The 72,089-nt window shown below is 43.3% G+C and overlaps 2 protein-coding genes across 5 annotated transcripts; both read left to right on the plus strand.

Annotated features, from left to right (window-relative positions):
- Positions 1-7,689: 7,689 nt before the first annotated feature.
- LOC147905202 (pentatricopeptide repeat-containing protein At3g26782, mitochondrial-like) lies at positions 7,690-35,046 on the plus strand. 4 transcript variants are annotated; one of them, XM_087391060.1, is made up of 4 exons: positions 7,690-7,948; positions 8,123-8,506; positions 26,516-29,251; positions 34,879-35,046. In XM_087391060.1, the coding sequence occupies exons 2-3, from the start codon at positions 8,431-8,433 to the stop codon at positions 29,227-29,229; spliced, it is 2,790 nt and encodes a 929-aa protein (XP_087247186.1). In that variant the 5' UTR covers positions 7,690-7,948; positions 8,123-8,430; the 3' UTR covers positions 29,230-29,251; positions 34,879-35,046. The 4 variants fall into 4 exon arrangements, 3 of the variants coding, with proteins under 3 accessions (XP_087247186.1, XP_087247180.1, XP_087247175.1); XM_087391054.1 differs by having other exon boundaries at positions 8,157-8,506; XR_015542803.1 differs by lacking the exon at positions 34,879-35,046 and adding an exon at positions 26,312-26,420 and having other exon boundaries at positions 7,690-8,506; positions 26,516-26,615.
- A 22,641-nt stretch (positions 35,047-57,687) lies between these two features.
- Positions 57,688-60,785, plus strand: LOC147905203 (SUPPRESSOR-OF-WHITE-APRICOT/SURP RNA-binding domain containing protein 1-like). Its single transcript, XM_087391075.1, has 3 exons — positions 57,688-58,730; positions 58,979-59,268; positions 59,493-60,785. The coding sequence occupies exons 1-3, from the start codon at positions 57,769-57,771 to the stop codon at positions 60,302-60,304; spliced, it is 2,064 nt and encodes a 687-aa protein (XP_087247201.1). The 5' UTR covers positions 57,688-57,768; the 3' UTR covers positions 60,305-60,785.
- The last annotated feature ends 11,304 nt before the right edge of the window (positions 60,786-72,089 follow it).

Here is a 72,089-nt window from a genome sequence, read left to right on the forward strand (position 1 = left end):
AACATCAAGGCTGCCTAGATTAAAGTCTAGTTGGTTAGTTTATGACTATGTGAATAATTGTGTGCTACAAATGGCTTGAGACTTAGATGAACATGTCATAATTCTCTAGAAAAATAAGGGTGTCACCAACCCAAAAGAATAAGTAGCACTACATGAGGTATGCTATGATGTAGAGGCCACAAACGACTACATAGTCAATGTGGAGAGAGTGATCCAAGGGCTGCATAAAAGTAGAGGCAAAAGGTACAAGTGTAGTACTATGCTATGATAAGGAGGCCAAGAAATTGATGAGGCATCATAGCTTGTCAAACCTATATGCTCAACTATCATGAGCTCAAGGGAATGTGTTGTCTGCATGGCTAAACATCCATCTGCATAACGTGTCACATTTGTGATAGGCTCATAGTGGAGTTGAAAATAAGAAGGCAAAGAAGCCTTAAATACAATGAAGAAAAAAACAAGATGTTCTTGAGGTATGTCAGTTCCCAAATGTTGCTATTGGGACAAATTTAAAGTCCTGGTTCCAAACATTAATTTTTAGCAATATGGACTATATACTATAGCCATTAGTGCATATTGGTACACTGAGGTTCCCTAGTTTGCTCTATGGACAAAGTTGATAATGTCCACTAGACTAAGGCAAGATTGCACTGATGCGTAAATGTCCTCACACTAAGGAATGATCTATTAGGTGGAAGGGAATGAGTCCAAGCATATTATATGCTCCATATTAAAGGTGAAAGGATTAAATAATAGAATAGAATCACCTGAGGAGCTAGATGTATTAAAGACATGTCTCTTAACATACTAATCGAGATATGAGAGCCTCATACTAAGGACTTACCTATAAATTTTCATGGTCACTACTCTTGTGTATTAGTGTCATCATTTGTGGCTAATATGGAGTTAGATCCATGCATCACTAGAAATAGTTTCTGCTGATGTAGATGCAAGTGACTCATGCTATGTAAATGTGCATGATCAAAATGGTTTATCCATGCTAGCATACAATGCATTTTTTTACGTTCTCTCAAGGCCTATGAGATGAGAATTGGAATCGCATATTGGTACATACCTTTTGGCAATAACTAATAATGTAGGTTCCCTTTCCACTCACGGATCTCATTTGGAGTCATGACTGGAACATCATCACTATGATATGATGATGTACGACTCATGCTGGGCGTAATTTGATGCTCCAAGTTAGAGGCTTACATCTGTACCATTGAGTCTGTTTACCCATGAGAACACTGTGAGCTGCCACATTGGGGCTTGATGGGTGAACCTGTTAAGCTTCAATACACCCTCTCAAAACAAATTGTTTTGTAGACATTAGCAAACCCATGTAGCGATTAGAGGAGTACACAATAACTATTTGATCCAAGTCATGATGGAAGATAAATGTGCCAAAATCAAGCCTATCATAAAATGATGACAACAATGTGGGGAATAACCAAGGGCTCATATAAGGCCAGTGTGTGTGTGCAAGAACCAATGCCACAAATGAATGTGTGTGCAAACGTGTGCAACTATCTTGAATCCAAATTAGATCACACTACAATGATATGATGAACTGCTTACTATCAAGGTACTAAGGTGGTATGCTAGATGTATGAGTGTGTACATTGGTGATAGAATCGAATGGATTGATGCCTATGGAAATTAATCAAGAGATCCAGGCAATGGATCACTTGGATTAGTGGAATTTGATCTCCTGTAAGATTGCGCTAGTCTACAACTAGAATACCTATCAATACATAAAATGCAGTAAAAGAAATTTATCTTCATTCATTGTATGTGATGGGTTGAAAATGCTGCAATGGAGAGGAGGTAGTTTTGTGATGAGGCTTGAAAATCTTGAACTATGAAAAAGTGAGAACTCATATTTAATGTGCTCAATGTATAGATCATGATTTATTAAGCACTTTTTACAGCTCTATAAAATTCCTTAAGGATCAAAAGTTATGGTCATTAGAGAATTTTGCAAACCTTTGTTCAAGCATCAGTCAAAATAATGATGTGGGATGTGGATGATGTGGCACTATGTTTTCAGGTGCTGCTTACAACGGCATTGTGTGCTTACATGGCACATGATGATGTGGCATGATGATATGGCATGTTGATGTGGACTTAATGACATGGTAATTGCTGACATGGCAAAACTGATGTGATAGCATGATGTGCTTAACTAATGGTTAGACTAATGAAATGGCACATGTCAACTGACATGGTAGTATGCCACATATCATATGACATGATAGTATGCCACATGTCAAATGACATGGATGTATGCCACCTGTCAAACAACATGGTAGGATGCCACATGGTTGTTGAGGTGGCACTTGGAACAACTAACTAGATTGCCTTGCCACATGGCCTTATCTACCACGTGGCAATTATCTCCAAGCTCTAGAGTAGAAGATCAAGGGCTAAGGCTTTGTTGGTTGTGGAGGTCCCATGTAGCAAGGTTCAAATGTGGAGGCTTGAACAAGATGCAAGTGCTATGTGTGGCATCGTTGCTAACAGAGTGTCATTATGTTTTTTTCTTTTGGTCACTATAGGATGTCATCCAAGCCTATGTCATTTGTGTTGTCCCACCTGGCTTTCTTTGTTTCATTGAGCTCATCCTTTGCTTGTGTTTGGCATTGCTAGTCCATGTGTCATTGCTAGATTTCTTGTAGAGTATAATTACATGTGTGTCGCTTTGTTATTGCATTTGTCACAATTTGCTAAAGTTGTGTTTCTTCTTTGCTTTTGTCATCTAGCGAGTGGTGGTGGACTTTGCTCTTTGTTGAGGTGTTAGGTCGTTTTGAGAGTATTGTGTCTGGTCAGTCAAAGTCTAGTGCTTGTTGAAATAGTTATCTTACCATTTGCAATGCATTGGTGCGTCATCGTAAATCCCTTGTTTGCATTTGCTTAAGCTAAGTGTTTATTTGAGTTGCTTGCTAGTCTTTGTCTTAGTTTTCAAGATAGTGTGTTGAGGGTCTTAGTTAGTCATTGTCAAAGTAATCGATGCTTATCTCTTTGCTGTAGCATTGATGCAGGTCATAGTTGCTGTTGTAATGGTTCTCTTTTATTAGAGTCATTTGTTTCTCTCTTGCCTTGCATGCTGGTTTGTTTCTATGTGTACTTGATGGAGTATGTGCTATAGTCAATGCTAGTCTATAGTTGTCAACATGTTGCTTTATCATTGCAGCCTTTGTTGCTTTAGTTTAAAGTAGTCATGTTTGCAGTTGATGTTGTAGGAGATCCAGTTGTTGCAGTAGGTCTTCGGTAGAGTCGCAATTAGAAACAAAGGCAATAGAAAGGGAAATTGAAGCAGTAGGAAAGGGAACATAGGAGGATATCCACTTCAAATCTACTTCTTCTAGAACCTTAGAAAAATTAGAAATGAAGAACCTCACAATCTCTCATAACAAAAAAAGTTACAATGCTCATGAACATAAGGAAGAAAGCACATACTCACTCAAATTGAGGTAATGGAAGCTCCAAATGATGGAATAGATGCTTTTAAAAGGAAATTGAGGTAAAGAGAAGCTCTACAAGAGATGAAGTACCTCAAGGAGAGGGCTTGTTGCCTTGATGAAGGATGGGACTTATGCATTGAAGAAGCAAGGGCTTGGACTCCCTCTCGACTCCCTCATGATGGTAAGGCACGAGTAGCTCTGATACCATATTGGATGATTAAGGGGGGAGAGTGAAGTGCACCAGATAGCTATCTGACACTATGTTGTTTTGAGCATAATATGAATATATACATGAATCCCTCAAAGTTAGTTGACCCTATGCCCTTATGGTATGTTGAAATTTATACCATCCTTAATATTCATAATAGTGTGTACTCCCCACCCATGTATATTATCATCATGCTTCTCTTCAAGTACATGTAATCATGCCCAACCATGTGATAGTTGTAGTTTGTCATTCTATGAAAAATTATATCCAGACATCCCATTACGGATACTCCATACTCATGAATACAAAATAGGAAAAGTTATTGTGAGGAGATGGAATTCCAAAAGTGAAAGTCTATCCAAGGGTATGAAAAATAAGGATGAGTGGAACTAGAAGAGGCTACTTAAGGGATATAAGTCCTAGATTTCAAGGGGAAATTTTTGAATGGTGAAGAAATTTAAGCTGGATAGATCACATTGAGTATTACTTTGAACTAGCCCAACCATTGAGGAGATGAGGGATAAAACTACTAGGTTGCACAAGTGGGATCTCAGGAAAACACTTGTGTTTCTATCAATTGGGGAGGGAAGGGATAAAATCAATCTAGGGGCTCTTATTCGTTACACGTGAATGAAGGAGATGAAAGAAAACCAAAGAATATGATTTATGTAAGTTTTAAAAGTTAAGAAAGGGAAATACCTTACTATAAACTAAACAGGCAATAGTAGGTCTGAGCAAATGTCGTGTGTGTTTAAGTGTTCCCTTCTTGCGAGTACCTCAACACAGAAATAGTTAAGAATTTAGAATATACAAAAGCAAAAGTGAACAAACAAGGTGAAATTCAAAACATATATATAATATACTTTATATAACAACACATAGTGTGGGCGGGTAGGCGGCGCGCTTCCTTCCCGAAAGAGTTATAATCCGAGGGATTAGAATCACCAAGAATATTAGCATCGAGATTGAGTATCACGAATATGTAAGAGACTGACACATTACCTAAATCTCAATGGGGGTGTTTGTCTTCCAAGTTGAACATCCAAATTCGTGTACGCACCAAGTATGTACGTCTGCTTCAGTTTCTGAAAAGATGTAAAAAACACGTTTGAATTTGAAACAGTATTAAAATACGGTATTATTGAACAACAAATCATTAGTCTAGCTTTCATCAAAATTTTATATATAAATTGCTAGAGTCCTTTGTGATCTTGAATTCTTGCAAGCTTTCCTACTCGCTTCCATTCTACAATGGCATTACAAACGAGGTGAGGATTCTTGGAGAAACTTGTTCGCCCTGTTTGTGATCTCATTTTAGAGCGAGCTTAGTTTTGTCCATCCCCTAGTTTGTGCCGATCTTCTATGATCTCGATACTTTAGCGGTCATTGAAATTGCACGTCTCTTTTGGGGTTTCAAATGCTCGACATTGCCAGGCTTCCTTAGGATGATGCACGCTGAAAGTACATGAGATCATTAGTTTGACTCATATGACATCCTCCAACGACGACGGTTGTAATAAACAAGAGATAGATCGGTGAAATCAACTAGGTGCACGTGCAATTTGCAGATCTTGTGGGGTAGCTGTATAGTTTGATTCCTCTCAACCCAGCTCTAGTGACTATGAATTATTCGTGAGAGATGGCTAGATGTTAGTATCATAATCCTTGGAGGAGGTTGCTTGCATAGATCAGTAAGAGAACTCGAGCCTCAGCACACAGAAAGACCAAATGGCCTAGATCAATTCTAATTCCGTGCCCAACAGTCAAAACGAGTATATGTTGCAGTCTCATAAGGTGCCTTCTTCAAATATGACAATACTAGAAGGTCAAATGAAGGTTGATATATCGGTTTGGATTACTAATTCTTCCTCCAAACAGCACTTTCCATCACAGAGCCGGCTCAAATGGTGCGGATGTCTTATTTCCTCTCAATGCTCCCATTTTAGCAAATCCTACGTACCAGACACGGCCCCCTGCAATGGACAGTATGTGCTATTACCTTCCTTCGTTTCTGATGGAGCTCAAGAACTTCACCAACACGGTATCGTAAGGTTCGATTTGCTTTTGAGACCATTTAATTGCAAATTCAAGACTATAAGAGATGTTCTCACCATTTTTGCAGCATGAAGAATGCTCCTAGTAGCCTTGCTGAGAAGAGAGAGAATCTACGGTAGCCATTGCAGTTCGATGTTGTTAGGGAAGTTGCAAAGCTAAAAGGGCAGATTTTGTTGCATCCCAAGTACGAACAACTGCTCACGACACACATTGATTCTTTGTGTGTGGCAACACCTATCGACCATTTGCAAACCATAGAAGCACACATTGCAACGATGCATCATATATCCGCCAGATACTCCATGCTTGGCCATAACGCACCTCTTGTGGGCGAGGAGAAAGACGAGCTTGATCGTTTTATGGTAAGCTTCAAGCCCTAGCATTTTGGTTGCGTTAGAATTTCGTGTTGGCCTTCGTGGCTTCCGTAAAGAGTGCCCTTGAGATGCACTATCCATCTTGTAATGTTAATACGAAGGCACAAAAATGTAGATTATGCTTTCCTGTTCCTAGACCGAGCACTACAAAGAGCCATGCAGACTAGTCACGTTGCTTCATTCCACCCTACGCTCGCTTACGTAAGCTGGTTCTTTTGAACCAGACGATTTAGAGAGTCTATCAGGAACTGAAATGTGTTCGTGCAGGATAGCACAGAAGAACCACTTAGTTTACTGACATCAGCATAACAGAGCTCTGAAGACAATCTCAACGCAATGCCTTTGCCAACATACATAATTGATGGTAAACCTTTGCAAGCACAAAGCTCGTTTAGTCATAATACACGAACTCTTCACCACATACAGGACATGAAGGGCTCCTTTTGGCCCATTCCACGAGGCAACTTAGATGGAAGTAATGTTTGCAAGCGCTGTTCATCCTCGGATTTTCATCGGCAAACCCATCAAGGCGCGTTGGGAAGATGTCCTACTCATCATGCTCGATCAACTTGTAGTCCACTTTGCCAAAGGTAATGATCGTGGAGGTTCGTGGAATGTCGTTGTCTTGTGATTATAGCGGGCGCACTGTTGCGGAAAGAACACGGATGTCTGCTTGGGCTGCAACTGTTTTTCCGAAAGCGTTGGCAGCAATGAGAGGTGCCTCTTGTTGATGCTGTGTGGATGAGCAAAAAAACAGGTGATTGGGCTTCGTCGTGGTGTCTTGCAAGTCGCGTTTGCCATAGCTTCATGGAACGTTGTCTTGTGATTGTAGCGGGCTCGCTGCTGCAGAAATTACAAGGAGGTCGGCTTGGGTTGCAGCCGTTTCTTTGGAAGCAAAGGCATCAATGAGAGGTGCCTCTTGTTGATGCTGTGTGGACGATGTTGGGATGTCTCCAGTGAGATTATTAAAGTCCAGATTGATGGATTAAATGAGGCTGATGCGGGGTTTTAAGGAGCAAACGAGATGAAAAGGGGATGGAAATTGAGGCTATGAATGGGAGGAGGAGCGAGGATGGAGCCAGTTGAAGTAGTAGAGCTCGAGACATCGCTTAGGGAACAAAACTTGTATATGCTTTTCAAGTGAAAAGCATGATTACTATAGATTTAGATCTTGGAAGGAACTTTTTTAGGAAACTCTCTAGCCCTTATAATCAATTCAAGATCAAGGGTTGATAATGGTACACGTGGCTCAAGGAGAGCTCTTTAGGTTGCCTACCGTAAATAAAATCATTGTTATTATTTATGCTCTGTTACTTGTTGTAGTTCATGATCATTCACCTTGTTGGCCTGCCCCAAAGGGGTAGGGCTTAGTAATCGATTGAAGGTGAAGGAGAATATTCCCGATTTCCGAAAATTTCTAATTCAAAACTTTGTAAATATTTTCGCGATTTCCGAAAATTTCTAATTCAAAACTTTGTAAATATTTTCATTGGTACACGCACATTGGATTGGCATGCGAGCATGTAGCAAGGGCGCATTTCTGGCGTCCTCAAAGCCTCACACACGGCCTTCCTCTTCACCTCCATATCCCCCCTCCCTCACAACCAAACGGTGGATTACTTGTACTCGCTCGTCCTGCTCAGCCTGCACGTCCCTAAGTAATACTCGCTTGTCCCGCTCAGCTTGCTCATCCATGATGACCTTGCACCGTTGCTGTCTCATAAGCTCTTCCCTTCTCTTTTTCTCCAGTTCAGCCCACCTGTACTCTCCCTCTTGCTTCCTCAGCTTCACTCTCAATTCCTGACTCCAGCACTGGCGGATTCATATTATCTTCGAGAAGCTAGGTGAATGCAACTACATTAGTCTGCCGAGCTCCGGCATGCTTGTGAGCCTCCAAGCGCTGGCATATCCGGTCTCGCTTGCCCATTTGTCTTGTTCTTCCTTCTTGTTTCTTGCCTTCATCTCGGGCAGGCCTAATGAATAGAATTAATCTTGTTGTAGTTCTTTATCTTGCACAGAGAACATGAAAATACATAATGCTGGATTTGGTAGGCACGAAATTGAGGTTGGCAACATGAAGAGGATGACCCAAAATTGAAGATTGCAAGACCACGGAAGGAAGCACCTGTAGCCCACGGGATACCTTGGATATGGAGGATCTTTTTATAGCCGTCATACATCGCCTCGTCTTTCTTCTTTCCTAGCCTCTCCTCTCCCTCACCTTTCGCCTCCTCTCAGCCTTCAATGTTGGAGCCCAAGCTCTCCCGAACTGGCCCTTATCTTGGCTTCCTATCAGAACTACACGGTGGGCGACAATAACGGCTGGATGTATCCCGTAGCCAATGTCATCGTATATCAGATTTCGGCAACCGGCAAGAACTTCTCCCTTGGAGACTTTCTTTGTAAGTGGCTTCTATTCTCTCTCTCATTCCAAGCAGAGAGTTGCATTCATCACGGAGACGAATAGCAACTCCAAGCGAACGCAACTCTATCCTTTCTCTTCCGCATCGCTTTTTTGGAACATTTTGCGGGTCGTGCATGTGGTTAGTCTCTCTTTTTTTTTTTTTGGAGTACTGATTAAATCTCTTTGAGAATAGTTTTTTTTTTTCTTAAATAGAGGATCCAAGTGGCACGGCGGAAGGACTATCTTACGTTAATTTTCTAACTTGGCTTAAACCTTAATTTTTCAAGTAGCATAACAAATACTAATGTGCATGAGTTAAGAACTTAATGTGAATTATTAAATTATAATCCAAATCAAGATTTTGGCATGGCATTTTTCTACGTAAAAATAGCAGGATGATAGAAGTGATAGTTACGAATCTTAGAATAAAGTGAATCCATATGTAATATGAGCTACCTTCCACCCAAGGAAGGCTAAATGCAAATGCTTGTGAAGGCCAAAGCAATTGTTCATCAAAGCTGCCTCTTTACTTGTCCTTAATCTAAAGTTTGGCACATTGAGATTTCCTTGCAAGAGACACTCATCCTTGAAAACCAGGGTCAAGTGTGCTACTGGCTACATTTTCAAAGCTCTCCCAATCCAAAAAAGAGCTAGCCCTAGGAATCGATTACTCAAGTAATTATTATATATCGAGTGCTTTTATATACTGAGTTTTATATGTGCATTCATGTTGTTCTAGTTCAAGTTTCCTACCATTGTGGGAAAGTTGTTATAGATTTTTTGGAATGCTTCTTGTGTCACCTTTGTTAACTTTGTAATTTGAGCCACAAAACATTAAAATCCTATTGCCTTGCTTTTTAAGAAAAAAATTCTCTTCTTCCCCACTCTTGTTCCCGGGGTGTCTCTCTCACACCCCGTGTACAATCCCTCATTGTTGAATCCATCCCTATTATCTAGCTATCATTCATGTAAGCCAACCCTTCTCTGAGAGAACAACAGTAGCCACTTTTTATGGTGGAACACACACGTGTCGCCACACCATATGCTGCAACAGGATGGATCGTGAGTCGTTCTTGATGTTGCCCAAATCCATCCCCAAACCTTTGGGACGATGGTAATGACTAAATCAAACAACTGAGATATAAATGGAAGAGCTTAATAACGTCTTCCAACTTTGCCATTCTCGCTTATGTTTCGCAAATTCGAGCTTGATCGTGCGATATTGAAATAAAATCACGGCACAATGTGTGTCCCGGGCATCTACAACTCGTGGCATGCTACAAACAGTAGGTAGCCACAATAGCATCAAATAGCTGTCACAACATGTACAGGTGCCACGCCAGACAACCGCCACATACCCCCCTCCCTCTCTCTCTCTCTCCCTATGAACATTTGATGCCAATATTAAAGTTTCACTTATTAACGAAACTAACATGAAAAAATCATCCATGCTCTCCCCCGCCTCGCTCCCCCTCCCTCGGCAGGCACGGCAGTCCGCCTGACAGGTTGGCATCTCAATAGACCTGAGACAGTTCAGGGCCTGATCGAGACAGTGCAACAGGACAATATTTTATCAGCTAGCAGCAACGGATCAGGCTGGGATAGGGCAGCAGCATACCAGCTCCCATCCCGTGATCCCTACAGCCTCAGTCAGGCTGGCTCATCATTGGACAGCAGCAGCAGATAGTTCTTAGTCTTCTATAATGAAGCACCAGCTCCTTCCATTCCCCTCTTTTGAAGTGAAGGATCTGTCCTTCCATCAGTACTTATTCTCTGTGTATTCCGTTCTTCTTTGAGCTTTGATTCTGGCCGTGTCCTCCTTTGCTTGGCTAAGAATTCTCTGCTACCCCTCCTGCTACCTCCTCCCGCTACCTCTGCTACCCCTCCCGCTACCCCCTCCCGCTACCCCCCGCTACCCCTCTCGCTACCTCTGCTACCCCCTCCCACTAACTCTGCTACCCCCTCCGCTACCCCTCGCTAACCCCCTCCGCTACCCCCCCTACTCCCCCCCCCGCTACCTCTGCTACCCCCTCGCTACCCCCACTACCCCCCGCTACCCCCTCCACTACCCCTTGGCCCTCTGCTACCCCCTCCGCTACCCCTCTCTACCCCCCTGCTAACCCCTCCGCTAACCCCCTCTGCTACCCTCGCTACCCCCTCTGCTACCCCTGCTACCCCCTCGCTACCCTAAACCCTAAACCCCCCGCTCTTAGCTCCGAAAAAAAAAAAACAGCTTCGACCTCCTGCAATCCCTTCTTTGCCCACTGCTGTTTCCCCCATAATGAAGGGAACAGGGGGATGAGGACAGGAGACCAGGCGGGAGACCCTTCGATCCAAATCTGCATGCGCGTGGAGATGGGGAAAGGGAATGGTGACAAGGCGAAAACACAAAAGCAACTCAGTCTGGAGGACTTCAACAAACGCAGCAACCGGAGCGGTTTGATAGTGGACAACACCGCGGCCCAGGATAAAGGGGCCCACCCAAAGCCCATGCCGCTCACCACATCCTCGACCTCTATGGTTACCACCACTATTTCACCACCATCATCCGCCTCATCATCTACGCCACCTCTCTCCTCCCGCTCTTCTGCATCATCATCACAGGTCTCCTCTCCAGTAGCCTCACCACTGGCCCCACTAGCCACGGCTCCACAGTACTTTCCCCTCATATCACCTCTACCTCCAGTCAGCCATCCTTCATCACCTCGTCCGGCCTCGCTACTCCTATATATCACTCCCCTGCCTAGATCATGCTGTCCCCACCCTCAGTACAACCTCAGCAGCCCACCTTCATTCCAACCCCTCTTGAGATCTAGTTCCCACCTGGACCACGACATCTTAAGCCCCCGCCAGATGCTTGGGACTCCCTATTGGCTGAGATACATAGCATCCGGGCCTGTTAGGCAGAGCTGACACATTACACTCAGGAGCAGGCCCGATACACCCAGGAGTAGGCCCGCATTATACAGGAGCAGGGCACCCTTATCCAGGGACTCAGACACGACATCACAGCTTCGAGAGGAGCTCTGGACCCTCAGAGCAGCGCTTGGAGGGACCCCAGGCACAGAAATGGAGGCACAGATAGCCACGATACAATCGGCTATAGTAGAGACGACTAGATGGGTGGATGTGGCGAAACGGGAGCCGGCAAAGGCAACTGTTTCAGCCACCATACAGAAGCAGCAGCAGAGGGCTTCGAAGGCCCTCAACATCCGGATACGAGGGATCACGGCGCACGCGAGATAGCACCAGCACCACTACGACGCCCATGGAGGAGGCGATCACCTTTGTGACCACCACGGGAGTCCTCGACCATGGCATAGAGGGAGCATGGCGTGTTGGGAGAGATCCCAACCGAGAGCCCCTAGTCATTCGCTTCAGAGATTCACATGCTCGACTAGCGACACTTCGGCGCTGAGCCTCTCTACGAGAGCATCCCACCCTGTCCATGGACGAGGATTTGACACCACTACAGATTGAGAAGCGATGAGTTCCTGCAGCAGCGGGATGTTGCCCGCAAGGAGGGAAAATGGGCCGTAGTCCGAGATGGTAGGTTGTCGACCGGCACTTGTCGGGCTCCCACCTGTACCTCCTAGGGGGACAGGGCCTATGAGACTCAGGTTACCCTAGATTGCACCATTTGGAACTGTAATGGTACCTTATGGTCAGACCCAGGGAACTTCTCGGAGTCTTATACAGGATGAGACATAGTCTTTGTCATGATCTGTGACGTATTCCTTTCTCTATTTCTAGACTTATGGATGCTTTGATGAATGGACACTTGTGGAAGGGTATGCCCTTTCGACGGGACACTTCCTATGAGGCACAACCCTTGCCCTTTCGACGGGACACTTCCTATGAGGCACAACTTTTCACAAGAGACACTCTATTGAAGAGACATTTCTATTGTAATGTACCCTCTCATCAAGGGTCACACCCTTCACAAGGGGTACACACCTCTTCATGCACATACACTTTGGAGTACACACCTTTTCATGTGTGACTCTTCACTCTCTATATAAGAGAGGCCCAATTGTATGGATGACACAACGGATACCCTACAGACATTCAAGCAATACAATTATTCCTTGTTCTCTGCTATTTCAGTCTCCTTTCTGCTCCTTAGCACATTTTTAAATATAGTAAATCTAGGATTTCTTATAGTGGTATCAGAGCAAAATTCGCTCCTGCCTGTAGGAAGTGCCCCCCACCTTCTAGCGCCGATCTGATACATCTTTTCCGCTAGAAGGATATCCGTGCACATTGTGCATGGAAGAGATGGAGAGGATGAGTGTAAAAATTTTTCGCACCAACCCTGCCTAAAGTCATCTATGGCCTCTCCATCTCCCACACATCACGAGTTGATGTGAATGGACACGACAAAAATCGTGTCTTTTCAGGTGCTTGGGCTGTCCCAAAACCAAGGGACGCACCTTTTCCACCATCGGACACACCTTGTGATGAAGAGTCTCGACTCCTCACCCAAGGGACACACCCCATCGTGGACAAAAGGACACACCTATTCATGTAGGGACACCCCTTTTAAAAACAGGGACACACCCCTTCATGAAAAGGTGCACCTATTCCAAGGGTCACACCCCTTCGAATAGGCACACCTTTTAGGCACCAAGCACCTATAAAAGGGTACCTAGAGGGGTTAAAATGGAAAAACCCAGCCCCAAACCTTAGGTTTACCCTAGCTACCCTAGGGTTAAATAAACCCACCATTTAATTTTTGGGCAACCACCCAACCTAGGCAGCCACCAACGAAAAAGGGACACACCCTTTGACGTCCGTATGGATTTGCATGCAGGCTCGCCTCCATCGTACAGATTTGCACGCAGGATCTGCCCTCAGCCCTTGCCATTTCGCTGCCAGCCCACGCAGGATCTGCCCTCAGCCCGCGCAGGTTCGCTGCCAGCCTTTGCCTCGCCATCTCGCTGCCAGCCCGCGCCATCTTGCTGCCAGCCTTCACGCGCCATCTCGCTGCCAGCTGCGCCATTTTCGCTGCCAGCCCCTCGCCTATTTTGCTGCCAGCCACCTTGCGATTTGCAGCCCCGCTGGTTTTGCAGCCCTGTTCCTTTCCAGCCTGCAGCGTGAGCACAGCGCCAGCCAGCCATTCGGTCGCAAAACAGCCTGCAACCAGATTTTCGCCATTGACAGCCCGCATCCCCTTTTCTGTTTCGCCAGTCTCCCATGACAGCAGCAGCCCGGTGCGCCAGCCCCTATTGCGATCCAGAATCGGGTACCTGCAGCCTGTTGGGCCATTGATAGCCTGCTCTCCTTGGTTCGCTACATTTTCCTGCCAGATCAGCAGCAGTTTCAGCCTCCTATCGCGATAAAGACAGCCTTTTAAAAGCCCAGATCTACTCCTCGCCACCCATTGCAACATGGACCTCCGGACAGAAATCTGCAGGCCTCTTCTATGCAACAATTTGGCAGATTAAATCATTGCCAAGTGGAGTCTTTCCATTCTGCTTTTAAGGATTCTCTTGTCATTATCAAATTACAGCAAATGAAAGACGCTCATTTAAAGCATGGAAACCCGTGGTAATTCACCCGGCCTTTCAAGGACACCTCAGGCATCATCTACCACACAATATCGTGTTCAGATTGCACAACCAGCCCATTTTGGAGCTTTTGCATTGTGCGTCTTCTGTGTCATGTGCCCTCCTAGTGATTTGGACCACATCCTATATCTTCTGCGTGAGGCACCTCAGTTACATTACTTCCTCAGCACAGTCCAGGTTGTGTTTTACGAGACACGAAGATACCCAGAACCCGATATTCCTCAAGAGTTTGCTGTCCATCTTTGGAGAGAATTTTTCCCCTCACCTTCAGCATCTCCAGGGTACTCTCCACCTCCTTCAGCTCCCAGATATCCTCCTATACAGGTTGTACCTTCCCCAAGACAGTATTTACACTTCGAAGGCACTCCTTCTCCTGGATATCCTCCACTTCCGACAGCAGCTCCTTATCCCTTCTCAAATCCGTGGACTCTGCAACCTACTCCTGTCCTCTCACGAGCAGTAACACCACTTTCGGCATCACCAGTGTTACCTCAGACATGACCTCCTTTACCAGACTTCCACGGGTGGTTCCATCCTGCCTCGCCTGCCCCCTCCAACATGAGCAACCTCAGGGAGCAGCCCGAATCTTCTTCAAGGAATGGTACAAACTAGAGCGCAAGTTCGCGCTTTTCTCACAGGGATCTCCGATATGTCGCAACGCTCGCGTGAAGCCTCTCCAGAGATCAAAGACTCAAGTCCAAAAAAGACCCCTGAAGTCAACGTACAAGGCGAAATACTACTACAACTTCAAATTTCCCAGCTTCAGGACAACATCTCCGACTTGGTCCAGAAAGTTCAACAACTTCAAGATTCTCGCAGTACCACACATACAGAGGATGACGTGACGCAACTAGACGACTATGCGCATTCATTCCCACCAGAGATAGAAAACACTGAACTACGTGCCCTCTACCGTTTACTTCAAGCTTCCAAAACTAAAAGACTTGACATCAAACTTCCGGAAGCCTACATTGGTCAATGCAATCGCCGAACAGTTGACCAATGGCTCGCAAAAATGCGCATGTATTTTGATACTGTTGACCTCACTGAAGGCAAAAAGATCGCCTTGGCAGCCTCCCTCCTGAAGGATACAGCTTTTCTATGGTGGCAAAGATGCTTAAAGGACGGCAAAAGTGTGTTAACATGGGAACGTTTTGAACACATGCTCCATAAGCAGTTCATACCTGCCAATGCAGACTTCCAAGCACGTTCAAAACTCCGACAGTTGGAGCAAACGGGCTCCCTGTCTTCCTACATCTCTCAGTTCATCACATTGGTGCTGGAGATTGATGGTTTAACTGAGGATGATCACCTTCATGCTTTCATCTCAGGCCTAAATCCCTCGTTACGCATTGATGTCCTTAAAGCAAACATCACCACCACAGCTGGTGCTATTGCTTATGCAGAGCGCATTACAGATTTCCAAAACACAGGGAAGCAGAGTGCTAATCGCACACAGAACTCTACTATGGCCAAAGGTGCTCGCCTTTAAGATAACACCAGGTTTCGAAAAAACTCCGGTAATCACGGTCAGCGACAGTCTCAAGATCCCCAGAAGACTAAGAAATCATATGGTGGATTCCAACAGAAGCACTCCTCCAAGGATCGCGCCTCTTCTTCTTCACAAAGTCATTACCGACATCCCCAACATAAAGGTGCGGCCACTGACAAGAAGAACAACTCTAGCACAAAAGGACTTTGTACCATTTGTACAGGCGACCATAGATGGTTCGATTGTCCCAAGCGACCAAAGCAAAATTCCAATATGGAACCTAGCACTTTCCAAAGAGAAGATGCTACCCCAGCACAAGACAAGGAAGGCAAAACTGTTCGAATGGCAAATACCATCCACCTGAGCCTTGCCAGCAACCCCGAATCTTCCCTGGCCACTCAAGTACTTTGTGTTCAAGGATCGATTCGTGGAACAACGGTCACTATCCTCATCGATAGTGGCTGCTCTCATAACTTCCTAGCTAGTTCTCTGGTCGACAAACTTCGGTTGACCACCAGTCCTAGTCTCATGGACTATGAGATTGAACTCGCAAATGGAACTACTTTCTTGTGCAACACCAGGATCAAAAACTTGTCTTTTCGCATCCAACATTATACGGACAAGTTGAACTTCGACATCATGCCTCTTTCTCGGTACGATGTCATACTTGGACAACAGTGGCTCTACGACTATGATCCATCAATCAGTTTTCGTAGCCATACTATCCAGTTTGTCCACGAGGGAAAACTTATTGAGCTAACTGATTCTAGGGACTCTCCTTCAACCCCAGTTGCCTCTACCCTACAAGTAAAGAAGTGGGTTCGTAAACGTCAAGTAAAGACTTCACTTCTGTTGGTTACGGCAGTAGAGGAGACACCAACAAAGGATCCTCATGAATACCTCAACCAACCTTTTTTCTAGTCCTACCTGGATATTTTTCCACAGGAATAGCCAAAGCAGTTACCACCTCAACGACTAGTGGATCACCCAATCGACCTTATTCCCGGCAGTAATCCACCGTCGAAACCTCCTTATCGGGTTTCTTACACTCAAAATGAAGAAATCCAAAGACAGGTCATCGGACTACTTAACAAAGGTCACATTCGGCCCAGTCGCAGCCCTTTCGGATCTCCTGTACTACTTGTGGAAAAAAAGAATAAGTCAATGCGCCTCTGCATCGACTACCGAGCCCGGGTTAAACAATGCCCCAGCCACATTCATGACACTAATGAACGACATCTTCAGGCCTTTCCTCGATAAGTTCGTCATCGTTAAACTCGATGACATTCTCGTTTTCAGCAGATCCCTACATGAGCACAAACAACATCTTCACCAAGTTTTTGAAGTTCTGCGTGCAAATTCTCTTTACATCAACATTGAGAAGAGTGAGTTCTTTAAAACCCAACTCGAATATTTGGGACATGTTATTTCAGCTCACGGCATCTCTGTGGATCCCAAGAAGGTCGAGGTAATCGGAAACTGGCCTACTCCTAAGAATGTTCATGATGTCCGCTTTTTTCTCGGATTGGCAAACTTCTATCATACAAAGGTCTATCAGTTTTCCGAAATCGCAGCTCCTATGACCGAATTATTGAAAAGCACAGCAGTTTTTCAGTGGCTTCCCGAAACAGAGTATAGTTTCCAACAACTCAAGCAAGCACTCACTACCACACCAGTTATGGCTATTGCTGACCCAAACCTTTCATTTGAGGTCATGACCGACACTTCCGACATCGCTAGAGGAGCAGTCTTGATGTAAGAAGGCAGAGTTATTACTTTTGACAGCCATAAACATTTTGATATCCAAACCCGATACCCGGTTTATGATAAGGAGTTTCTTGCCGTTGTACATGCTTATCGCTCTTGGAAACATTATCTCCTGGGAGCCGACTTTGTGGTCAAGACAGACCATCACTTTTTAAAGTATATCTTTACTTAGCCAATCATGAACGCTCGACAAGCACGCTGGGTTGAGTTTCTGGCCAACTTTCACATGACCATTGAGTACATTCCAGGACTACGCAATGTAGTTGCAGATGCTCTCAGCAGGTTACCTCTAGCATCAGCTATGGTAATCTCTACATTATCTGTGGATGTTCCGAATTCATTCAAAGGGAAGTATTTCAATGATAAAGACTTCGGCACAGCAGTACAAGTTCTTTCAAAAGATCAACCTTCGACTTCCGAATAGAAGATTTTCTCATCCTATTCTTATACGGACGACCTTCTGTATTATCAAGATCGCGTCTGTGTACCACATGACAAGGATGTTCGACGTCTTTTGTTAAAAGAGCATCATGTAGTTCCTTATGCTGCCCATCCAGGCATCAACAAGACTTATAGGTTACTCAGTGCAACATACTACTGGCCTCAGATGAAAAGCGACGTCATCAAAATGGTTACATCTTGCTTATCTTGTCAATAAATGAAAGCAAGCTGACGACTTCCAACAGGACTTCTTCAGTCTCTTCCAGTTCCAATTGAAAGGTGGGAAAGTATTTCCATGGATTTCATTACAACACTACCACGATCCTCCAGAGGTAACACTTAAATTATGGTAATTGTTGATCGATTGTCCAAAATGGCACACTTTGTTGCTTGCAAAAGTAGTGCACAGGCTCCGGACATCGCCAAACTCTTCATACAACACATCTTCCGACACCATGGATTGACCAAGGATATCATATCCGACAGAGATCCTAAGTTTACCAGTCACTTTTGGATTTCACTGTTCGAATCTTTGGGTACAACTCTACTGTTCAGTTCAGCCTACCACCCAGAATCAGATGGCCAGACTGAAAGAGTCAACCAAGTTCTGGAAGAAATGCTTCGACATTATATTCAGTCACGCCTAGCAGCTTGGGAAGAGTATCTACCACTCCTTGAGTTTGCTTATAATAACTCTTTGCATAGTGCCATCAGCATGACTCCATTCCAAGCAGCTTATGGACACACTCTGATTGTACCAACGAATTTTGTACTTCAACATCGAGTGGCCCTAGCTGATCAACTGGTTTAAGAAATGCAAGACATTTTACTCCAAGTCAGGGATCATATGCGAAAAGCGCAAGAGCGGTATCAATGGTCTGCCAACAAACATAGACGTCACCTGGAATTTGACACTGGTGACATGGTGCTATTATTTGTAGCCCCACATCGCTATAAGACGGTTAAGTCTGTGTTTCCTAAGTTGTGACCAAGATACTATGGACCTTTCTGGATCGTCAAGAAAAATTCACCTTTAAGTTACAAATTGAAATTACCACCATCATGGGGTAAAATCCATCCAACATTTCATATTTCTTGGCTAAAGACGTACATTCCAGGTGATGAAGCAGTTCCTCTTGCAGGTGATTATGTCCCAGAAATCGAAGACGATTATGTTCTCCTTATTCCTAAGCGTATTCTGGACCATCGACAGTGAGAGATTCGACATCGACTTATCACAGAATTCCTTGTTCTTTGGCGAGATCTGGACGACTCCGACGCTACTTGGCAATCTGATGAAGACTTGCAGCAGTACCCTAACATTTTACAGTAGTATTTTCGGAATTTATAGTGATATTTTCTACATCAGTTCATTATCTCCACCAGGGTCTTATTTTGAGTGGGAGGGGATGTTACGATCTGTGACGTATTCCTTTCTCTATTTCTAGACTTATGGATGGTTTGATGAATGGACACTTGTGGAAGGGTATGCCCTTTCGACGGGACACTTCCTATGAGGCACAACCCTTGCCCTTTCGACGGGACACTTCCTATGAGGCACAACCCTTCACAAGAGACACTCTATTGAAGAGACATTTCTATTGTAATGTACCCTCTCATCAAGGGTCACACCCTTCACAAGGGGTACACACCTCTTCATGCACATACACTCTGGAGTACACACCTTTTCATGTGTGACTCTTCACTCTCTATATAAGAGAGGCCCAATTGTATGGATGACACAACAGATACCCTACATACATTCAAGCAATACAATTATTCCTTGTTCTCTACTATTTCAGTCTCCTTTCTGCTCCTTAGCATATTTCTAAATATAGTAAATCTATGATTTCTTACAGTCTTTTACACGGAGACACACCAGAGCCCAGAGCATCCACTACCGATAGTCAGTGGCTACACATGGGAGTCAGCCTTCAGGGATGAGACGAGGGATACAGGAGGAGTTCGAGGATCAGGCGGGGTCGCAGTATTGTACAGGTTTTCCCTCGTTGGAGGCATCTCCATTGAGAGGAAGGACGCACACTCCCGATTCATGTGGATTCGGATTCGACGCACAGACACCTGTGACCTTTACAGCAATATGCTACTCCCGCCAGACACATCCCACTTCGCCAGAGTGGCACGAGAGGAGGGTGAGACATTGCCATATGCTCCCTTACATCAGGATATCCCAGACCTTTTAGCTCGTGGAAAAGTTCTCCTCGTTGGGGACTTCAACGCCAGGACAAGCACGCGCCAGGCACCACTCCTGGACTTCCGAGACGACTCTATCATGCTACGAGACATGGACCTAGACGGAGCAGGTATGACTAGGACCCCATCGGACCGACACGGGCCTGTTACACCATATGGACACGCGCTCCTTGATCTGGGCAGGATGCATGATCTCATCATCTACAACGGGCTTGACCTATGGCCCTCCTCAGGTGGTTTTACTTGCTTCCCACACGGGGGGGCACTAGTGTAGTAGATAACATCGTGGGATTCCCTACCTTCACTTCATGTATCACCAACTTCACCGTAGCACCACTTTCTCCAGGAGCTGATCACACATACCTATTCTTCACTATCGCCACCCCACGCTTAGCCACACCACAGGCACCACATAGGAAGCACGACACCTACCATGACATACACTTTGATCATAGCCTCTCACCGGCCTACTTTGGACGCCTAAACAGATTCCTAACCTACATCGATCACATACCACTCATAGAGGACCGTGCTGTCTTGATTAGTCGCACACTCCACGAGGCTGCCCTCCAAATCTTTCCCCACACCACACAGTCCACTAGACCACCACCTCTTGGTTCTGTACCTTGCAACAATTGGTACGATGCGGAGTGCAAGGCTTATCGCCGATAGCTTCGATTTGAAACCAGATGTCACCTCCTGAACACACCAGACACGGTATGCAAGTACCGACGTCTCGTACGTCGAAAGAAGCAAGCATTTCTTCGTCGAATTGAGGAGCTGTTGCTGCACATCTTGTACAGCAGTAATTTTTGGCGGAGATTCCTTGAGCGTAGGTCCCCATCACCCCTCATCGACACGAGAGTTTGGCACACGTATGCACACCATCTTTATGATGTCCCACACCAGCCCACTCTAGATCTCATACACACCTCGCCCCACGTTGTTCACTAGTAGGGGAGTCAAGGATGCGACATTGAAACTACACAATGGCCGAGCGAAGGATCACGAGGGGCTATGCACTGAGTTTATTGCATATGGGATCGACATGTTAGCCCCAATCCTAGCAAAGCTATTCAATGACGCTGTTTGCCTTGGCTTCCCTTGCACCTGGACACTCAACACCATCACCCCCATCCACAAGGCAGGGGGTCCCATGGACCCGAGTAACTACAGGACTATCATGATTGGACATGTGATGTCCAAGATCTATGCAGCTGTATTGGATGCATTGGTCAGCTTGTTCGTAGAGATGAGAGTGCTCAGAGCAGAGGGTCATGACGGTTTCAAGCGAGACCATGGGACTATGGATAACATACTCACACTTAGGAGTGTCATTGAGGAGGCCAGATCACGGAAGGAGAGGGTATATTGTTGCTTTGTGGATTTCCGCAAAGCCTTTGACACAGTATCTCGAGCTCGTCTCATCACACGCCTACAGACATTGGGATTTGATCAGGAGATCATTTGGGCAGTCATGGCACTGTATGAGAGAGTCTCAAGCCGAGTTTGGATAGGCGCAGGTTGGACAGATGAGATCCTGAGTACCATAGGGGTCAAACAGGTTGTCCATTATCACCGACCTTGTTTGGCCTCTACATCGATGAGCTTGAGACTTTCATGGGGGCGTTCGGAGGGACCGGTTGCTCACTTGTTGGGATCATCATTAGGATTCTTCTTTATGCAGATGATGTGGCACTCTTGTCGTCCTCACCCGAGGGGCTCTAGCGACATCTGGATGCACTGCAGGCTTTTTGTTTATCCCATGATTTGGAGGTCAACCTTGGCAAGACCAAGGTCATGATCTTTAACACCTCTCGAGCAAACATGCAACGGAAGCAGGTTACTTTTACTTTCGGTGGGTCACCAGTTGAGATCGTATCCTCATAGACTTACTTAGTGGTCATCTTCTCCGGCCCGATCTTCACGATGAGACCAGCGATGCAGGCTAGACTGAGCAGGGGATATGCCTCATTGGCTCGGCTAGAGAGAGAATGCTTTCACTCCCACTTCCAAGACCCTTGGACCAAGGCTTTTCTCTTCGACTCCTTGGTCCGACCAGCCGGTATGTATGGTTGCCCTTGTTGGGGGCCTGACATGTCAGAGCTAGAGTGGACATGGGTGGAGCGCCTGCAGATCCTCATGCTCTCACGGATGATTCGGGGGAAACTGTCTGTACCACATCACATCATTTAGGTCGAGTTTGGTGCTTCTCCACTCCAGCTAGATGCAGCCTTTCAGACCATCACATATCTACACCGGGTTAGATCATATGGGGACTCCACATCAGGGAGACAGAGGTTGCCATGGTTGGCTCTCGATTCCTCCATGAGGTTGGCAGCAGAGGGAGACGAGCGATGCCAGTATGCACAGACTCTCAAATGGTTTGTGAGACTAGGGTTCCACATCGATAGGATACCTCCTTTTCAGTACAGTTTAGATGCCCCTTCGGTACTCCCACCCACCATCCCGATTGGGCCACACACCAACCAGGTCATTCGAGAGGATCTCCTGCAGCTACACACCTTTAGGACCTGGTTGGAGCCGAGGGAGCTTCCAGTGAAGCTGAGTTTCTACAGAGATTATTGTCTTCGTATTTCGGAGGAGGGATTCATCACACCACCGGGGTACATTGAGCTTCATATGCCTCACTCACTACGGATCTCCATCAGACAGTTTCGGGTATCATCACACCGCCTCCGCATAGAGAGTGGCAGAGGAGAGGGGATTCCTAGGGAGCATCGCTTATGCATATTGTGTGACTGTCAGGAGGTTGAGTTGGAGGAGCATTTTATTTTCAGGTGCCCAGTGTACTATGAGATTCGAGGTCGCTACCACTGCCTCTTCAGAGACGGCTCCGGGCTCCTTTCCAGATTCCTCGCCTACCCAGATCAGAGATGCCTCGCGGCCTTCATTCACGAGGGGGTCCGACATAGAGAGTACTTACTTAGGCGACGGGGCTTGGCCACATCATCAGACACCTCTCAGAGTAGGACATAACCATCATTCTCGGCTGCAGAGGGCCCGATGATTATGAGAGTGCTCATGAGCTTGCCCATAGTTTTGAGCTCATGAACAAGGGTATGGGACCCAAGGCAGCCCTCGGCAAGAAGAGCTAGGACTCCACTACGCTTGGTGATGGGGGGAGCGGGAATAAACCTAGGAACGGGCAGCCTAAGAAGAGTTGGACGACAAATTAGTAATGGCTGCAGCAGTTTCTTTGATTCAGCAACCTGAGCAACCTATGCCAAAGAGAATCGGTGTTTCTATTGTCATGTGCAGAGGGCCACAAGAAGGAAGATTGCCCCCATTTCAACAAGCTTCACCTCCCATGAAGACAACATCCATGGTCATCAAGGAGATTTAAGATCAGCAAAAGGGGGAGCCTCACATTTCCCACCATGTTCGAGTTCTATGGCCAAATCGGTGGCCAGAAGATTCTCATCCTTGTAGATTCACAAAAGCGGCTAAGCAGGCCAGGTTGACTCTTACCCCGTCTAATACCATTGCCTTGAATGGCGCATTCGTGGAACAATAGACGGAGAGCAACATGGAGGTCACTTCAGCCACTTTGAACGTGACTACCCGAACAAGGGCTTGGATCTCAAAATCCTAGGCCATGGGGATAAGTGCATTCCTTGGCTTCGGGAGACTCTTTCTCGACCTTTGATTTCAGCAATACAAATGTCTCTAGAGACCTACCGAGGTGGCGAAGTGTGTGTGGTCTATGCCAACTTGAGTGCAGCCACGCCAGTCAGGATCTCCCAGCAAGGCGCATTGTTACTGCAGTACTAGGATATATTTCTCATGTCGAGTCTCCCTCCATCCTTTCCACAGGTTTGGCTGGAGGATCATCGGATTGAGCTCATTCCTGGCTCATCACCTACGAGCAAGCACCCGTACCATCTCAGCAAGAAGATGGAGGAGTTGCTTGAGATACAATTAGAGGAGCTATGGCAGAGTGGTTTCATATGCCCTACTAATTCTCCATATGCAGCCCCAATCCTCTTTGTCAAGAAGAAGGATAGCGCTGCTAGGAAGTGCATTGATTACTGCACACTTAATAAGTTGATAGTGAAGAGCCGCTTCTCCATGCCATGGATTAATTACATTTTGGATTGCTTGAATTGGGTCAAGATGTTCTCCAAGAACGATCTGAAGAGTGGATACCATCATATCCAGATTCATGTGCTAGATATTCTGAAGTCAGCCTTCCGCACAGAGAATGCACAATACGATTCGTTTTTTATGCCCTTGAAAGCCAATAAACACAGATGTGATGTGAGCTACAAAGAAGGGCAACGGGTTTATCTTCAGATCATGAAGGAGTGGCTGAAGCAGGTTGGAAGGAAGTGCCTGAAGTTCTCACATTGAAGCGTTGGTCCCTTTATATTCATTAAAGTTAGCAATGATGTGGCCATGAAGTTACAGTTACCTATGATATGGACCATGCATCCAGTATTCCATGTGTCATGGTAAGCCATATGTGGGTCCTACACTGATAGTGGTTTCAGATGTGGAGCATCCTGACATTGTTGATGAGGCAGAGGTGGTCGAGCCTGCAGAGTTTTTGCTTCATTGGTTTAAGAAGGGTACATGCAACCATGAAAGCTTGTACTGAGTGAAGGTCAAGCGCAAGGACTCCCACGAGGCACCGTGGATCAAAGAGGATTTTTTTACAGATTATCCCCAGCTCCTTTCAGCATATGAGAAGGCTTTTCACGTACCATAGCTCTAATCTCAGCAGAAGGGATGTCATGGGCATCTGAATCTACACAGAAAATAAAAGAGAAAATGAAAGAGAAGAAAAAAGAACAAAAGGAGACATCAAAGCAACACTTACGTTGCCATCAATGCCCAAGCATAAGCAGCTATACTGGGTTTCTAAAGACCCGCAAACCAAGCAAAAATAAACAAGCAAGTCAAGAAACAAGATCTTCCAAAAAACTGGTACTCCATTTTGTCCTGTATTTGTAAATCCATCTTTCAGAAGTTCCAACAGGAGGTCTTACAATTTTTAGGAAAGTAGAGAGCAAACTGCAACAAGCCTTGTTTTTGGACCAAAAGATTCACGAACTTGTGCTTGCTACTTACCCAACTGCTTACGGTCCTATGGCCTATTCCTGTTACAATTTAAGAAAACTAGCTACGGATTTTAACAAAAGTGTGCATTTGGATTGGGATTCTCAATTGGAATGCATGCTTTTGTTAAAATCCGTAACTAGTCTTCTTAACTTGTAGTGGGATTAGGCCGTAAGACAGTGAGTCGTTGGGTAAGTAGCAAGCACAATTCATGAATTCTTTTGGTCCGATATTTCATCGGAAAAACAAGTGTTGTTGCAATTTGTTCACTGCTTTTCTTGAGAACTGTGAGACCTTCTGTTGGCACTTTTGAAAGGATTTACAAACAGACGGATGAAAAGGAGTACCATAGAAAATGGAAGATAATTTACTCAATGCATGCATCATGTCCCCATTTTAATTTAATGTGACATGATCAGGCTCAAAATTTGTGAAACATAAGCGAGAATGGCAAAGTTGGAAGACATGATTAAGCTCTTACATTTATATGTCAGTTGTTTGATTTAGTCATCACAATCGCCCCAGGGATTCGGGGTGGAATTTGGGGTGGATCTGGGCAACATCAAGGACAGCTCACGATCCATAATCCGTGTAGTCTCAAGATTCTATAAACCGTTGATCAGGAGTGCATGGCGTGGCAACTCATCAAACACTAAAACTTGTGTGTTCTGCCATAAAATTGTACTCTTAGAGAAGGTGGAGTGGAGACTTTCTCTCATATACTAAAGGTAGTTGTGCAGCACATTGATGGATGGCTTTTGCTTTCTTACATAAATGGTCGATGGACTTTTTGCTTATAAAGCAAGGCAGCTAGGATATTGATGTTCTGTGGCTCAAATTGCATAGTTAGCAAAGGTGACACAGTAACCATGTCAAAACTCTCTAGCACTTTCCCAGAATGGTGGGAAGACATGTTTAATCAGGTTCGTTTTGGTTCTAATGTGAAGAGATTTATGCCCATTATTGTATGTGTGGATAATTGTGGTGCGCGTACAACTCTTGCTTTGAGCTATGAGAGGGTAAAAATAGTCGAACTAGGCACAACATGAACACACAGATAAATTTCGTAAAACATGAACGCACATATAAAACTCAAAAATGATAATTACTTGAGTAATCGTTTGCTGGGCTAATGCTATAGCTTTTTTATTTAATAGTAGGAGCTTTGTAAATGTAGACAGTAGCACACTTGACTCTGGTTTTCATGGCCTATCAAGGATAGCTGCTTGTTTTACAGGAAATTCTCAATGTGCTAGACTTTGGATATAGGACAAGAATGGAGGCAGCTTTGGTGGACAATTGATGTAGGCTTCCTTAGGTGGAAACAGGGCCATTTGCTAGAGAAGGTACATAGCGCTTTGGTCAAAGGGCAGGGGCAGTAATACACATGCAAGGATTTTTTGTGTGACCTTTAGGGTTCTAAACAGTGGTTAATGTGCAGGTGATAGCCAGCAGAGCAATGTTGCTATTAGAAGTACTAGAAACAAAGGTGCGCTCTCACCTCTTTCAGGATCTCTCTGGTTTTTAGAGCCAAAGCAAACATGCAAAAATGTCCCTTGTGACAGAGTTTCTTCATATCTCCATCGCTCTGAAAACAGCCAAGGAAGCTGTCCTCGTGACAAAGTCTTTTCTAGCTCTGAAAGCCAAACAGATCCTGCAAGAGTTGAGAATGCTTTCATACATGAGGAAACCGGTGTCTATCTGGGAAATCAGAGACAGCTGGAAAGAGTTATGTATTTTGATATAAGGAAATTATGTGATGAGGGATGCTTGAGTGGGGCAGTTGCGGCCCTTCAGCTGATGAACGAGCTCGGATTTCCAACTTCTGCATTTATATTCTCCTGCATCTTGCAGAGATGTATGCACAAGGAAGATCTGGTAGTAGGCAGGAAATTGCATTGTCTCACTGTAAGAAGTGGACTGGACCTGGATACCTATTTAGGAGGCTACCTGATCCGCATGTTTGGATTATGTGGGAGTATTTTGGAGGCAAAACAAACATTCAGCAAACTGCCAAGCCCAAATGTATATTCATGGAGTGCTATTATTTCTGTACATGCAAAGTTTGGAGATGATGAGCAAGCTATCAGCTTGTATCAGGAAATGCTTAAGTCAAGTGTGAAACCTGATGAATACGTTTTTGTTGCAGTACTCAAAGCCTGTTCTAGCTTAGCAGCCTTGGGTAAAGGCATATTGATTCATGCTCAGACGGTTGAAAGTGGTGTGGCTTCAAATATTTGTATTGGCAATGCTCTCATTGACATGTATGCGAAGTGTGGCTGCCTTGAAGGTGCATGTTGGGTGTTTGACAGATTGCCAGAGCGAGATGTGGTGACCTGGAGTGCACTGATTGCAGGGTTGGCTCAAAATGGGCATGAAGAGGAGGCTCTTCAAATTTTCCAGCAAATGCGACAAACACACATGGAACCAGAGAGGGTCACATTTGTTTGCATCCTGAAAGCTTGTTCAAGCCTTGCATCCCTGATGCAGGGCAAGCAGATCCATGCTCACATTGTTGAGTACGGTTTTGGGATGAACTTGGCTGTTTGCAACACACTGATCGACATGTATGTCAAATGTGGGAATCTGGATGATGCCTGCCGGGCATTTGACAGATTGTCAAAGCGAGACGTTGTGACATGGAGTGCCATGATTTCAGGATTTGCTGTATATGGGCATGGACAGGAAGCTCTCCATCATTTCATGAAAATGCAGCAGGAGGGCATATTACCAGACAACATCACATTTGTTTGTATCTTGAAAGCATGTTCCAATTTGGCAGAACTTTCATATGGCAAGCACATTCATGCTGACATCACTCAAAGTGGTATTGAGGGACAACTTCTTGTTTGCAACTCCCTCATTAACATGTACACTAAGTGCGGAAGCCTGGAGGATGCACGCAGGGTGTTTGACAGAACGCCAGAACGAGATGTAGTGACGTGGAGTGCACTGCTTTCTGGCTATGCTCAACATGGTTATAGAGAGATGGCTTTTGGGATCTTTGAAAAAATGAAACAACAGGGATTGAAACCAAATCAGGTGACATTTGTCTGCATCCTGAAATCATGTTGCAGCGTAGCGGACCTAAAGCAAGGCAAGTCCATCCATGGTTGCATCATCCAGAGTGGTTTTGACTTCGATTTAGTTCTTGGGAGCACCCTAGTTGATGTATATGCCAAGTGTGGGAGCCTTGAAGATTCATCTAAAATATTCAACAGAATGCAAAAACGGGATGTTGTGACGTGGAGTGCAATGATAGCTTGCTTTGCACAGCATAGTGACTACAAGTCAGCCCTGCAGTATTTCGAGGGCATGCAACAGGAAGGTGTAAAGCCAGATGCTGTGACATTTGTTTCGCTGCTCTCAGCGTGCAGGCATGCAGCCCTGGTGGATGAAGGGCGCTATCACTTCAAGTCAATGCAGGAACATTATTCAATCATACCTTTGCTTGAACATTATAATTGTATGGTCGATCTGTTTGGCCATACAGGATACTTGAAGGATGCCAAAGTGTTACTTGAAAGGATGCCATTTCAACCTAATGTTGCGGGGTGGATGTCTCTTCTTGGTCACTGTAGAACACATTCTAATGTAGAACTTGGAAGACGTTGCTTTGATGAGGTGATCATGCTAGATCATCTTAACGCTTCTGGATATGTGCTCATGTCAAACATCTATGCTCATGCTGGCATGTGGGAGGCTGCTGAAAAGGTAGAAGAACTGAGAAGATGTGCAAATGCATGGAAGAAGCCAGGACAGGCCTCTATTGAGATTGGTGGTAAGGTCCACGACTTTGTTGTGGGAGACAAAAACCACCCACAGAGTAAAGGTATTTATGCAAAGTTGAGAAGTTTAAGTAAGCGAATGAAGGAAGAGGGATACATACCGCGGCTGGACTTAGTGCTGCAGTCACTATCAGATACGGAGAAGGAGTATGCTCTATGCTCACATAGTGAGAAACTGGCCATAGCTTTTGGGCTTCTTTCTACATCACAAGGCACAACCATTCGGATAACAAAGAATCTTCGGGTATGTGTAGATTGCCACAATGCTACCAAAATTATATCCAAGATCGAAAGTAGAGAGATCATAATTGCAGATGATTACTGCTTTCATCTTTTCAAAGATGGGACATGTACTTGTAAAGCTTAGGATGTCGGACCAAGCCATCCCGGTACGATCTCTGTAACATATATATCTATATATCTGTGCTATGTATCATTAAGATCAAATTGTTTGTAGGCAAGTCCATTAAATTTAGTGTATTCTCAGAAGATTACTTGAAATGTGTACCTTATGATGGTTCAGTGTCTGTCATACTGTTAGGCCCATCAAATATCATCTTAGGTGCACCATGGCTTGCTGACCAACTTGCAGTCCCTTAATTGGAAAGAGTGCACCATTTCAGTACAACATACAGATAGAAGGCCCCAAGTGCTTTTTATGGTGCTTAACTTAAACTACCAGAAGTTAGTAATTGGTCTATTGATGATTGAGCAACAGCCACACAAGTTTGGATAGTTCTCAGACAGGCATCTTCAGCTTTTCCATTTGTTGCAAATTCAGAAGGGGATGTTATGGACATCTGTAGCGCATGGTGTGATTGCCTTACTGGTAGCCTTGTAGTCCACTGTAGCTCACAATGGTATGATAGAGCAGGTATGCACAGTCAGCACAATGGCAACAACTTTGCAGGAAGGTAGAGGACACGTGGCAAGTCAATAGTTTGCCACCTTAGCAAGTTGCAATTAGGAGCCATGTTAGCAGCCTGGTTGGGTGACATGTATCCCAATCAATAGTCAGAAGCCGCCTGGTCAGATGACACATGTCATAGTCGATAGTCAACAGGCACAATTGGATTAGTCCCAGATTGAGTCGGTAGGTAGTCACCCCTTTTGCCTCTCTAGTATTGGCTCCAGCTCTAGCACATGCCACAGTGCACTAGCGACACCTCCAGTACTAGCATCAGTAGCAGTACCTTCAGCAAAATAGATGTGGTCCATCTAGTATTTCCCCATTGCAAATAAAAATATTTGTCTATCGTAAGTATAAGCCCTATCACAAATAATATACAAGGAAACAAAGCAAAATCATTAGTTTAGCTCACAATAAGATAAAGCATAGTCATTGATTGCATGCATATACCAAGCAAATAAATCTCAATATTATTCTGTAAGTACCTGTAAAATAATGAAGCCAAATTCTACAAGTACTTGTAAAATAATATCTTGCGAAGGTAGAACCTTTGAGAATTCTAAGCATGCCGCCTCAATTCGAAGGTTGTGGCCCTTAAACCTCAGCTTACTTTTTTTGATGCGCATGGCATACTAATACTAATATGATTTTGCGAACATCGCGGGGACTTATTACATACATACATACCAAGCACCAAAAAATGCCATACTTCAGAAGCTCCAACTGGACATCTACATGGGAGGAGCAAAGGAAGAAAATAATCTTCAATGTAAAGAAAACCTACTGCGCTCCTGCTATCCAAGCTATAGCATAGCTTACCATCACACAAAAAAACAACAGCCACCTCTGGATTGCATAGTGTCTCCACAACAATAGGGAAGGAGCACCAAAGAATCCAAAATTAATGAAGAAGGGCGAGCTTCATGCTCTTGCAAGGTGAGAGACCAGCTAAGCCCCAGATATTTTCATCAGAACCTTTGCCATTTGAGGGAGGCATGCAAAAAGATCGAGATGGTGTGTAGCATGATGATTTGAAATCGTCAACTTGTGCCTTCCCTTTCCACTCTGATTCAGCAAAGAGCTAGCACATCCATCCCCGATGAGGGCTTCCACATTGCACCACCCTTTGAGTGTTATGTGCCACCTCATCTCTCTCTCTCTCTCTCTCTCTCTCTCTCTCTCTATATATATATATATATACTTATATAATATTATCTCTCTCTCTTATATAAATATAAATATATATATATTTATACTTATATAATATAATCTCTCTCTCTCTCTCTCTTTGTTGTCTCTCTTTCTCTCTCTTGTATATATATATATATATATACATATATGAAATAAACTACTATATATTATCTATAATATATTATATATTTACAGTATATTATATATTATATATGTTATATTATAATATAATATATATTAAATAATCTCTCTCTCTCTCTCTCTCTCTCCCCCCCTTACACACACACACATTTATATATATATTTAATATATTAAATATTTATATTCGCTCTCTCTCTCTTTGTTGTGTCTCTTGCGCTCTCTTTGTTTTCTCTATCTCCTATATATTATATATAATATATTTTATATTTTTTATAATATAATATATTATATAATATGATATTATAATATATATTAAATGATCTCTCTCTCTCTCTCTCTCTCTCTCACACACACACACACACACACACACACACACACACTTCCCCTTTGGGTCCCTTGTGATTTTTGAGTATACATATTCATCCCTCGAGGGGACCTGTGTAGAGTCTATGCGTGAGAACACTTTAGAGGAAGAATTTGGGGTACATTATTGGAATAGTCCCCCACAAAAGGAACTTGGACTTGTGATTGGGGGGTTTAATCGTGTTGGAAAAGGTTATGACCAACCATGCATGCTCGTGGTTATGGGAAGATCCTTATGAGCAACCATGCATGCTCATGGTCATGGGGAGATCCTTATGAATATCAATGACATAAGTGAGGTTATAAAGATTTTTGTTGGAATTTATTGTGATATTAAAGGTGTAATGTGCATGGGGTATTTATCAGACCTTGGATACCAAAATATCCATTGGACAATCACTTGGATCCATGGTATCTCTTGGACCATTATTGGAGAGGACTAAGTACACTTGAAGGAAGTGTGTTGGGACCATTGAGAGAATTCATGGCGGTTTAAGCAAGGACTCAGCAAAGTAAATTATGCACTTATTCTACTGAAACACTATAGAAGGGAGTATTATACTTGGGCATTATTATAATGAAAAAGCGGCTAGGATCAATCCAAGAAGAAATACGTGACAATAATGAAAAAAACGGTGGGATTTTTTACTATCATTTAATGGATATATACGTGAAATGCGGGATGCCTAAGTGCTTGGACAGATAGAGCATTTATAGGCTTGAATTTATGAGAGATGCCAGAGGCAGCCTTAAGCGGGAAGCTTGGAGTATTTTGGACATAAGCATCATTGATCATTGTCCTTTTCTTCCTATTGTGGTCAACAAAAAGAGCTAAAGAGAAATGTGGTCCACAAAAGAGTTGGCTATGTGAGATCTTCCGAGCTCACTATGTGGGTACATTAGAAACTGGACTGAGAACGTGAAGGAACCATTAGTACTCACTTACAACCAAGAAACACCATTAAGGCCATGAACATAGTGGATTTGGCCAGCCTGACAATGGATTTTCCCCCCATTTAGCATTCATGGTGATAAAGGACGAGAGAGGAGTAGAATATGGGTTTTGGCGGGGACTTTCTCTCCCCAAGCATCAAGGCAGAGCTTGAAGGGCATGAGCAACTCGGAAGTGATAGGCCTTGAAACATTATAGCATGAAGCAATGGAACCTCAAAAATCGAAGCAATGGAATCTGGAGGTCCCTAATCGAAGCTGAACGTCAAAGCTACCTAAGGTAAGTCGCCACAGCTTCACCGTGTTTGTCTGGTCATCTTCACCGGCCTGCCATTTTTCTCACGGACCTTGCTACTGCAACGCTGTGTATAGCGCATGGAAGGCCTTGCTTCTTCTACTAGCAGCACACTGTTGCTAGGTAATCCTGGAAGCTTAGAGATAAGCTACTGTCCGTGTTTCGTAGGAATGCCAGTGTCTATCACTTACAAAACAAATAGTCAGTAGAAAAACTCGCCTCTATATTGGTGGGCTGGTGATGTGGAGCTTGCTAACCACGCCCATATTATGTCGTAGAGGTTCGCACTAGAAGTTCTGTAACGACTCACATCAATTGAATGGGATGAGAGAGCCCTGCTGTAGATGAGAGGCCCAAAACTAATGAAACGCTTGAGCGCTTGAATAGCGCAGAGTTTGCATTACGCTTCCAGGGTAGGCTGAGTTCAACGGCACCCTGCACCATGCAAGCTTGCTTGCTTTGCATCTGGTTGATAGATGGTTGTTAGACTTGCTACGAGCACATACATACTCTAGCGAACTATTGGTTATGGAGGCAGCAAGCAACGAGGACCAGCCTGGGAGACACAGTATATCTCATCGGCGATGGGCTGGAGCCTACACAGTCTGAACCATCTGCTGCTATGAAATCGTAGTGGTCTACTGACAGCCGTTGACATTTCTCTGGGTGTTTTACAGATATTTGGCTTGCTGGATATGCTTCTGAACTCTTGTTCAAGATGTTCAAGGGCTCAGACGCCAAGCCCATCACAGCTGAGTTCACATATGTCTTTAGAAATAGGAAAACTGAGCAGCATCGCGAGATGTCTCTAATAGGCGTTGTACTATATGCAAGTAACAAGTTAAAGTTGATGATCCACTACACAGACAATGCTTCTACAAAGCTGACCTACGCAATGATCCTTGGTCATTGAGCTTGCCTTGCTTAAATTCATTTACCTTACATTAGATACGATTACTGTGATTGCTTGCGACCACCGAAAGTTGTAAGCTCCATGCATGGAGTATCCAGGCCAACTACCCTTTGGGAGGACTAAACCGTTGGACTTTTTACCTCTCTCCTCTAGGATGAGTGTCGAGTAACAGAACCCGTGCATTCCGAGAGCTTGGCTTCTCCACTTCGTGTTGGGTAAAGTACCTGGCATAAAATCAAAAGGTGAAGTCTACGTGATTAATGCTAGATCTTCCTTCTATGGTTCTATGAAATCAAGAGAATGGGGACCTTTTGATTGTTGCATGGAACACTCTTACGGCCCTTGTAGACTGTCAATTTCCAGTGGCCAACGCTGCCCATTACTTTTAGACGGTAAATAGGATATGCTCGACATATATTTTGCAAACAGGATTGGTAATGCATCAGTGATATGGTATCATGGACATGAGACTATTAAGTTTATAGCATCTCTTTAACTTTTTGGATCCATCTATTGTATTATCATTGGAGTATTAGAATGGAAAAGGCCATCATTTCTCATGTATTTGTCATGGGGTGCTAACTTGAAATTTAAGGCCATCATTTCTGTGTATTCTATGATCATTGGATTGGATTAGTACTCGGTCTATTTGAAGATCCCTTAAAGCTTGGTCTCATGAGGACTTATGGCCATTGTGATTTTATCTCATGAAGACTTGTATGATAACAGGTACACTTAACACTTTAAGCTCTGATATTTTACACTTTACACTTTATATTTTGATAAATGGAAAAGGCCATCATTTTTCATTTATTTGCCATGACTCAATATCTTGTTATAATTATGAAAATTGGACTTGGAATGGGACCATGGCCTTATAACATGGAGTCTGTCTTTCGATACTGGTAATTAGAAAATGCCAGCAGGAAATCAAGAAAAGGTATAAGTATACGGAGGTTATATCTGGATTTTTCGACCTTGGGAATTCCCTTGGACTTGGTTGGAATACCCATATTTATGGTTTGTTTGAGATTCCTACTTTTTACTTTGATTTCACTAATATTTTATATACATTTCGTCATATCTTTAATTGCCCACCTCTCATTACTATTGAATAGTAAAATGTCGGGATTTGATTATGTTAATCTAGATCGAGTGACACGGATAACAACTGTGTGCCGGCATTGAAGCCTGTAGTCCCACAATTCATAGTGTACATGTTCTAATGTGCTATGTTTGTGGATGGATGCAGGTGAGTCGGCATACCTCTCCATCAGATTTGCATTGAAAATTCTAAGACAGAAAGACGGTGTTGGCATCTTCAAAGCGTACTCTACAGTAGATTATCTTCAAGTACTAGTAAATATGATTGAACATTCTATTGGAGATTAGCCATCAATATTGTTGTACTTTTTGCAATGTTCTGACATGAATGTGAGTATAAAAATTGACTTTCACTTTGTAACTTTGTCAGAAAGAACGATATGATATGAATTATTCTCACTTGGGCAGTATTAAGAGAGTGGTTAACAATGGATTACTCTCATTAAGTGTTTGAAAAGAACAAGAGTGGATGTTTGCAATTGATTTATTTTGATATTGGAAATTGGTCTAGTAGTGTAGTAGGATAGTTGTTTGATAGGCAAAACACACACTAGTATGGCCATTGTAAGATAAGAAAAATCTTATGACTAATGGCTATACTTGGGTCAACTTGTTTCGACGGATTTAAGTTTCAGGCCTAATTGTGGCACGTGGACCATGGGATCAAACCTTTCCCCTGGTGGCTAGGCCGTAATGCTTGGACCATCATCAAATTATTGGACGCATCCATTGCCCATGATATGGAAAGTCTACGTGAAAATGTAGTTCCTCTTCACAAATGTGATATTCACAATTAGTCTCCATATAGGAGAGATAATTTAACTAAAAGCTCTCTAACTAAAAGCTCGAAGTATTTATTATCATAAGAAGAATTTTCTTTTGATACTCGGCATTGATACCCTCGACCAACTGGTCGAGCCTCTTGCACTTGATACACTCTACGAATATCCCCGGCCTACTGGTCTAAGGACTCTTTCATGACTATGGAATTTTGGCCACCCTCAATCGACTGGTTAGAGAGAAGTGATACTTTTATTTACTTACTTTTCATTTACTCCTTGGAGAGGATTGGGGCACTAGTATATCCATTGAAATTTAAGTTTATGGTTATGACTTAATCTAGGGCAATAATCCGACCCAATCCATTATGATGGGCGGACTGCTGTCCTCACTTGGATTGTGTATCGGACCTGTAAGAATGCGGTCAGTGGGAAACACACACACACACACACACACACACACTTTCCCTTGGGGACCCTTGTGATTTTTGAGTATACATATTCATCCCTCGGGGGGACCTGTGTAGAGTCTATGCATGAGAACACTTTAGAGGAAGAGTTTAGGTTACATTATTGGCATCGTCCCCCACAAAAAGAACTTAGACTTGTGATTGGGGGGTTTAATCATGTTGGAAAAGGTTATGAACAACCATGCATGCTCATGGTCATGGGAAGATCCTTATGAGCCACCATGCATGCTCATGGTTATGGGGAGATCCTTATGAATATCAATGACATAAGTGAGGTTATAAACATTTTCATTGGATATGGTATTAAAGGGGTAATGTGCATGCGGTATTTATTGAACTTTGGATACCAAAATATCCATTGGACAATCACTTGGATCGACCGTATCCCTTGGATCATTATTGGAGAGCACTAAGTACACTTGATGGAAGTGTGTTGGGACCACTCAGAGAATTCATGGCTGGTTAAGTAAGGACTCAGCAAGTAAATCACGCGCTTATTCTACTAAAACACTATAGAAGGGAGTATTATACTTGGGCATTATTATAATGAAAAAGAGGCTAGGATTAATCCAAGAAGAAATACGTGACAATAATGAAAAAAACGGTGGGATTTTTTACTATCATTTAATGGATATATACGTGAAATGTGGGATGCCTAAGTGCTTGGACAGATAGAGCATTTATAGGCTTGAATTTATGAGAGATGCCAGAGGCAGCCTTAAGCGGGAAGCTTGGAGTACTTTGGACATAAGCATTATTAATCATTGTCCTTTTCTTCTCATTGTGGTCCACAAAGAGCTAAAGAGAATGTGGTCCACAAAAGAGTTGGCTATGTGAGATCTTTCAAGCTCACTATGTGGGTACATTAGAAACAAGACTGAGAACATGAAGGAACCATTAGTACTCACTTACAACCAAGAAACACCATTAAGGCTATGGAATAGTGGATTTGTCCAGCCGGACAATGGATTTTTTTCCCATTTAGCATTCATGGTGATAAAGGACCAGAGAGGTACTCGAAGATGCCTCCACTAGAGTAGAATATGGGTTTTGGCGGGGACTTTCTCTCCCCAAGCAGCAAGGCAGAGCTAATCAAAGCTGAACGTCTGAAGGGCGTGAGCAACTCGGAAGTGATAGGCCTTGAAACATTATAGCACAAAGCAATGGAACCTCACTAATCAAAGCTGAACGTCAAAGCTACCTAAGATAAGTCACCACAGCTTCACCATGTTTGTCTGGTCATCTTCACCGGCTTGCCATTTTTCTCACAGACCTTGTTACTGCAACACTGTGTATAGCGCATGGAAGGCCTCGCTTCTTCTACTAGCAGCACATGTTGCTAGGTAATCCTGGAAGCTTAGAGATAAGCTACTGTCAGTGTTTCGTAGGAATGCCAGTGTCTATCACTTACAAAACAAATAGTCAGTAGAAAAACTCCCCTCTATATTGGTGGGTTGGTGATCTGGAGCTCACTAACCATGCCCATATAATGTCGTAGAGGTTCGCACTAGAAGTTCTGTAACGACTCACATCAATTGAATGGGATGAGAGAGCCCTGCTGTATATGAGAGGCCCAAAACTAATGAAACGCTTGAGTGTTTGAATAGTGTAAAGTTTGCATTACACTTCCAAGGGAGGCCGAGTTCAACGACACCCTGCATCATGCAAGCTTGCTTGCTTTGCATCTGGTTGATAGATGGTTGTTAGACTTGCTACGAGCATAGACATAATTTAGTGAGCTATTGGTTATGGAGGTAGCAAGCAACGAGGACCGACCTGGGAGACACAATATATCTCATCGGCGATGGGCTGGAGCCTACACAGTCTGAACCATCTGCTGCTATGAAATCATAGTGGTTTACTAATAGCCATTGACGTTTCTCTGGGTGTTTTATAGATATTTGGCTTGCTGGATATGCTTCTGAACGCTTGTTCAAGATGTTCAAGGGCTCAGACGCCAAGCCCATCACAGCTGAGTTCACATATGTCTTTAGAAGATAGGAAAACTGAGCAGCATCGTGAGATGTCTCTAATACGCGTTGTACTATATGCAAGTAACAAGTTAAAGTTGATGATCCACTACACAAACAATGCTTCTACAAAGCTGACCTACATAATGATCCCTGGTCATCTAGCTTGCCTCGCTTAAACTCATTTACCTTACATTAGTTATGATTACTGTGATTGCTTGTGACCACCGAAAGTTGTAAGCTCCATGCATGGAGTATCCAGGCCAACTACCCTTTGGGAGGACTAAACCGTTGGACTTTTTACCTCTCTCCTCTAGGATGAGTGTCGAGTAACAGAACCCATGCATTTCGAGAGCTTGGCTTCTCCACTTCGTGTTGGGTGAAGTACTTGGCATAAAATCAAAAGGTGAAGTCTATGTCGTTAACGCTAGATCTTCCTTCTATGGTTCTATGAAATCAAGAGAATGGGGACCTTTTGATTGTTGCATGGAACACTCTTATGGCCCTTGTAGACTATCAATTTCTAGTGGCCAACGCTTCCCATTACTCTCCACCGTAAGGGTAGTTTAGACGGTAAATAGGATATGCTCGACATATATTTTGCAAACAAGATTGGTAATGCATCAGTGATATGGTATTATGGACATGAGACTACTACGTTTATAGCATCTCTTTAATTGTTGGATCCATCTATTGTATTACCATGTGTCTCGCCTACAAAAAGAAATGAAATTTAAATAAGAAGTTAGAAAAAAAATATATATATATATATATATACGTGCACACACACACACACACACACACACACACACACATTATAGTATATAATATGTTATAATATATAATATAATATAATATATTATATATTCAATATATTGCTACTCATCGTCATAGTCCTGTGGCCACGATGAATTACCCAGCAGCTCGGAGTCGGACACAGAAGATTCAGCAGGATGACACACCTCGAAGCGACACATGGCCGTAGCATGTGTAGAAGCCTTAAATAGCCGAAGATGGCAGAGAAAGACCATACTGAAGGTGGTGCATCACACTGAAGGTGATCGGTCGCGCTGAGGGCAACAGATCGTACTGAAGGCGATAAGAGCTTTGAAGTCCGGAAAAAGGTCACACTGTGACAAGTGCTATACTGAAGTGCCAGCCAGCCCTCAAAAGGAGTGCCCTATCAGGGGTTTTTATAGGCAGAAGAAGAAAAGCTGCCCATCGTGCATGTGAGATACCCAAGTCTGCAACACTGCCTCTGTGAGGACCTCCCGTCATTGTTTAGACCTGGGATACGTCCCACAGGAGTCATGGTGGCTTTGGTCTTGCGTCGAGCCTCGTCTTGGAGACCGAGACGCACGGCACCCCTTGACGGGCACCAACGTCCCATCACCGGTTATGCACTAGCCAGGGCGACATGACATACGGAGGATTCCGCTCCGCTCCAGTCTTTTTATTTTCATTGCTACATGCTGATCTCATCAATGACTCTATCATTTGAGTTGTGCAATGCTCCTTGTCCATTCACAGGGTTTTGTCATTCGCATCTTGAGTGTTGCTCTATCATGACCCTTATATACGTATTTGTACAGATACTTAATAGCTGTGATTGTGGAGCAAACTTCAACATTGATGTGTGCCTTGTACTTAATCGAAAGGAAAGGATTGAAAGGCACAATCCAACGATTGTCTACCACACCCTCTTTCACTTGTGTATGTCTACCATCATCCCGAGGCATGTAAATAGGATAACCATCATTAACACTACATGGAGAGAAGGCCCGTGGATAGCAACGACTACATTTACCATCAATCATGCAAGCAGTAGAGGGATTCAATGCACCACAGGGCCCATGCACATTACACTGTTTAACTACTACATGCAACTCCGGAAATCATACCACATCAAGAAGCTCATCATACATCCTATTTAGATGCATGTTATGGGTAGGCATCAGAAGCATGTTGGCAGATTTATGAGTATGACATGCATGATGAAAAGCCCGATGTACAAAGGTTGGAAGTTCATCTTCCTATGCTGAACAGTATAATATTTCGGGATGATGATGATTTGCAGAATATAGTGGATAGGGAACAAAGTAGAAAAACAACTCTTACAGAATGCCTCAAATGCAATGAGCTACAACCCAAAGCAAACAATCTACTTTATGGTGACTTTCTAAGTGGCTGGGTTTTGAACAAGCTCAGTAAGAAATGGACTAAAAGAAAGATGGAAAATACAATCGATCGAATGTACAAATTTTCTCCATCTCCCAGTGAGCAATATTCTATGTGTATGTTAATGTTTGCAAGAGTTGTAAGTCGTTTGATGACCTACACACATTTTTGGAACACCTTTATCCTTCTTTCAAGACAATGTGAATAGCTAGAGGACTATTGGAAAGTGACGAGGAGTCGTTTGTGTGTATGCAAGAGGCTATGTTTGATCAAAATAGTGTGACACTTGTTCCTCACAAAGTTGGTCTTTTGTGAGCTTGCATCTCTTGGCCTTTTGTGGGAAAAATTCTCTTCTGCACTTTCAAATGATTTTTTCCATGCATTTAAATCAAGTATGGATAATGTAATTGATCATTAGGCAATGGCAGTAAAGGAGTCCCTATTGTATTTAGAGCACAATCTTTAGTAGTATGGACGAAGGTTATCAGATTTTGATGGGTTGCCTATGGTGGACAGATCATCTTTCTCAGTCGTAAATGGTTTACTGCAAGAAGATAGAATGTTTGATCCTAGGCAACGGGTGCAAATCGCTCGAGCTATGGAAAGGACTTTAAATAATTGTCAGCGTTCTACCTTTAATCAAATTTTGGCGACAATATATGTAGAGGTTGATGGGGTGTTTTTTCTTGATGGGTCGAGAGGATCTGGAAAGACCTTCCTCTATAATTATTTAGAGCACAATCTTTAGTAGTATGGACGAAGGTTATCAGATTTTGATGGGTTGCCTATGGTGGACAGATCATCTTTCTCAGTCGTAAATGGTTTACTGCAAGAAGATAGAATGTTTGATCCTAGGCAACGGGTGCAAATCACTCGAGCTATGGAAAGGACTTTAAATAATTGTCAGCATTCTACCTTTAATCAAATTTTGGCGACAATATATGTAGAGGTTGATGGGGTGTTTTTTCTTGATGGGTCGAGAGGATCTGGAAAGACCTTCCTCTATAATTGTCTGCTATCTCGGCTGTGTGGTGAGGGACACATTGCTTTAGCATGTGCATCTTTTGGCATTACAACATTGCTATTAGCAAATGGCTGCACACCACACTCACGCTTCAAGATACCATTGGATCTAGATGCCACTAGCACATGCAATATAAGGGTTAACAGCTACCTTGCAGATGTTTTGATGGTAGCCAAGCTAAAAATAGGGGATGAGGCACCTATGATGCATTGCTATGCGTTTGAAGCATTGGACTGGACATTACAAGGTATCATGTCCAATGATCAACTTTTTGGTGGAAAGGTGGTGCTATTGGGGGGAGATTTTAGACAAGTATCGCCAATGGTTCCAAAGGCAGGCCGAGAGGCATTATCAATGGTGCATTGTGCCATTAAAAAATTTGGAGATATTCAAAAGTCTTGCGGCTCACACAAAATATGCAAGTTCTTCAAAATGGTGACAACTCAATAGAGCATGATTTCATATAGTGGGTTCTAGACATAGGCAATGGAATAAGCAAAGGGATGAAAGAAGGTGAGGTTGTAATTCCAAAAAAAAAGCATTTGGACACAGTCCATGGAAGGGTTGATTGAATGGGTTTATAGAGGCCTTCCAAGAATTGTGGACTATGCAACATATTTCTCTATACCACCTTATTTCTAAAGAAACACATGTCACTAAAAGGATATGCCATGTGTTTGTCATATGGCTCTTCTCCTCTCTAGCAGCTCCTCTCGTCTGCAGCATCCGCCTCTCCAGCTGCCTTCCCAGCATGGAGGATCGCCCACACAATGATGAATGTTTGGCATTCTGGTGGTATTCTGCTTTGTATTATGTTGTTGCATTGCTGTAGGAGGTGTTACGTTGCTCCTTGTAGCATTGAGCGTTGAGTGTTGTCACTCGAGCATGGAGTGTTAGAGGTGATCATTGGAGTGTCGTGCGATCATTGGAGCGTGCATCATTATCAAACTCACGCATCAAGGTTCTTTCCTTTGTCTTATGGATTATTTTTGTGTTTGAAGCTTACACTTAGTTCTCCTCACTGTGGCTACAGTACCAAGGAGCAGAGAGAGAGAGAGAGAGAGAGAGAGAGAGAGAGAGAGAGAGAGAGAGAGAGAGAGAGAGAGAGTATTGATGAGAGGTCGCAACGTCTCTGCCACCTGTAACCAGCCAACATATGGGCTCCCGTTTAGGAGAAAGCGAGACATATATATTTTTGGTAGAAAATGAGTAGCATGAACTAGACTTCTATTTGCGAAAGAAAAACATTGATGCAACTCCAAAAGGCTTCTTGACCCTCCTCTCAAAAGTACAGGACTTCTAATGTGAAAGAGGTTGTGCTTGAAGATCTTGAAGTGTGAGAGCTCCAACTCCTGAAACATAATATATCGGCAAAGTAGGTGAGGTCAAGGCGATAGGAGCCACCCCTAACTAGTTGACATATGGGCTTGCAAATATCGTGATCGAAGGTCACGGGAGAGGAAATGGTTGCTGGCACGAAGAGGCGATGGCATGAAGAGGTGATGGTGTTGGCTGATGGTGTTGAACTTGTTGATCAACATACATGTAGTGATCCTATTCGACTAGATGGGAGAAAAAAGCCGTGAGTGCATTTGTTGTATGGATTAACCTTGGTTGTGTGAAAAAGAAGAAGGCTGATGCTACCTTCAGCAGCACGAACAATGATCTTTATAAGCGAACAAGCTCGTAGCGCCACCAGCTATATGCTTCGTGGAGCGTTCGGTTGTACTCTTCCTCATAAGAGGTACTGACGAGCAACATGGAGCATTTGGTTGTACTATTCCTCACAAGAGCTATGCATGAGCGGGCTAGGTTGCTGAACGATTGGAGTGTTAGTATTGGAGAGTGTGTGCGGAGCGAGTTTTTTTGAGTGAGTTTTGGAGTGAGTTGTTTTTGGCAACCAAATGTTTTGTTTCACCTATTCCACTTATGACACCTCTCTCTCTCTCTTTGTGTGTGTGTGTGTGTGTGTGTGTGTGTGTCTTATCAACACCTTACCATCCCCCCTCTCTATGACATCTCTCTCTTCATGGTCTCTCTCTCTCTCTCTCACACACACACACACACACACACACACACACACACAAAATATTAATTTTGTCTCTTTTCTCTCTTCATCCTCCTTGTCCTCATTGCAACCCTCTATCTTTGTCTATATCTAACTCTTCACATATCTCTCTATCCCTCTCTCATGCACGCACTGCTCTCTCTATTTGTCTTTCTAAAAAGGGCATCAATTACACATAAACTTTGATTTGTCAAATATTATTGATATAATGGCCTCCATCCACCTTCCCCACCCCCCCCTCCCATGTCCCACTTTTCGACATGATTGCTCATTGCCTATCTCTCCATGAACGTCCCTAGCCCTCTCTTATGGAAAAGAGGCAGACATGCTATGGAAAGAGAGAGAGAGAGAGAGAGAGAGAGAGAGAGAGAGAGAGAGAGAGAGACAGAGGAGCCAGACATGCCATGATGAGAGAGACAAAGCAATGTGGAACCAGCCCTCTGAAGGAAAGGAGTCCTTGAGATGTAATCTGAAGGAAAGGAGTCTTTGAGATGTAATCTATGTAATTTGTGTGTAATCTTAATCTTCTCTAGAGTTTACTTCGGCAATGTTTTCACAGCTATGTGACTAGATAGTGTCCTTTGACATGCCAAGGACCATAACGTGAGATGCTACGTATAGACCCTCTATCGCGTTTACTGCTGTCACATCTCTCTCTACCCCCTGTCTCATGCATGCATTGCAGTTCTCTCTCTCTCTCTCTCTCTCTCTCTCTCTCTCTCTCTCTCTCTCCCCCTTTTTACCATCATAACTTGTCTTTTTTCCCCACCATTTTGGATAAATTGTTAGCCCAAAAGGGCCTCGAGAGGAGAGCTAGCATGCATCAAATCCCACTAGAGACAAAATTTCATGAAACTAACAGTAGAAATGAGCTCATTTGATGTGTTCTGATCGTTTTGATACCAAACATGAATAAATTTGAACATTTCTAGCAAAAGTTGTGAATTCCTTTTTACCCCAAACTGGCATCTAGAGGAGGGTGCCAACGCCCTCCTTTGGATACCAATTTTTGGTGCCCTCCTTTGGATGCCAATTTGGGCTTAAAAAATTTTCATTGATTTCTTCTCTCTCTCTCTCTCTCTCTCTCTCTCCTCTGGATGCCAATTTGGGCTTAAAAAAATTTCATTGATTTCTTTTTTTGGTCTCTCTCTCTCTCTCTCTCTCTCTCTCTCTTTCTGTTTAAGCCCAAATTGGCATCCAGAGGAGGGTGCCGGTGCCCTTCTCTAGATGCCAGTTTGGGCTAAAACAAATTTCACAATGTTTGCTAGAAAATTCCAAATTTAGTTATGTTTTCTATCAAAACGATTAGAACACATCAAATGAGCTCATTTCTCTTGTTAGTTTCATGAAATTCTATCTCTAGTGGGATTCTGTGCATGGTAGCTCTCCTCTAGAAGCCCTTTTGGGCTAAACATTTATCCAAAATGGTGGAAAAAAAAGACAAATAATCATGGTGGGGGGGAGGGAGGGAGAGAGAGAGAGAGAGAGAGAGAGAGAGGCTAAAAAAGAAATCAAAGAACTTTTTCTTAGCCCAAACTGGCATCTAGAGGAGGGCACTGATTTGGCATCCAGAGGAGGGCGCCAGCGCCCTGCTCTCGATGTCAGTTTGGGCTAAAAACAATTTCACAACTTTTGCTAGAAATATCCAAATTTAGTCATGTTTGGTATCAAAAATGATCGGAACACATCAAATGATCACATTTCTCTTGTTAGTTTCATGAAATTCTGTCTATAGTGTGATTTTGTGCATGCTAGCTCTCCTTTAGAAGCCCTTTTGCGCTAAAAAATTTACCCAAAATGGTGGGGAAAAAAGAAAATTATCATGGTAAAAAAGGTGGGGGGAGGGGGGGAGAGAGAGAGAGAGAGAGAGAGAGAAAACCACAATGCATGCATGAGAGAGGGGATAGAGAGAGATACGATAGAGGTACACATAGACAGAAATAGAGGGTATATACGTAGGAAGAGAGAGAGAGAGAGAGAGAGAGAGAGAGAGAGAGAGAGAGAGAGAGAGAGAGAGAGATGTCATAAGTGGAATAGGTGGAACAAAACATCCTGGTTGCAAAAAAAAACTCACTCCTAAACTCGCTCAAAAAACTTGGTTCTTGGCCTTCTCCAGTATTGGAGAGTGATCTGAAAGATTGGAGCTTCTGTTTAATTGGAGGCTCACATAAAGGTTTTGGCTCTACTCACTTTGTTGCTATTTCAATTTGTTGCTCATATGAATCTCTGGTGAGTGACCCGCTTCTGGATTACGCCATAGCTCAAACTTCCCTTCAAGAAATGTTGCTCATTCCCTTGAAAATCAGCTAACCGGTTATGCTGCTTTCTCTCTCCCTTTCCTTTATGGTTGCACGCATCATCTACATGGTTCATCACATATGTCAATGTCCAAGAACTTAGATGAACTCTGTACTTTTGATTGGTGACAGTTTGCTAGATATTGAAAAGAAAGGAGCCCGCCCAAACTAATTCGTATGTTGCGATCCTAGTCTTACATACACACACTTACAAATGTACACTTGACTTAACCCGTCCTTTTTGTATTTTTTCATTGTAGGCACTCCTGTGTGATTGCGGTTAGCTCAACGGCCGTCTGCACCACCATTATCTCTCCTCTACATCCTTCATTACTTCAGGTTGGTAATGTTTATTTGTTTATTTCATCGATCGAATGTACAATAGTTCTCCGTTTGCCAGTGATCAATATTTTATGTGTATGCTACTCAATGTTTGCAAGAGTTGTAAGTCGTTTAACGACCTACACACATTTTTTGGACACCTTTATCCTTCTTTTAAGGCAATGTGAATAGCTAGAGGACTATTGGAAAGTGACGAGGAGTGGTTTGTATGAATGCAAGAGGCTACGTTCGATCAAAATAGTGTGCAATTGAGACACCTGTTCGTTACAATCTTGGTCTTTTGTGAGTTTGCATCTCCTGGCCTTTTGTGGGAAAATTTCTCTTTGTACTTTCGGATGATTTTTCCATGCATTTGAATCAAGTATCGATAATGTAATTGATCGTCGGGCAATGGTAGTAAAGGAGTCCCTATTGTATTTAGAGCACAATCTTTAGCAGTATGGATGATGGTTATCAGATTTTGATGGGTTGCCTATGGTGGATAGATCATTTTTCTTAGTCGTAAATGGTTTACTGCAAGAAGAGAGAATGCTTGATCCTAGGCAATAGGCGCAAATTGCTCGAGATATGGAAAGGACTATAAATAATTGTCAGCATTTTGTCTTTGATCAAATTTTGGCGACAATATATGTAGAGGTTGATGGGGTGTTTTTCTTGATGGCCCGGGAGGATCTGGAAAGACCTTCCTCTATAATTGTTTGCTATCTTGGCTGCGTGGTGAGGGACACATTACTTTAGCATGCACATCTTCTGGCACTGCAGCATTGCTATTGGCAAATGGCTACATGGCACACTCATGCTTCGAGATACCATTGGATCTAGATGCCACTAGCGCATGCAATATAAGGGTTAACAGCCACCGACGTTTTGACGGTAGCCAAGCTAATAATATGGGATGAGGTACCTATGACCCATCGCTATGCGTTTGAAGCATACGACTGGACGTTACAAGATATCATGTCCAATGATCAACTTGTTGGTGGAAAGGTGGTGCTATTGGGGAGAGATTTTAGACAGGTATTGCCAATGGTTCCAAAGGCAGGCCGAGAGGCATTATCAATGGTGCATTGTGCCATTTAAAAATTTGGAGATATACAAAAGTCTTGCGGCTCACACTAAATATGCGAGTTCTTCAAAATGGTGACAACTCAATAGAGCATGATTTCATATAGTGGGTTTTAGACATAAGCAATGGAATAAGCAAAGGGATGAAAGAAGGTGAGGTTGTAATTCTAGAAAAAATGCATTTGGACATAAAATCCATGGAAGGGTTGATTGAATGGGTTTATAGAGGCCTTCCAGGAATTGTGGACTATGCAACATATTTTCGAGAGCATGCTATCTTGGCACCTCGAAACATTGATGTTGATGCAATCAATAGTATTGCACTGAATGCGATGCCTAGGAATGGCAAAGAGTATTTGAGTGAAGATTCAGTAAATGATTCAGGTGCTGACTAATTTTTATATGCTACAGAGTACGTAAACAGTTGTGATCTTGGTGGTGGGTACCCATCTCATAGGCTGGTTTTGAAAAGGAATGCCCCAATCATTGGTTGCATAATCTGAATCCTCAAAAGAACGGGAAATTGCCTCCTCATCTAAAAGGGAAGCTGTAAATTACTTGGAATAAATGTTATACTTGAAATAAAGACCCTATCGCCAATATTAGTTTTGTTAATAAGTTCTACCTCTAGCACCTTTGTGTGAAACTCTTTGCATATTAATCGAGTCCCATTGCACAAACCGCATCAATACAAACACCCCATCTTCAATGTACCTATAGCAAAACCAATAGCCCTTTTAAACACACGTGTATAAACCCAAAAAATATATACTTTCTTAAAAAAAAACAAAGGAATAGCAACAAAAATTACAATATATTCACCCAACAAAATTGGCCAAGTCTACCAGATCAACTAATTATTGAGTCGGCACTAGAGCATCCCACAGTCTTGGATTTGCACATATATTTTGATGTTGTGAACATACAATTATTAAAGATCAATGATGCGTGTAAGTAGCTGTTAAGTAGTTATGTACTTGGGACGACTGCAGCAGAGTATGTGGTAAACGTAAAAGCTATCGGCATTTGAGCTGTATTTCAAAGGCCAAGTGGTAAGATACACACATGTAAATCTATATACAAAGGATCAAGATATAAAATTTTGCTAGCTCCTAAATCTCGGTGAAATAATTTATCCCACATAAGTAAATAACAAAATAGTATGGGCATACTATATATTGAATAGTGGGACACTCCAAAAAGGCGACAAAGATACTCACATCATGTTGTCATTGCATCTATAAAACTTCTTTGTATACGACATTCGTAGTAGAAATCCGTGGTAAACGTAAAAGCTATCAGCATCTAAGCTGTATTTCAAAGGTCAAGTGGTAAGATACACACGTGTAAATCTGTATACAAAGGATCAAGATAGGGAATTTCGCTAGCTCCTAAATCTTGGTGAAATAATTTATCCCACATAAGTAGATAACGAAATAGTATGGGCATACTAGATATTGAACAATGGGACACTCCAAAATGGCGACAAAGATACTCACATCATGTTGTCGTTGCACCTATAAAAATTCTTTGTATACGACATTCATAGTACAAATCCTATCTAAATCCTCGACGTTGGTTTCACATACATTCTATTGAACAAATACCTTGATAGCATTTGATGATTGTACACGAGAGAAAGCCACATATAATTGCCCGTGACTAAACACTCGTGTTGCCAAGTATAATCTTAGAATAGACATTGTTTGACCGTGTGATTTGTTTATGGTCATGCCAAATGCTAGTCGCATGACTGGGCTTATGCACGGGTGTATCTTCCTCTTGGGTATTACAACATTCACGCTCATAGAGCTCCTAGACTTGCCGGTCCGCACACTAGCTCCGTAAGCTACTTAGGATATAGACTACCAAGGCCTTATCTTTTTTTTATTAGGGTCATAAACAATGATTACGCATATAGCTTTTTGAGGCCTATTAGACAATCACCACCGCTTATTATGTGACCACCAGTGCATGAAAGTAAGTATCCTAACGTTGAAAATGCAATTACTTTTTTATTGAATATTTATTATTCTTAATCTTATTTTTTTAAAACTTGCGTAGGTACAAGTCGCATCACTGGAAGTCCAGATTGTAGGCATCAACCAAGTACTCTTGGAGACGATGTCTTTTTTGATTAGCGGCTCTTATATTATAGAGGAAGATTTATAATATCCTTTCATTGGGGGAGATCTACTTAGATATTGTGTACCATTTTGACTTTCATATTGAGTTGGAGGCCTTAATACTTTGTTTTGTATCATTGGGTTCTTCTAGCGAGAGAGAGAGAGAGAGAGAGAGAGAGAGAGAGAGAGAGAGAGAGAGATGTAATGCTACCACACTCAATTCAAAAACTTTTAAAAAGCATTCTAATATTGTGATTTATAAACAAGAGGCACAAGGTGCCGGACGCACTGCCCTTTAATATTAGTGCAGCCATGTTATTAAAGACCCAAGCTTTCGACAAGGAAAGCAGGGAGCACAAATAAATAAGCCCAAATATGCACTAGAAGACATCTATGAGGATCGAGAGATGAGTTCCTTTGTTTCCTCCTTGTACATTTGATCTCCTCTTCTTTTCCCCCTTTGCTTAGCCTTGAGCTTTGCTTCGGCTTCACCCCCGCCACCTTGCTCCAAACACTCTCTTCCTCGCCTCCTTTGCATCATAAACCTCATTAACATCCTATTCAAAAGCAGTTTTTCATGAAAGTAGATGTACTTGGAAATCGCCACTCCACTCGCTTTCGACAAATGATAATGATCGAAAAGCTCTCGTTGAGCACTACTAGCCCTTACTGACATTTTCACTGACTAAGAAAATCTCCTCACGTTTTTTATAATTATAATCTCTGTATCTTACAGTTCTTCACTGATCATAATGCCCACAAAATCAATCTCCTCCTGAGTACTATATATAGGAATGCGACACTTTCTTAAATGATCGATAACATTCCTAGCATAAGCAACGAAAGAGAAGAAAAATTTATGACATGACCTATATGTTCCTTTGCAGTTAACTAGTAGTCCCAATGTGAATATCAACGCTGCTTATAGGCTCTTCAATAACCAAATTGTCCACCTAGATGCAGAAGCAGACTCGCTTAAGAGCCAGGGGGAGCAATTCTTGAGTCTTGGAGCAAAAGCAAGTGGACCTGATTTTCTGGCACTCCCAAGGCATAACAAGAGCTGTGTAGAGAACCAAGTGGAGTGCTAAGAGTTATATGCAGGAAGATCAACCACTAAAGTATTCAGAAAACATTAATCTGAGTGAGTGGAGAGATCTCATGTGAGTGCGGGACATCGGATTTTGTTGGAGGCAGAGTGAAAAACACTCCTTGGGCGGCCATTTCCCAGCACTATATTACAATAAATGATGAAGTCAACTGAAACCCACAACTGCACAATTGCAACCCAGCCATTTTTTCTCAGTGATGGTTCATAAGAACATATTCTAATTCATTGAGTCTCCTTAGACTGAATTGGGCTCCTCCTGACTTGAAAAATTTGGCACTTACGATGGTGCTGAATGAAAAAAAAATACAAACTCTGAAAATGCATGGCAAGGCATGCCTTATGTTCTAGCTTCTTGATCTGCATACCAAGACTTCCTTTTACAGGATCGATAACCTTGTAGTTGCATTGTAGCCACCATCAGCTCGTCAGCAGCTGAATGAACGAGCTTGTCCAAGTGAGCCAGCATACTGTCATGTTGTAACATGGTAAGTGCTATCAATGGGGGGAATGCAATTTTGGCAAGGGCCGACATTTGAAACAAGTCGAGATCCATACTAACAGGCGAATAGCTGGGAAACATCGTCATTTGCTTGATGTAGTTAAGTAGGTGTGAAATTGAAGGATTTATGTCAACACCGCAGAAATAAGCGAGGGGGCGAGCAAACAAAAGGGAGGGTATGAGATACACATCTATGAGACTGAATCTGTCACCAAAGAAGAACTGACCCTTGGCGCTATGCTTGGCAATTGCACCATCGACCTCTGCAAAAGCGGCATGCAACCGAGCTGCTCGTTCTTTGTGAGAAAACGGGTCTCCATCTTATAACACTTGAACTATGAGCGGGCTGAATGTGTCTCGGATGTATACAACTTATTCTTACACGTCCTTCACGAAAGAGCCCGCGTGAAGTAGACTCGGCTTAGTGAGAGTGCTCTCAACGGAAGCAAGAATGGAAGAAGGAGAGAGAGAGAGACAGAGAGCCACACAAGTTTTGGTGGGTGCAGAACCACCCTAATCTTCTTTTTCATTCATTTATATATGTGTTTGAGTATTGTACATAACCGGGGTAAAGGCACAGTGACCTTTAACCCCCACACCCTCTCCTTAAGGATAATGTGCCTTTAAGGGAGAACAACCAGTGAGCATACTATCCAATGCCCATCAATACATGACAATACTCAAACTACTGACTAGGTAGACTCTTCGTTAGCATATCTGCAGGGTTATCATCTGTATGAACCTTGACAAGCTCTATGCGCTTGTCCTCAAGTACCTCCCTGATGAAATGGTACCTGACCTCAATGTGTTTGGTCTTTGCATGAAAGACCGGATTCTGTGCTAGCTGAATAGCACTCATGGAATCACTATGCAATGTCGGTACACCTGTATGAATCCCCAAATCTCCCACTAGCTGATCAAGCCATATAGCCTCCTTGCAACCCTCTGTGGCTGCAGCATATTGAGCCTCTGTGGTAGACAAAGCAACACACTTTTGTGCACGAGACATCCACGACACTGCACCACCTGCAAAGTGAACACATAACCAGAAGTGGATCTCCTACTATCCACATGCCCTGCATAGTCTGAATCTGTGTACCCAAGTACATGCATGTCTCCTCTACCAAAGCAGATGCACATCTCCTTGGTACCCTTCATGTACCTCATGATGCACTTAACTGCCTCCCAATGCCTCTTTCTTGGATTAGCCATATACCGGCTAACAACTCCCACTGCAAATGCAATGTCTGGTCTAGTAGCTATCATAGCATACATAAGACTTCCAACCGCTGATGCATAAGGAACCTTGGCCATCATGGCCCTTTCCTCATTTGATTTGGGACTATCTGTATGACTCAGTTTCACATATGGAGGCAATGGAGTACTCATTGCCTTCCCCCCCTCCATATTGAAACGCTGCAATACTTTTGCTTTTGTAACATACTCTTTTTGTGAAAGCCAAAGGAGTTTCCTACTCCGATCATGCGTGATGCGCATACCAAGAATATGACCTGCAAGTCCCAAATCCTTCATATCAAAGGCCTCATGCAACTTGGCCTTTAATGCATCTAGCTCATAAGTATTCTTGCTAGCCAATAGCATATCATCCACATATAGTGCCAAGATTATCAAGCTATTATCCTTAGCCCTTTTAGTGTAGAGGCAGTGATCAATTTCACTCCTTCTAAAACCCTGGGACCGAATGAAAGCATCAAACTTCTGATACCATTCTCTAGGTGCTTGCTTAAGACCATAGAGACTCTTCTTTAGCTTGCAAACTAAATGCTCTTTGCCCTTTTCTTCAAAGCCTTCCGGCTGCACCATGTAAATTTCCTCATGCAAATCCCCATGTAAGAAAGCTGTCTTGACATCCATCTGCATAAGCTCCATATCCTCTGATGCCACTAGTCCAAGCATGCATCTAAGTGTGGTCATCTTCACAACCGGAGAGAATATCTCATCAAAGTCCACACCCTTCTCTTGCTTGAACCCTTTAGCGACTAAACGGGCCTTGTATCTAGGCACATCATCACTTGTGACCTTCATTTTGTAGACCCATTTACATGGCAATGCTTTCTTTCCATGTGGCAAAGAAACCAAGTCCCAAGTCTTATTCTTCATAAGTGAACTCATCTCTGATTGCATAGCATACTCCCACTTGCGTTGATCCTCACGCATCATAGCCTCTCTATAGCAAGAAGGCTCCCCGCAATCAAAAAGCATCACGTAGACTACCCCTGGAACAAACCTATCAGGTGGTCTAAACACTCTAGATGATCTTCTCAAAGGCATTTTAGCTTGCTGTCCCATTTGCATATCGGCCACATTTGGCTCATTATTTCCACCAATAGATGATTCATCATCTACCCTTGATTGTATACATGTGGGAGTACTTGGTGGCACCATTTCTTGCACATTTGGTGCATGGACAGCTTGCTGTCTATCAACATATGTAGGTGGATTCACATCCTGGAAAGTGATTCTCCTCATTTCCACATCCCTCATGGGTGACTTATGCATCTTCTTCTCATTGAAGACTACATCATGGTTGCGTATGATCTTCTTTGCTTTTGGATCCCAGAGACGATAGCCCATCTCTCCACTTTCACCATAACCTAGAAAGATGCATTTCCTAGACTTAGGATCTAGCTTCTTTTGGCACATGTGCATATGCTTCACACCCAAATATGCGCAAATGAGAGTAAGAGGGCTTCTTGCCACTCCATGCCTCTTCAAGAATACCACCATCCAAACTCTTACTAGGTGATCTATTAATCACATGCACTGCAATCTTCATTGCCTCAGCCCAAAAACCACCAGAAAGACTTGCATTGGAAAGCATGCATTGCAACCTTTCTTGAATGGTACGGTTCATCTTTTTTGCAACTGGATTTTGCTTTGGAGTATGAGGGGATGTGAGCTCCCTCTTAATCCCACGTGTATCAGAGAAATGTTGAAAGTCATGAGAGAGATACTCTCCACCATTGTCAGTCCGTAGGCATTTAAATGTTCTACCTGACTGATTCTCAACCAAGGCCAGCCATTTCTGAAATACCTAGAACACATCACTCTTCCGAGCTATAGCATAAGCCCACACTTTCCTAGTTGCATCATCAATGAATGTCACATAGTATTCAGCCCCGCCTAATGACTCTGTAGGCATGGGACCACATATGTCTGAATGTACCAAATCAAGCATTTCAAAATCTTTCTTTCCCCTTCTTTTATGGGCTGATTTAGTCTGCTTCCCATAGAGACAATGCTCACAAAATTCAAAATCAGAGAAACTCAAATGCGGTACATAACCCAAACGGCATAAGAGTTTCATTCCATTCTAGCTCATGTGCCCCAACCTGCAATGCCACAAAGAAGTGCTTGGCTAGTCGGTTATCGCAACAACATGATCAAATACCCTTGATACATGTAAGGGATACAAAGTCCCACACTTAGCACCCCTGGCCAAAAGCATAGAGCCCTTCTGAATTTTTAAACTCTGAAAGCCAAAAGTGGTGTGAAAACCAGCATCATCTAGCTAACCCACTGAAATAAGACTCTTGGTCAGCTTAGGCACATGTCTCACATGTTTCAAAACAAATGCAGACCCATTTGCAAAAGAAAACTTTATGTCACCTGCTCCCACTATGTCACATGCATAGTCATTTCCAAGATGCACACAACCTATCTTTCCATTGTCATAAGTGGAGAACCATTCCCTATGGGGAGTAACATGGAATGAAGCACCAGAATCCAAAATCCAATCCTAGGAATATGCATCATTTGAAGTGGCAAGCAACTCTGCAGATAAACTAGACATGAAGAGAACGTCATTGTCACTATCATGTGTGATTGCATTGATCTCCTCGATCTTCACTTTTCCTTTGTCCTCCCTTGGACTCTCTTCCTTTTGATTTGCACCCCAATTTGCATTCTTTTTCTTATCCTTTTGCTCTCTTTTCAGCTTATAGCAATCCTTTTTCATATGGCCCTTCTTGCCACAATGGTAACACTCAATGTTTCGTGCCTTGGATTTGCTACGAGACTTCCCTCTTTCTTGGGACTTCCCCCTGAACTGTGATCTGCCCCTTTGCACATTTAAGGCTGCATCCTGCTTGTTGCCATCCATAGACTTCCGTCTAATCTCCTCGGCCAACAAGCTACCCACAACATCATCAAATTTTAGTACTCCACCAGGTGCAGAGTTACTGACAGCTGTACGGAAGGTATCCCATGAGGATGGCAATGAACATAAGAGAAATATTGCCTTAGTCTCAGCATCAAAATTCATTTTCTGAGCCTGAAGCTGGCTGAAAATAATATTGAATTCATTCAAGTGAGAAGCAATGGAGACCCCTTCCTTCATCTGCAGCTCAAACAACCTTTTCATGAGGTAAACTTTATTAGAGGCAGTTTCCTTCTCATAAGTGGCACACAGTTTCTTCCACAAATCTTCCGTAGTCTGCTCATTTACTACTGTGAAATAAACTGACTCTGCAAGATGAAGTCTAATAGTAGACTTTGCTAATGCATCCAACTCATTCCAATCATCCTCAGACATATTTGCAGGCTTAGCTTCAATCCCTGCCAAGGGTTTAATCTGCTTCTTTTGAATAAGCACATCCCTTATTTGTTCTTTCCACAAAGAAAAGTTTGTCCCATCAAACTTTTTAATGTTGAAAAACTCCTTTTCAGACATGGAAGAGGATGCCATGATGCAAATGAAACAAAATCCCAAATGCTAGTGCCTACAAGAGAGAATCACACCAAATACCAGGTGCACCCAAATGTGTATGCCACAATAGAGTGAAATATCACCAAAACTCAAAGCTCAAAGCATCAAAAGATACATCTGACTCATGTGCATATACTATGCATCCATATGAGCAAATCTGGCCCAAAAGAAAATGCCAATGAGTGCCAAATGACTCAAGCATAAACACCATCCACTGGCATATGCATCAATAATATCTCATCCAAGAGAGCATATGACTATCAGTGCATCACCTGCAATGTGTCAAAACTATCCCTCAGCATAAAATAGCATCCATGTGCAAAGCGCCCATAAAAAATAGCATCCCACAAGGCAATTTGGGTCTATCAGCGCATCCAATAAGGACCGTAATGCATCCAAATGGCCTATAAATCATCCACTGCAACCCAATACATACCACAAATGAGCGCACACTGCTCAAACTGCAACCAGAGTGATCTGCATAAGGTATGCTCAAAAAATCATAGTCCCACGGTAATGACCGCTACTGAAAATAAAACCTGAGATGCCTCAAAACATGGGCGCCATTGCATAATCGGACTCAGCAAGAAAATCTGCAAATATCTCTCTTCTGCTAGAACTCCAAAATCCCAACCGATGAGTGAGAAATGGGAGTTAACACTTATCCACTGCCATGTGGCATAAATCTAAGGTTTCAAAACCTTAGAATGAAAAATGCATAACAGAGAGACGAAAATCGAATACACAGAGATCTATAACTTTGAAAATCCTCCACTGAATTGCGCAAGAACTGATAGGTAGGGGTTTTTGGGCGTCTGAAACGCAATGGGACAGACGGTTTTGGAAACCGTGGTCTCAGTCACTGGGTCCAACACACAGACTAAAAAACGTTTTTGGAAACAGAGCTGTTTGTAAACTCCACCGGAGTGCGAATGATGAGCAACATAGAAGTTTTAGGATCTCCTGAGTCCATCGGAACTAATCTTCAAATGGTTGCTCCAAACTTGAGTTCCAACACCCGGGCAAAAAACGCAGAAATTGACACAGTGAGTCAGAAATCCAATGAAATGATCCCAGATTCAAGAATGAAGGTGTTTCCAAGCTCTTGAAGTGAAGTGGACACCAAAAGCAAGCAATAGTTGCCTCTACAAGTCAATACGGAGTCTCTGTCATCGAACGGAACAGGGAAAAGCTCAAAAAACGACTTTTTCTTTGAAAACTCTTAACAGGCTCTCAAAACCACTTTGCAAAGCCAAAGTGACTTTTCCAAAGGTTCCTCCAAGGTCTCTGCACACTCGGATGCAAGTAAAGTCACCCACAAAGCTTCCCACAAAGCTTCTCCTTTCTCCCACAGAGTTGCTGAGCTTCCAAGCATTCACGCACGCTCAGCTAGATCACTCGGGCTCTGATACCAGTTGAGAGTGGACAGAGAGCCACACAAGTTTTGGTGGGTGCAGAACCACCCTAATCTTCTTTTTCATTCATTTATATATGTGTTTGAGTATTGTACATAACCGGGGTAAAGGCATAGTGACCTTTAACCCCCACACTTAGGAAACATCGCTTTAATGGACTCTAAAATCTCATCTGACGAGCCACACATTATGATCGTCGTGTTGTAAGATAGGCAATTCTCCATCCGGTACCATGAACTTGACGAGCTGCAGCTTTTCCCCTTTCACTTCATCCGCATTGCCCACACACTCTTCACTTGCAAGCCTTTAAACTAGAGAGCGATCCTGGTCCTAGAAGTGAATGGGCACAATTCGGCTCCATACAAGCACAGGCGAGGACGCTTGGAGTGTAGAGAAGTGGAATAAGGGGCAACGGAGGATGCAACTCGATTAGAGGTTTGAGGCTTTACGAAGCAAGATCCCATGGTAAAGAGGGAGATCTGATGAGTCGATGGAGATCTGATGAGTCGATGGAGAATGATCTCTAAGAACGTGGAGAAGAAATGAGCATGAGGCCACTAAGGAACAAGATCACTAAGGAACGCTATACAGGAATGGAAAAGAACAATGAAGAAGACCGTGGAAACATTAGAAGTTTCCTTGGAAAAGAAATGGGTTCCCCGCTTTAGACGGGAACGTCACCTCATTGCTATAGCCTTCCCCTAGCGAGGGCATTGCTAATAAAACCTAAAACCTTATTCATATGATCCCAATTCTCAACATGAGATTTGATGGAGGTGCGTCGTGGTAAAATGTAAGGGAAAATTTCTGCAAGCATAAATGCCACGTAGGATAGCGATGGGGAAGGGGGCTGTGACGTAGGATGCCATGTAGGATCGTCCCTGTCGGAGGCTTTTGTTATTAGAGGAGCGGGTATGGCGGACAGAGCTTGAAGCAACAGAGGCCTTGAAAAAAACTACACTCGTGCGATGGAGCATGTTGGTTATGGCGGATACGCTCCCCCTCCTCCTCCTTCGGTGGTGCAGCAGCAGCAGCAGTTCCATGGCGGCCCCCCCCAGCCGTTCCCTCAAGCACCCCCCCCGGCCTTCTTCCCTGGTCCTCCTCCCATGCAATTCCCTTACCCCTCCATGCCCTACCCCTTCGTCCCACCCGTCGCCCTCCAGCCCCCCTCCCTCCCCCCCCCTCCCTCCTTCTTCAACCCCTGGGAGCCCCCCCCTCCCATCGTCCCCCCCCCTCCCGATGCCGAGCTTCAGAAACGAATCGAAAAGCTGGTAGAATACGCTGCCAAGAACGGGCCGGAGTTCGAGAAGATGCTCAAGGAGAAGCAGAAGGATAACCCTGCTTACGCCTTCTTGTTCGGAGCTGAAGGGCATAACTACTACAGGTACAAGCTTTGGATTACTGTCAATCCTCACCTCGGTGGCTTCAATACTCCGATGCCTGCTCTGAACCCTGCCCTCAACCCTCCTCTCTCTTCTCTCAACCCTCCACTTGCCACTTTGAACCCCACATTGAACCCTGCTCTCAACACCTCTTTGAACGCACCCCTTCCTTCTGTTGCAGTTCCTCCCGGCCCTGTTTTCCCTCCATATTACGATCAGCAACAGTTGCATCACCATCATCAGCAACCACCACAATCGCAGCCTTATTTTGATCGGGTGCCGCAAGAAACTTTTGAGGAACCTTCCTCAAAGCCGTTCAAGGGACTTTCTGGGCCTCTGCCCACCGATGTCGCAGTTGAGTTGAAGGGCGTTTTAGAAAACCTAACCGGAACAAAGGAATCGATCAAAGGAGCCAAAAATTGGTTTATGCAAAGATCACCATTTGCACCTGCTTTGGCAGAGGCCCTGCGTGAACGAGTATTGTCTCTAGATGACGATATTCGGCAACTCCACGTGATCTACTTGGCCAATGACATTCTCTTTGACAGGTTAGGGTTCCTCGCCTCTTATTATGCCCGTTATGTTGCTGTTTTTCTTGAGTTCCTGATTGCTTGAGCGAGTTGAATGAATGTTCTTGACTACGACGAGTTTTGCAAAAGCGAGTTCTTATAGTCAGCTCATATATGGAGGCTAATCTGTGTGGGGTTGTGATAAGCAAAGATAAAGTAAATGACTTTTTGCTTCAAGTATGATTGTTGCCTGAGATGTTAATTTGTTAGGCTTTGTTCGACTGTAGTCTGCAGCGGCGTCTCATTTTGAAGGAACTTGACAACGAGGCATTGGCATTTCAGCCAGTTTTGGGCTCTATGCTGGCAGCAATCTATCACAATCCTCAAAATAAAGAAGCTAATCAGACACGGCTTCAAAAAATACTGCAGTTTTGGGCTTCTAAGGAAGTTTATACCAAGGAAATAATTGCTGCTTTTGAGGGTGAGATGATGGGAGGGCCTCCAGCAGGATATCGAATCCCGTTACATCTTTTAGCTTCACAGACTGATAATTCCTCCTTGGTTCAAGCTTCCACAGGTATGTCTATCTGAAAAGGTGTTTTTATATTTGGAATGGTCATGAATCTGAAAAGTTGCTTGTTCTATAAAGAATTTGAATCTGCAAGATTGGATATATTCTTTGTAAGATTGGATATCTTATGAAGGTATATATGTGAATCATGAACATTGAATGATATGTCTCATTTACATGTGGGAATTTCAAGTCTTCTGATTGTCTTTGTGTTCTTGAGCATCGAACAGCTGCGCCTCTCTCCCCCGAGCCTATCACTGGGAATGAGCAGGCCACTGTGTTAAGTCCTGATCATGCTCGAACTTCTCACTCCCCTTCAGAGCAGGATCAACGACCATCACTTGCAGCCCTTGCAGCAGCTGCTCAGTATGGGTCAACTCCTGGCTTTACGCCCCCCGTGACCCTGCAGTTTGTCACTAACTCTGTCCCTGCTGTCTACCCAACACTGAACCCACCGTATCTTAGTTCTTTGTCAGCTCCTACCCCTTCCATTAGCCAGCCTACCCTTGCTCCATTGCCCCCCATGCGTGTTGCAGATCATCCTCCCTATCCCCTCTTTCCACCTGGGCTCATACCAGGGATGGTGCGAAAGATGCAGATAGGAAGTGGTGTCCCTTACTCTCCTTTGAGTCCTCTGGACATACCAGCAGTTATCCCACCATCAACTGCCTCAGACTCTTACATTTTAGACAGGGTCACAAAGTTTTTTAAAGACATAGGTGAAGTTGATCCTTTGGAAGGGCAATTGAAGGGTGCGAGGAGATTGGTGGATGAAGATGAAAGGGACGAGGAAGAACAAAGTCGAAAAGGTGGGGCCTGCATACCTCCACCTGCAATCTTAAGCGTGGATCTTGAAACGAACACACTGCCTGATGGAAGTATGGAGCACAAGCCGGGAGCAATAAGCACAGGCAGGCTTGGGCTGGGGGCCGTAGCAGATCCAAATGAAGTCACTCAATATGATGATGTTTATACTTCATACCGTAAGCAACGCAGCACGAACTATCACACATCCATGAGTGCACGAGCTGCTGCTAGGTAAAAGAAATTTGTCAGCATCATTTTGTTTGCTTCTTTTAAAGAATATTCCTGGCTTATGAAGAGCAGGTGAAAATGAATTGAGTTCCGGAAAGAATTCGAGCTGATCAAATCCAAATTTGCAGTTAAGATCTTGGTTTTTGACAACGTAAATATTATTTATGGCAATGAGAAGTTCCTGTTTCTATCTTTGCTTTCACTTTATTGACGTTATCGTATGTTATGGATTGCACTTGCTTCTGCCCATATTCTGAACGTCTTTGGAAATGCTAGCCTTCTTCAAGACCTTAGTCTGCCCTTGATCATCAGATCTTTGATTGAAGCTCAGCTCGAAGCCAGAAAATCTGTGCTTGTATTCAATCTGTCCATATGTGAGGGCATATACTTGCACGTTGATCTACACCTGTCATTTGGTGCTCATAAAGTCAGTTCTGACGCTGTTACTATTGCAGTTGTTTTTTGGTGCTCAGATTTGAACAACTAGCTCTGTAAATTTGGAAAAGGCTGAGGCTTTCAACAATGGTGGGGAACTATCATAATTGAGCAAATTACAGTTTTTTGGCGTTTTCTTTGTTTACTGTTAACAATGGATGTCTGAAAGTACCGACTTTGAAGTTACTTATACAATAGTAGGACGATGTTCTATTGATTTTAAACACAGCTTCTTGTGGCATCCTTGATAGTGCATGTCAAGCTGGCCTCTCCTGGAATTCTTGAAATGGTTAATGCTGATTTTGTGTGAAGAGATTTGGACTACTCTCTTTTAGTTTCAAAAGAGAGTTTGTTTGAGTATACTTGTGCTTTCTAAGTTAGAAATGTATTTTTGCCTCTTTGCAGAAACGAGACATAAGTGTAAAGTGCCTTTTAACTTTTTATGTTTTAAATAAGAGAGAGAGAGAGAGAGAGAGAGAGAGAGAGATTCTAGTTTTTTGGAAGTTTTTGTTTCTTGACTTGCTTGTTTATTTTTGCTTAAGTCACCTGCTTCGTTTCTTCTTTATTTCTTGTTTTCATTCTCTTTTGTTTATTTGACGTATTTTAGCAAGCACTGGGTTTGCCTAAGAGACTCCGCGGGTCTTTAGAAACCCAGTATAGCTACTTATGCTTGGGCATTGATGACGACATAAGTGTTGCTTTGCTTGCTAAGTATGTCTTCCTTTTGCTTTTCATAAAAGTTTTTGTTTACCTCTTTTTTCTTCTCTTTCATTTTCTCTTTTATTTTCTTTGTAGATTTTTGATCTTTAGAACAACAAAAAATTCTAAATTTGTATGATTGGACTTATTCTAGTCTTACAAAGGTATATAATGCTGATTTTGTGTGGAACATCATCTCTTTGTAGAGGACGATGATGTGAAATCTCAACATTCCAATTCTATACAAATCCCAAAAGTTTGAGCATTAAAGTATTAAATGGTACATTGTGTCAAGTTTCTCTCAGAATTGCTGCCAATTAACCCCCCTCCCCCCCCTTTCCAACTTGCACACACGGCTCATTCGAATAGTACCCACCCAGCTTCCGTGAGTGCAGCCCCCCCAAGAGAGGGCAAACACACCTCTCTTGATGGCGTTGAATTACCTCTCCCTCCTCGTGCAAGGCCCCAAGGGAAACGGCACGCTCTTGCTACAACCACAATGGAATCCTTGAAAGATGGTGGTGCCTCCATGCTTTGGACACATGACCTAAGCATTGGAAGCCCATCGCTCAACCTACTAGGCCAAAGCTTTGGAGGCTTCCACTTGGCAAGTTCTAAGAATTGGTTGTATAGGCATTGTGCCACCTCTACTTTGGTGCTTCTTGCAACTTGCCAAGTGGGAGCCTCAGTACTCAGGTTGTCCAGAAATATTGTTGACATTGACTCCTCTCCTAAAAATGATAGTACTCTCCCTTAACATGGTTAAGGATGTTCTCTGCTTCTTATATTCAAAGCTCATATACAAGGTGGATGCATATATTCTGGTTGATAGAAGTGTGATGTCTCTTTCAAATATAGACCACAGTTTTTATGAGAAGAAAGCATCATTATCTCTTTTGTTTGATTTATTCATAACCCTATTTAGTTATTGATATTTTGCTCCAATAGTTTTTTTGTAACAAGACACCTGCTAACGGGTTTCCTATTCGAGCTCATGATGCTGTTGAGCTGAGCTGAGTTCCAATAACTTTTTTCTTAGTGGTCCATGGCTGTGTTACATGCATACGTGTGCACGTGTGCGTGCACGTGGTGTGTGAGTGAAGGATTTTCACTTGCTTCAAAAGCAACGAAGGTTTTTTTCCCCCCCTCAATGTAAAGAGAGGGGGAAATGCTTTTTTTTGTTAGTCCAACAAGGCAATTATTTGACTTGAACATATAATGACCTTGAAGGAAACATGATCATGAGGGCCAGGCATCCATAAAGCAACTTCATTTTTTGGAAACAGAGTATGACTTGCAGTCACTGAAGCACATGTAATGCCCATGCTTCTCTGCAGGGGTATGCCCATTGAGGATGCACCTGTCCATGTACGATGTGGAGGGGACCTCTTGGCTGTGATAATTTCCCTCGAGGTTTGCCAATCTTCATTGGAGGCTTTATCCTCTGCTGCTCTGCTTCTACTTGGTTGCAGAGGGCATTTCACCATTACTATTCCTAGTAGAAGTGCCGTTAGCTTTTCCTTTATCCTGGACCGTTGTACAATCTTGGCCGTTCAAGTAGTTTGTTCCATTTGGGTGAGCTGCTCTTTGAGGTGTACCTATTGTTTTTTGTTATCTCTGACTTGTTCTTGTTCTTTCCAGTAAAGGTGTGTACCTATAGCATGAATCTCAGCTTTCATAGTTGCATTCTCAGCCTTTAATAGACTGATTTCCTCTGCTAAGCATGGTAGGCATGCTGTGTCCTCACAGTGTTGGAAATGAATAGGTCACCTCTCCGTTGGTAAGCCCCCATATGAGGAGAGCATTGGGGGGGTGAACGTAGGTCTGAGAGATGGCCATTTATACAACATCATGGCTGCCATGGGGGCTGGGACTAGATAAAGAAAAGGGGAAGAGGCTGCCACATGGACAGCAGCAAGGCTGTCATGTGGGCAGCACTTCTGGGAACATACCTGGAGCCAAGAGTGTGCACAGAAACAGTCCCAGAACAAGAGGCAATGACATCAGCACTAATATGGACAGTACGGAGCTGAGGTGCACATGTACGGCATGTCAGGGTGTCAGCAAGGGGCTGTAGCATGGCGCAGACATGGTGGGGGAGTTCAGGAGCTTGGTTGGCCACCAGAGAGGGCTGGTGGGGCTGCTTGGAGCCAGCCAACCAGGCCAGCATGTGGGCAGACAAAGGGGCTGGGCCCCTGCATGGGATAGAGGGCCAAGGGCCCTAGTTTTGTGAGCCCATGGGGGGGGCTGCTGGGTCAGCGAGTAGACCCCTCATAGGGTCGGTTTTGGGGCAGGGAGTTGGCCATAATCCCCTTGCCTGGTCGGTCATTTTGAGCAGGGCTTAGCTCCTATATAAAGGGGCCATGTGGGCCTCATTTGATCATCACCTAGAGCAGCCTTCCAAGGAGCAGCAGATCAGCATCATGAAACCAGCCTCAACAACGTAAAGGGTGGTAGGATCCACTTAAAACAGCTTACACAGTAAATAGACAAGTAAATATGCACCACAAAACAAATCACAGGGTAGCTAGAGCACTCCTACTCAGAAACAGGACACCGATCCCCAAATATTGGCGCGCCCTTGCATTATTGATTTAACATTCATTTGAAGCCAAGCAGCTGATTACAAAGGTCTTTGGGAAGCTGCACCATAGGCAAACCAATGCTCGTAGATTCCCTGTCCAGCCCACCGTGTAATTCCTTGCTCAACTTCAAGCGGTGAACTGCATCCAATCACTAGACAATTGTGGATCCTAAGCCAACCAAAGCATGCAACAGAAACCCCAATAGCATCCACTAATTGAACCACTCTTACAATCGCACAACCAAGTGCCCAACCAGCCAAACACGGCTGAAAAACTGCTAGACAAAGCCCTCAATAGCTAAACTCTGGTGCAATCAAACAACCAAACACTTCTGAGTGGGTTGCTTCAATCTATAGCCTCCTTGGCCATTGTCCAACAGCATAAATCAGCTTTCTTCGTGAGGAAAGAAACCCAAACTCAAAAACTAGCTTGCAAGCAATGAGGGAACGACAAAAGTAGGCAAAGACAAGTCTTCTTCTACTCGGAATCCATAGGTCACCTAGGCTGGAAAACCCTAGATCTTGCGCAGATTAGCTGATTCTGTCCTAGCACAATCCCAAGAGTAGCTTAGAAGCGAACATCCACGCTTGGAAAGTTACTAAAACTAGCCACACCACCTAGAAAGCTCTAGAAAATTAGGTCAAAATCTCTTGCAGAGCTTGAAAGCTTGAAAAAGTAAGTTGTAGTTCACTCGGAGCAGCTTGGTGAGGTCCAAAACTCTTGGAAGCACCTTGGAACAAATCGCAGGTACTTGAAATAACCGGGAACAGCCCAGAAACAAATCGCAATCCTTGACAGGTTCCCTGGCAGAAATCGCAATCTGCAACAGGATCTTGGATCAGATGCGATTTCTCTTAGCAAGCCTTGGATCAATTGAAATTGATCCTTAGTTAAAAACGATTTTCCTTGGCAGGCCTTGGATCACTTGAAACTCGTCCCTAGCTAAAAATGAATTTCCCTGGCAAGCCGTGTAGCTAAAAACGAATTTCCCTGGCAAGCCATGGATCACTTGAAACTTGCCCCTGGCTAAAAATGAATTTCCTTGGCAGGCCTTTAAAAAAAGTGATTTGACTCTAGCAACACCTAGCAGGCTTTAGTAGCTCCAAATTGGTGATCTGGCTCCTCTGGAATTGATTTTGGCCAACTGCATCTAAAAGAAGGGGCCCCTTCCCTCCCTTTTAAAGCCCTAGGCTCCAAAAAGCAATGTTTTTTAATTGCATCACTCTTTTGGCCCCTAAAAGCGGTTTTTTAATTGCGCCACTCTTTAAAGCCCTAGGCTCCAAAGAGCAATGTTTTTTAATTGCACCACTCTTTTGGCCCCTAAAAGTGGTTTTTTAATTGCACCACTCTTTTGGTCCCCCTGTTGCACACTTTGGCCCTAGGAATTAATTGCCTAGTAACTGGGCGCACATTCACTATTTCCAGCGGCCCACTAGGAATTTTAATTCCCCAAGTCTCGCCCCATGGTCGGACCCTCGTGCCCTAGAGGCTCAAGGTAGTCACGCGCAAATTTATAGGAGTCGCAAACCAAAAGTCCCATAATTTCATGTCCTCGTGACAATCATCTGGGCCTCATTCAGGAGGAGAGAAGAGGGTTGGAGAGCTGCAAACTAAGCTTAAAGGAGGTGCCCACCTAGGCTGAGGTTTTGGACATCAAGGTGGAGGGATCCTTTGGATAGAGAGTCTACATATAACAGTGGAGCATGCGGGCTCAGAGATCTAGAGGTGCTAGGCATTTAGGTGGAGAAACCTCTGGTATTGTATCTTGTCCAGTTTGAGGATGGACGGAAATATAAAGTGTTGCTTCTATATTTGTCTCTGAACATAGTCTATTTGCTAGTTTGCACATACACATGAATGTTGTGAAGTACACACTTGATGAAGCATTGATTCCATAGTGAAATACTTCTGCGTGTAATTTCGGGGCTAACTATTAGTCTTCCGCCACTACTCTTCCGCCACTACGGATACCCTTTGTGTGAGAGGGTATCTTGTCCTGTTTGAGGATAGACAGAAATAGAAAGTGTTGCTTCTATATTTGTCTCTGAGCATAGTCTATTTGCTAGTTTGCACATACACATGAATGTTGTGAAGTACACACACTTGATGAAGCATTGATTCGAATTTGAAATACTTATGCGTGTAATTCCGGGGCTAACTATCAGTCTTCTGGTGCTAACTATCAGTCTTCTGCTACTACGGGATACCCTCTGTGTGAGAGGTCACTTTTCTAACATGGTATCAGAGCCCTGATGGAAGTTCTTGGGATGTGGAGCTTGAAGGCAAGGACCATTCACTTTATCCAAGTCACCGATATCTCCAAAGGTCTCGCAAATCTACTCGAACCTTTCAACATGGGAGAGGGATCTCCTTCTCCTAAAATCTTAGTGATGAGCTTAAAGATCATGACCGGATGCTCTGTGAAGTAGTAGTGTCTCTTCCCATGACCGCTTGGGGTGTGGCTCCCCTTCCTAGTTCTTGCACTAGGATCCTCATTGCCTCATCCGTGAGCACTGTTTGTGGTGCAAGTGGAGGTGCTTGAGGGGTTGGCACTATACCATAGTTGGGTGGCCCTTGGCGTAAATTATAGAGGTTTGTCAGCCAAATAGGAATTAGGTTCACTAGTCCTAGCCTCATGGGACTTGAAGCCGGCATGCATGGTGGGCTTGGGTCTACTAGCCTCACTAGTAATAAGGGCCTTGTTATAGGTACATTTACATTAGGCATAGGCCTATAAGATCGGGCCATGGAAAAAGTACCTTATGGGACTCCTCCTGGGACTCCTCCCCAAGTGGTGTATAGATAGGACGAGGGGCCATTGGATGTGGTAAGGTGCTCTCCCCAAAGTCCACTTGGCCATTCCCCTATCCATTGGGACTTGGTGGCCAGAACCTGGGTATCCAGGGCTCAAACATCCTCGTGAAGGATGGTTCACCCTCATAGAGCTAAACAGGCAACCCTGTAGGATCCCCAACTGAGACAAGTATGGGATTGCTTGATATGGAAGTTGGTGGGGGGTCATTGTGTCCTTCAGCCACTCTAGTTTGCTTGGCAAAGGGACTGACGAGGTCAAGGTCAGACAAGCCGAACCGTCCCATAAGATTGGAGAATGACTCCCTCAAAAGCGAGGTGGTAGTGGAAGGGGTGGGGTATTGGGGCCTTACAAAGCTAGATTTTAGAGCCATGGAGGCCCCATGATTTGAGTTCAAGTTTTCACCCATTTCAACATCAAAGATCGTGGCGTCCTCTAAACTTGAGGACTCTATGTGTGCAGGACCATGTACCGGTATTGGGCTAGCAACTTGCTCTATTCCCCAAACTATTCTAAGACAAGACAAAACATAGAGTCAATTCCTTTAAAAAAAAATTGAGAGTGCTAATAAGAGAGAACTTTTCTCTTGTGTGCTAGAAGGAGGCCACTTGTCTCTCAATTTCATGCAATCAGACCATATTTGATGCTACAAGGCACAAATGATAGGGTTCATACCACCTATTTGCAAAAAAATACCTAAGGGTAAGCATTATGCAGTGTTGTGCTTGGATCATCTGAATATGGATGTATGTATGGATTCTTTGATGTGAAGTTGTAATCTTATTTGTTAGTTGTGCACTTGTAATCTTATTTTTAGTTGTCACTAACTAGTTGGTTTCAAGTCCTTAAGAATTACTAGCTAGAATTAAATGAAAGGGTTAATTATTTCAGCATATGTCTACATTTATCATTGATTGCAATACTAGTATAATGGAATCCCAGAGGTGATATTTGGCAACAAATTTAGGTTGCACTCCAAGTTTTGAGGTTCTATAGTTTTGACTCTTCGCGAAGGCCTTCAAATGAGTCCCAAGTTTTAAGTTTAGAGCTAGTAAATGAGTTTGGGGGTGAGTTTCAAAATAGGTTTCGAGCTCCAAATTTTGTTAAATAAGTCCTACGTTCTACGATTACAAGCTTTGAGGTACAAGTTACAAGACTTCAAGTTTTAAGTCCTAAGCAAATAGAATTGATTTTGGGTTTTGGGTTTTCGAGGTGTCGATCTTGAGGTCTCGAGGTTCCACGTTCCACATTCTCAGCTCATGTTTCTAGGATGTATGTTCAAAACCACCACAATTGTAGAGGCACTAATGATGAACTCTCAATCCCTATTTAATATACGTGCCATACATCATACTTTGGTCTCAAGTGGATGATAATAATACCTCTCTCTTAGGCATGAATCTTGGATGTGGATGTCTATTTTGGTAGCTCCACTCCTTACATTTTATTGGTACTTTGTCTCATAGCTGCGTGAGGGCTTCCATAGGTATTAATCTCTCTCTTTCTCTCTCTCTCTCTCTCTCTCTCCAAATGATGCATCACTCTTCCAATTCCAAGTCACCAACTACCATCAAATCCACACTTGCTCAATGAATATAAACTCATAACCATATATACTCCAAATTGAGGCAAAAATGCCCAAATGTCCGCTCCTATTTGAAAGCTCCCATTCCCCTGTGCCAGGATTTTCATCAGCGGATCAGATATATTGTCTCGACCAGAAGGAGTTGTCCGGGGCAGTCGTTACACCATTCATGCAGGTCGCTACTTATGTTTTTCATCTTTACCCGTCCGTTTCTATAATTTTCGATTGTCTGACAACATCAGCCCAGAAGCTGATGTAAGGGTTTCGCCCCGCTTCTCATTCAAGATGTCATTTTGGCCAACCAAACCTAGTTGTTAAAGCAAAATCGGCGAATGGGTGGGGGTGAGGCCTAGAGCCTTTCTCGGGAGGTTGGCCACTTATTTGAGATCATTTCGAGGGGACTCCGGGCTCAATCTGGTTTGGTATAAATGTTATTCTCTTTTCGTTCGTATATATATGGGTTCGTGCAACATTTCGACGATATCATTATGATTAACTAATGAGACTTGGACAGAAAGTCTTCTCGCCTTTAGCATTAGCTCGGGAAGTTTTTGTATCCGGTGTTCTAGGAGTCTTTGATTGGCCACCAACACTTCTCCCTTGCCTTTTGCTTTTCCCTCTGCGTTTTCGTTGCCAAAATATTATCAACAGAATAGAAAAAGTGGATCCTTCGAGGGTGCTCAAGGATTTGGACGACGGTGAGCCGGATATAGCAATAGATCTCGGGTGAAAAACAATATTAGGAATAATTCATGAAATTAGCCTATTGGATGTATGTTGGACCCACTCATGGAAACTAGCCAAATTGCACTTGAACCCTTTGATCGAGCGGGAAGGGTACTTGCTGGAAACCACGTGTCATGATGAAAAGCAAGCAGGCAAGATGAAATTTCTAGAACAAAGCTTTAGGGCAAGCTAGAAAGGATGGGTAATTTCTCTTTTCTTTTCTTTGGGGGGGCGGAAGCTGCCATTCTTACTTCGATTGATCAAAGCATGAGGCATGCAGAAGTAATGATAAGCAGACCCGGACCAAGAAGAGATACGGCTTCGAGGGCTATTCGTAGAAGTGGTATAATTCTCAGTTTTGTGCATGATGTGACCCCGATGCCGCATAATGGATGTACCCAAGGAGACAAGGAATATAAAATTGTTAAGGCTAGATATGAGAAAAAGACAAAATGCATACAATAATATGCACATTGCCAAATAAAATTGAATATATAGGTCTCATCTTACCTACCAAAAAACAATTCTTGAAGAAAGAAGACATCATTAAATTCACCAAAACTTATTGCAAAAATCCAAACCCTAGGGAGAGTGCTCTCGAGTACATCATGTTCTCTCTTGTTATAATATACATATGGATGGGGGGGGGGGAGAGAGAGAGAGAGAGAGAGAGAGAGAGAGAGAGAGAGAGAGAGAAACATCTTCGGAAGGCCTCATGGGCCTATGAGACAAAGTTACACCAAAAAACAATAGCTACTACATCTCTGAGAATCAGAGAGTCGAGAAGTGCACATGGCATCTCAACTCAAGGTTGTTGTAGCACACAACTATCTTGTTGGTCTAACTATAAAGTGGCCTTCATTACATCAGTTTAATATTGAGCGTCTTTGGGCTTGGACTTGAAATCCTTAATTAAAGCTTGCCCATCTTGATAGACTGCCCATTTGCTTGGTTTGCGTGCTCCCTCACTTTGGTGAGTCCACTATTCCTTTGTTTGAGCTGAATCAGAGTAAGCTTCTCAAATATCCAAATCTTTGTACCCCTTAAGCTTATTTGTTTATCTAAAGATCTTGACTCTTACTGCCCTATCTCTGAACTAGACCCGTGTTGTGTGTCATTTTGTTGATATTGGATATCATTCTTGTCCCATTCAATTTGTGGTATATTTGCCTTGAGGCACGTGATAATGTCCTCTATGGCTTTGCCCTCATCATCATGAAGGCATGCCTCTTTCAAACCCCCAATGCGTAAAAATCATGCTATTTTTCACTCTGGCTTCTTGCTCTTTTACTTCCATATAAAGATCAACTTTATCTACTTTAGCAATCATCTCTTCTTTCATAGAAGTTACCTGATTGGTGAGATCTTTCCTTAACTCTGGAGGCAAATTGTACAGTACATTTGTGTAGTACTTTTGCCATATTTTCCTGCTATAGGTAATAGATCAGCTCCTGCTGGCAAGTCTGAAATGATCCTGTGCTTCGAAATCTTTGCATAGCGGGAGGGTGATGGGAGGGTTGCAATGGTCGAGTAAGAGACCTTGCCCGAGCAAAGGTCTTGAGCTTGGGTTCCATAGTGGCTTGGTCTGAATTGGGCACCCCCCTATTGAGAGTAACCCCCGGTTTGGGCTAGGGGTTTATCCTAACTCGGGGTTAGGCCCAACATATAAACCTTTGAACTGAACTAAAATTGAAGTTCGAGTCAAAATTGTAACCTAAAACGATGAGTTAAAGTTTGTTGGAGGCATGAAGAAAATGCGGGTGTCTGTCTAATATGTATGGGGATGACCTGCAGGTGTAGAGGAAGTTAGATGAGGCTAAGGACTAGGCCAGAGCCTAGATAGGTTTGGGGTGAAAGCTAAGCGAGAGAGTTGAGAGGATGAGCGGGTGAGCTAAGAGAAGACTAGGCGAGGCTTGGAGCCTAGAGACGTAGCTGGAGCTAAAGCAGAGTGGGAGAGTTGAACAAGAGGTGAGCAGGAGAGAGAGAGAGAGAGAGAGAGAGATGCCTCCTCTACATATTTTTGGAATGTTCATTAAATTTCAAATGTTTCATGGGTGCTTTCCAGATGTCTCATATCTACCTCTTTGTATTTCAAAATGTTTTAAAGCACCCAATATATTTTTAATAATGTTTTGTAGCATTAATGTTTTTATACAATTTTTGGGAGGAGGAGAGGGAGAGAAGAGGAGGCCTTCTCTTCTCCCTTCATCTACCCTTCTCTTTTGCATTGCCATTTTCATGCATGAGTTTATCGTTTAGGCAATGTATAACCATTGGAATGCAGGATGTCCAAGCGATGGTTTAAAGGAGAAGGTAAGTAAGCTGCTTGCTCATTTCGACCCCACTAAAAGGGAGAGCTTCATTGAGAGTTCGATGAGCAAAGAGAGCGGAGTCAAGCAGACCACTTGCCTCCATCTCTATCTCACAAGGGTGCCATGAGGTGAGGGAGAGGGAGAGTGTGCATCACATGGAGAAGGAAGATGTCCATTCCTCGACCAAATTTTGATGAGCAAGTCGCAATGAAGGTCATTTTTGTGGATACTAGCAATGCTTGAAATATATCTTTGCAATTGAATGGAAATGTTGAATCCAATACTTTGAACAAGTCATTTTGTGTCAAATTATTAAAGAAATCCTTAATTTTGAAGATTTAAATAGTTTCAATGGTTGTTTGTGATGTCGATTAAGGTCTCGCTTGACCACTTTATGGTAAAACAAGAAGCTAGTAGAAAGCAATGTACAAATTTTTGGAAAGCACAATTACAAGCATCATCTCATATTTCACACCACAACAAAAACAAAATTTCTGCTATAAAGTAAGCTCTCCTATCTTTAACAAGGTGAATTACACTCAATGGGCCTGCCATGGGGGGAGGGGAAGTGAATGCTAGATTGTAGGGACCACATAGGTTTTGAGTTATGATAGCGTTTGTTTTTAGTTGAAATAATT

The sequence above is a fragment of the Dipteris shenzhenensis genome, chromosome 2, assembly GCF_047967505.1.
Source record: "Dipteris shenzhenensis isolate YYH24624 ecotype China chromosome 2, Dip_SZ_1.0, whole genome shotgun sequence".
NCBI lineage: Eukaryota > Viridiplantae > Streptophyta > Polypodiopsida > Gleicheniales > Dipteridaceae > Dipteris > Dipteris shenzhenensis.

Excerpts from the sequence above, each read along its gene's own strand:
- LOC147905202 (XM_087391049.1), top strand. The coding sequence starts at position 8,431 with ATGTATCCCGTAGCCAATGTCATCGTATATCAGATTTCGGCAACCGGC. Across the intron at positions 8,507-26,515 it reads CTCCCTTGGAGACTTTCTTT|GTGATAGCCAGCAGAGCAAT; the intron begins GTAAGTGGCTTC and ends GTTAATGTGCAG.
- LOC147905203 (XM_087391075.1), top strand. The coding sequence starts at position 57,769 with ATGGAGCATGTTGGTTATGGCGGATACGCTCCCCCTCCTCCTCCTTCG. Across the intron at positions 58,731-58,978 it reads AATGACATTCTCTTTGACAG|TCTGCAGCGGCGTCTCATTT; the intron begins GTTAGGGTTCCT and ends GTTCGACTGTAG. Across the intron at positions 59,269-59,492 it reads CTTGGTTCAAGCTTCCACAG|CTGCGCCTCTCTCCCCCGAG; the intron begins GTATGTCTATCT and ends AGCATCGAACAG.